Raw genomic sequence first — 72,089 nt, forward strand, 5'->3', positions numbered from 1 at the left:
TAGAAAAATTAAAAATCATAAAAAGCTTCAAAAGAAATTGTAATCTGATCTTGGTACGCAGATTTCGATTTCACACCTAAAAATATTGAAGTTGTTATGATAGGCCTACTTGTTAGTACCTAGAATTAAAAAGATACAGGACATAAAAAATTATATTTTAAAATGGCAAGAATATCGTAAAACCAAAACAAATTTTTGCCGTGGTGTTATTTAACAGGACATTAGCGCAACGTGAAGATTTGTGCACTTGTTTAATAAACAAAATATTTAATTATTCAAGATGTAGCTGAACATTTATTTAATTGGATCACTTGCAAAAAATATTTTCCCGAAGCTTCAATATATTGTAACTTTGGCCAACATCCAATTCGTGAACTGAAAACACTAAATGCGTCGAAAAGGTTTTCTTAAGGTGTTTAAAAAGTGTCTCCCAGATACGAAGTGGTTATAAAGGATAAATAACCGGTTTCAAAATAAACGTTAAAGTACAGGCTTTGAAATTTAATATTCGTGCACTAGAAAAATTACGACAATGCAATCAACAGTATTACACGAGATCAAGATTTATTCTTAAGTGGGGCTCACCAGCGGCTGTAATGTCGCTGAACACTGTTAGTTCGGTGCAAGGTTCGAATCCTGCGAAAAGTTTGGCTGCATGGGCGCTTTCGTGGTTTTTCCCATGTGTAACCTGTATACAAGCCTGTTTCCTTAATATCCCTCTCCTTAGGCACATAGTATTAGTGCTTTGCCATACTCAAATAAAGCAAACCAAACCAATCCACTTAAATCGACACCATTTCGATACATTATATTCTACATTCACATAATTTCTTCATTAAATAATGCGTTTATAAACTTAGAAGAATACGGATCGCTTGGCATCTAAACTGCTTATTACAGGAAGCAGACAATATCTTCATGCAACTTAGTAAAGTAACACTTTTCTGCATTCCAGGAGTTTAACAAAATTAAAATGTAATTTAAGATTCAAATTTATGGCTTGACTTCTGGAAGAGAAGATAATTTTAAATTGTTCTTTTGAGAATTTCTGACAAAAGGAAATATTCCAAGTTATTTCAACAAAAAGCACAATCTAACAATGATAACAGAAACTAAAAAGTAAACAGGAAAAGTATGATTTCTACACTTGTGGATGGGGGAAAAAGTTGTTCTCGAAATTTTCGAAAATCCCTCATAATCCGTGAAAATAATCGCGGAAATTTGTCCTGGTGTGGGCTTACTATGTGGTGTGGGTACTATATTTTATAATACAGTAGAAATGTATCTGAATAAATTAAACTACAGGGCAAAAAAGTGAGAAATTTTTACCCCATCGTTTTCTTTATGTCGAGCTAAAAATTAAATAGAGCTCATTAGGGAAAATTAATACTGATATACAGATTGTTTTTTCAGAACTGCTGTTCAGAAATGTGCATGGTGGTTGGCAACACGATAGTAGGCAATAATCATATAAAAACTTAGGGTCGCATGCGCAAAATCCAGTACCTACACGCCCACAAACATAGAAACAGAAAGACGCAAGACAGGTCACAAATAATGAGGATTTATTAGACAAAGCATTTCATGCACAACAGTATTGTTTGAATTGGAAACTGTTAAAAAAGATGTTTAAAGCTGCGGCCTGCAGACGCAATACACGCCTCGCAACGACTAAGCACGTCTGCAAGAATGCCGAGTGTATCAGCAACAAGGTGACCAGATTTTAACATTAGTAAAGCGGGACACACTGGCCAGGGGGAGGGTAATTAAACATTTGGTCTATACAGAGCAGCACAAGATTTCATAGAACGAAAAATAGTATTGTAATATATTTTTAAAATTTCAACAAAAGTACAAAAGAAATTAAAAGAAATTATGTATAGTATTATTTTATTTATTGGCATATTTCTCGTTTGAGTGAATTTATTGGCATATTTCTCGTTTGTCTAGTAGATTGCTGTTATTGTTTGAAAGGTCATGACATTTTTCACAAGAATTTGTTAAATTATATTTCACACATAAAATGGCTTTCAAAGTCTCAGCACTTAATTGGGATTTTTCTTATGTCCGTACTTTATTTACCGTAGAAAAAAAGCGCTGTCACAGCATTAGTTCCTGGAATATTCCACAGTTTTGAGTGCATTATTGTATGGAACATGGTTTGTTTCGAAATGATGAAATATTTCTAACTATTTTTTCTTTATTGTGATTTTCGCTGATGCCCAAGATTTAACCTTTTTCTTTATCAATATAGTTTTAATAATTATGTCAAATTAAAAAGATCAGTTTCAGAAATATTACTATATGGGAAAATCGGAGTAATATGATCGAATGATTTTTGCACATTACAATTAAGTTCTTGCTTTACTATATTCCGTAGCTTGTCGCGTATTCTTCCTAAAATTCGGGACTTTTTTATAAAGCCGCGGGACGCGGGACTAACTGTTAAAAATCGGGACTGTCTCACCAAAAGCGGGACGTCTGGTCACCTTACACTAGACCCATGTCCGATTTCACAAAGGTTTCCTAAACTAAGCTTTCCATGTAGCTCCAGTAAAAGAAATCAATACGGGTCAGGTCTGAGGATCGAAATAACTCTTCCTATTGCTTCGATCTGCCCAAACTTCATTTCGAATTCAGCACCCTCTTCCGCATCGGAATTGCTCATGGGACCGTATGTTCCTATATGATTATTACATGTTACTGAGTTCTGGACCTCCATGCACATTTCTGAACAATAGTTCCGAAACATCCTGTGTATCTTAGCGCTGAAGTAGACTTTCATCCAGCCTGTTAGCCATCTGATGTCAATCCTGTTAATGGTGACAGCACCCAAGTTACGAACAAGAGGTGCGTTTGGTGCGCAAACAGCTTCATATCTAACTCTGATGTCGACGGACAGAGTTCAAAATTCAAATCCCTCATATTTAACCTGAACCCAGATAAATAGCACACAAATTTTCATATCCCTAATAAATAATGTAGATCCTGATGAAGACAGAACATATGGTGTTAATAATAACAATATTTTTCTTAAATATACTATAATAAATACTTATTTTCTACTGTCGAATGTAATGCTCAATTTGCTTTTTACTGAAAACTTCCAAATCTAAGATTGATTTTATTAGCTCTTATTTTTTATGAAGACGTATGCCTCATTTGTTTTCATTACAACTTTTAAATAAACTGTCCTTTGCAAAATGCTGGATCACTTTTATACACTAAAGCATAAAAGAAGTCCTTGCAGACTTGATATTTTAAAAAGTTTAATATCAATTCTCCAAGGACTTCTTAAAAAGTTTAATATTATATACATGTTTTATAACGCACGATATAACAAATTAATTTTATTCGTTATGATTTTTGATCAGATTCAAATTTCGACAAACACGTCTTTTGCTTTCGTGATGCCCACTTATTTGAGTAAAAACTTTTATCCGCTGGAAACTGCGAACTCTTTTGAAATGTATCTGAAACTCACGATAATTTTTAAAAACTCCAGCAAGTATTTGCTTGTTTTCCAGCAAGTATCTTTTAAATCCGCTTCTAAGAATTTAAGAAGTCTTACGTTATAGTACTTAAGTTTACGCTACTACAGCAAAAAGTATAAAAACATGCCCCAAAGCGTCTAAGCAACTGTAATTAAAACCATCTCTAGAGTATCTTTAACAAATTAATTGAAGTTTGCGTGTAGCGTTTAGCTCAACATTTTTCACACTGTAAAAGATCCAAAAGACTAGGTTAAGTTATCTGCAGTTTGGCAAGCATACCAGAAGCCGCAACAACGAGAAAGAAGCCTATTATACGACAGAATGTTTTTCTTTTCCTCTTAACCGTGATTTATGTCTGCACATTCTTCTCAGCTGGTTGGCTGGAGCCGCACAACTGGAAAACGGAAATAACTGACTTCCTGTTTTCGGAATATTTAGAACTTCAAGTTCGTCTTGGGAAAAACCAAATGTTTATTTTCGGTGTTTATGTTATTAAAACATCTAGATTTCTAATTCAGAACTCGGCAAAACATTTATTCTTTATCTGTCCTCCTTGTGCCTACAAAACACTTTCACAAGTCAGAATTGACACCTTAAATGAACTGACGTCCAAACTTATGTAATTCTCGCAACTTAAATCGCACGAATTACGTTTATAATGGTCTGAAAAGGATCAGCAACAATGCAAGCCAACAGTTAAGCGGGAAGAGAGACAGAAAACAAATACAAGTATTTTTACAGCCTCTAAAATTGATTCAAGAAACAACATATTTCAGCTATGAACGTTCTTCATAATTAGTGCTTCTAACGTTTAATTTTTATATATTTCAACAGATCGGTAGTTCTAGTGCTAACAACTGAATAGCACCAAAGGAAATCTACAAGAAGCTCAGAATTCTATTCGATGATCTATACTTTGTTCCATGCAAAATAATTTTGTACCTATCAAAAAGGTGCGTACTGCCTGATATCTATAATATTGCATGTTGTTATCGTAACCACGCATTGCATTGCGCAATTTTGTATTAGTCTAAGTAGCAACTCCTTTTTAAGTTATGACATGATCACTTGAAAGAGAACGGCTTCGGCTCTTCACACAGACAGACACACAACTTACATGCCATATGCATTGCGGCGAAGGAAGATTTTCCTCAATTATGTCCTTGTCTTCTTGCTGATTTACTAAAGTTAGCTTTACATCACATCGCTTATATGAAAACCTACATTAAGTTCTTTTTGGTTGTAAGGTATATCTTAATTTTATAACAGTTATTTTAATTTCAAAGCCCTTTCCTATCAGTTCTTGTTTCCACTTACAACTCCCTACCAGAATGAGTTTTTAGAATCGCGTTGAATGCAAATGAGTTCGAAGAAGTATTTGAGGAAGGTTCAACTAACTTTCATAGCGCGCCTTTGCCTTCGGGCTAAGTCACTCATGAAGCTCTTACGCTCGGCCGCATATTACGTACATTTGATATTCTCCGGCTAGTTTAAATTAAGAACCAACTACGTTAGATAATAGCGTTTAGCTTCTGATAAGTCTAGTTTAGTTAATTATAGTTTCGTTTCTTATTTCTTATTCTGAGTTAAAGCCCGAGTAGAGGCTTCATGTAAGCCAGAGAAGGCCTGTTATTCTTGTGTTAGTGAATAAAAGGGAATTTTAACTCCTCTCGAAACTACGTCTTAAGTTGTTTGAACTCAGCGATAAATCACTACATAGTTCACTAGGTTCCTCGACGTTCATCTTAGACAAAAGGAGTAAGAAACCCTACACGGTTAACAAATGGCCCAAAGAAGACTTTTTTTTCTTTTAACGAAAAATTGGTACAAAATGCTATAGAGTTCCTCACATTTATTCTGTCAGATTAAGTGTCGAAGAACCTAGTAAACTGCTAAGCGAATAATCGCTTAAGTCCAAGAACAGAAACGTAACTCAAGATTGGTTTGGTTTATTTATTTATAGCAAATCACACTAGGACTATCTGACTAAGGGGAGGGATGCCTTCGTAGAGGACTTCCTAAAGGAAACTGGCTCGTATACACGTTACACATGGGGAAACTACGAAAACGCCCATGCACCCAGCCCGTTCGCGAGATTCGAACCTCGGACCGAACTACCAGTGTTCAGCGACTTTACCGCTCGGCCGCTGGTGGGCCGTAACTCAAGAAGGGTTAATTACCATTTATTCACTCAACATAAGATTTAACATTCGGCCCCTTTCTTAGGGCGTACAGCAAAGCCTCCACTTGGGCGTAAACTGAAAATGTAAGAAATTAAGAACATACTAATGACTAACTAAAGAGATTTAACACAAGTTAACACAATTCTAAACTAGTTGGCCCGTAATGTTAAATTAGCCAGCGAAATATCAAAAGGCAGGTAATACGGCCGAGCGTAATAACAGTTTAGAGAGACGTAGCCCAAAGGCAAACGCGTGCTACTCAGAAACCCCCACTCTGTCTCTCTGGAAGTCAGTTAAATTTGACTTATATAATATTCTCTTTCTCATTTGCATTCAACGCGATTCTACAAACTCATTCTAGTAGGGCGTTGTAAGTTGAAGCTTGGCAAGATAAGAAATGTGAATTAAATTAAAATAAATGTTATAAAATTAAAATATACCTTACAACGTATATATCGTTTAGCATTTCGTTAATGCTATTACTTAAAAAAAGCATCACTTTATTAGTGAAGAAGCACAAAACATGTCGTATTAGGACATTTTAAGGAATATTCTTCAAATTATGAAGTGTCAAGTCATATCATGCAGATAAACTGACAAATACCAACTTTTGATATTGGGCAGATAGACGATGAGTTCTGTGAATGTAAGAACTGATAGTTAGGTAATCTCTTAAATTTCTAATTATTTTTTGTGTGTGTGTCCGACTGTTATCCAACGTGGAGCTTCATTTCCCTTCTATCTATTTGGGCTGTATATTATCACACTATACTCCTTCTTGCCTTATTTTACGTTTTACACAATATTTGTTATGATTTAATGGGTGTCTATTTTAGAGGACCGCAACAGCTCGAAATATATTTTTATACATGTTAAAGGTAATTGTGTCTTTCTATTATGGAATGCTGCTTTTTACAAGATTTACAAGATTTTACAAGAACGCACTGCTTTCTTAAAATAGGGGAAATTTTGACTCGATAATATAGTTGTGGGATCTCAATGAACTTTCTATAATCTCCATTCCTGCATTTCATTTGACTTATTATAGCTTTTTTTCTCACTCTTATTCTATATTTGTGTTTCTTTCACACATATTGCTTCAAGCTTTCAACCTGGACAAAAGGATGAAATTTGTTTTGCGTAGTTGATTTACTCGTATGTACTAAAGTTACAGCATCTAAACGAAATTTCACTTTTAGTAACAGCTATCAGTCTTTTAAAGTGCGTCAACGGCGGATCATTAATAATAAAGAATAATGGGCAATGTAATATACGAGTTTGCTGCAACCCTCCCTAAGTCGATAATAATCGGCCTCATGATTAACGCAACACAACACAAACATACAGTTAAAAGATTAATACAAAACAATAATGGGTAACAAATCATGAGCTGGATTTAATAGAAAACATTCAGACTCAAGAAACTCTTATATCCAGTATTACAGCATATACATCTGGTAACGAGCCTATTTTAAATCCTATACTTCGTAAACGTTTTGCTTTTATGAAATAAAAAGCTTAATTTGAAAGCAACTTCAGGTTGGTTACATAATTTTAAGCAAAGTCTTGGCACCTGGCAACTGAACAGGCTGAAGAAAAAAGTGCTAAAAATTCAAAAGCAAAATCTAAAATTCTTTTTGTAAAGGTGGCTAACACTATAACGCTGTTTGCTTAGTTGAAAACAAAAATCCCTTTCTAGCTCTAAAAAAATAAAACACCTGTGCCGTCATGACTCAACTCATGCAAAGAGTTCTCACAAACAAAAAAATTACAGCGATGAGAAAACTGTAAACTCTTCTTGCTTCAAGGATCTCAAACTTTCCACTTATTTGTTATGTGCATGTCTTGAAAAAGTAAACAGAAGTAAGATGAAGAAAGAAAACACAATTCTTAATACTCGAAATGCTCCTGCTCATTCTTGCCCTCGCACATCTGACAGAATTTGAAAATATTCATATTATCGACTATCCACATAAGTCGTTTCTGCGTTACAGTCCAGTGATCATGTCTTTACACACAGTTTTTAACGTTACTGCGAGGACGAAAGCATTTGGTAAATGATGAGAAAACTAAATTTAAAGAAAGTGCTGCTATATGGTAGCAGAAGGAATTTAAACCATTAAGAACTGGGAATATGAAGGGGTCTGCAATTATCAGGAAAGACGAAATTCTAGTGAGTGCGATATGTGAACTGGCCGTTGCGAAGAAGATATAGGTAAGGTATTTTAATCAGTGTGGGGAAGAACGTTTTATACAGGCAATAACAATGAAACAAAATCCGACTTTGTTTTCAATTAGTAACAGACAATGAAATAATGGTATTTATTCAAATAAAAGCGAAAGATAAGTCGAGAAAGAAAGAGAAAAATACATAGTGATGTGGAAAATTCCTCAATTCTTAAAACAGCGGAAGTTCTTCAATTATAATTTCATGGGTCGAGACACAAGCAAAAATCGAAACTGTGGCAACTAAGGGACTCAAGCTACTGCAAAATATCGCTGGAAAGAAAATATTCACTTATTGAAACATAACTGAATATATGAGTAAAACATAAATGAAGGATTACGTATTTTAAAAACATATTAAGACACTTAAGACTTTTTTTTCGTTTTACCAAAAATGTATGATATAATTTTAAAACAAAAACATTTAATGCTTGAAAACAAATTTGTGTTTTATTAAAGTAAGTGATTAAATGCGTTTATGAAATCGCATATTCACAAGCATTCAAGCTCCACCAGATGTGGAACGGTAAAACCGCTAAACACTGGTAGTTTTGGCCAATTCCAAGCAAACGGGCTTTCTACATGAACATTATCATGGTTTTCCTCATGCGTAAGAGGAGAAGAACCAATTTACCTTGGAAAGTCCGCCACGAAGGCATCCATTCTCCTAGGCAGATAGCCCTAGCATGTTTTGCCACAGTCAAATAAACTACACCAAACCCTCAGCATTCAAATTTTTTATTGCATCAATAAAAAATAATAATAATTTGATTTTTTATTATCAATAAAATATTATATTATCAATAAAAAATTATAGAGCATTAGTCAAAATATAACAAGATATTATTCCAATAAATCTTTTTTCCCTAACCTGGCCAAGCCTCACTCTGTTCGAGATCCATCAATAGCCGAATAAAATGAGCGAGCAAGTTTGTTTCATTTATCTTTGTAGTTTTTGCTAATCTTCATAGGGTTTAATTCTTCACCTTCTCATCGTGATGCACAATTAACGCATGATGCACAATTAACGCATGATACACAATTAACGCATTACGTAAAGGGAACAAAAAAGAAAAAAAGACACATCGACTTGCATTTTTTCCCTACAGCAAACCAACTGTGAAGAAAGGTGAGTTTCAGGCTACAACAGATAATATGCGTACACAGATAATAGGTTGCAACAGATAATACACAGGGATCCATAGTCCATCAGTACCATTGGAAAAATAAGGTCAAGTTGCTAATGCACAAAAATCTAATTAAGAAATTTAATATAAATAAAATAACCTTAGGTCAGTTGAAACATTTTCAAAGTAAAATTATCTTACATTATCACTACTATTTACGAGTCGATATGTATAAGTTACAGCTTATTAAGCATTTTTAATAAATCCGGGCTTAGTGAAAACAAGGTAAATGATTCATAACGCGTTTTCAGATGTTTCAGTTTTGCAAAACTTCTAACCATGACGGTCTGACTTTGTTATTATGTAAAATGCAATAAAGTATATTTCGTCTGATGACGTTCCATACTCGGTACAGCATACTTTCCTTGCTAAATTTTATAACAATTTGTATTAAAATGTTTTCGACTTCCCTTTCCTTTGAACTTCCTGACATCAAAAACAAATCTTTTATCCTTTTCGTAACAATTTTTAAATGCATTCAGTATCCCTCAATACAGATTCAAATCTTTTTCTTGAAATTAGTGGCATGTGTCATTTAAAGAAAAAAGAGAGAGAGAGAAAGTGGCATTGGATTGTAAACAAGAAACAACTATTACTGCTTATTTTATTTCAGGTATTTATTTAGAGAAAGCGACCATGGTTTAAAGAATTTTAAAACAGTTGCTGATTTTGGTGGTAACTGCAGCATTCTGCTCTCTAACCATAGCAAAGCTATTTTTTATGTCCAATCTAAGGCGGAGAGGTTCTGAAGGAATGGAGGTATAATTGCTAATCAGCAAGCTGTTACGGTAATCACAGTGCGCTCTAGCTATAAGTCAATTATATAACATTCTTTGTTTTTTTGCACGTACGTCGCATGCCGCTAGGTTAGCGGAGAAGACATCAGTTAGCTCATATTAAAATCTGAATTTCCGAAGAAACTTATGAATATCATACCAATTAAACATATATCCAACTTCGTTAAAATCTCATACACAGCACACAATTTCCTCGAAATTACAGATAAGAATTATGTGAATCAAAATTATAAAGTAGTAATAACCCCCTTAATTCCTCATTTTAATTTGGGTCCTTCCCTTCTCTATTCTAAAACCAGTAAAACTTTTTATGAACTGCGTCATTTCGAGATTTATTCTATTATATGACATTTACATAACCATGATGACGTAGCTAATTCGAAATTTAACTCAAAATTTTAAGAACCAAAACCTTTTTCTTAATAAGCTGCCATACTGGAAAACTGTGCACTTTTCTGCCCCTCAGCGAATGTAGACTATTGGTTGCTGCTTCTGTTCTTACCACAAATCAAATCAAAAATATAAATGTTCTTGAAAACGTACGCTTATTGTAAGATTTTGCTTGCGGTCACAAATTGTTCACTGAAATAAAAATAAATATATAATCTTCTTCGGCTTCCAAGTTTACTGTCCACTATGGATCCCAACAACGCAAACCATAATTCCTACATTATTACATATACTTCTGCTTTATTACATCTAATGTTTTATATATATATATAAATTAATCCGTATCATAAGATCTTACGTAACGCAAAAATGCAGATACCTTTTATCCGATCGGATTTAAGATTTCAGTTGAAATCGAAAAATTTAAATCATTTAATCACACTCTTAAATAAGTCACATTCGGTTTCCACTTCACTTCTACTACTAGGCCTAACTAGACAGCTGCTCCGCATCTTTCTTCTTATCACAACAATATCAAAAATGTAAATATTACTTCTGGAACAGACACTATTAGTGTGCCAAGTTTTGTTGCCTCTGGATGTTGGAGGACGCGGGACATATGCCTGTTTACCTCTGTTAAACACCAGGCTCACCCCATCCTCCGTCACCTGTGCCAAGTTTTGTGGCCGCGAAACGTTTAACTAAAATAAAAGGAATACTATTTAATTCCGCTAACAAGTCATCATTCTATCTAATCAATAAACCAATCTGTTACATATGCAGGTATTATAAAGAAAAAAAAAAGATTGAGGACTAAAAGAAAACTATTAAAGCAATACACAAAAAAAATCACAGCAGAAACATAAGTTTATAACAATAGACAACATAACAGAAATTTATTAAAATGTAGGACACTTTCATTGTCTTTTTCCTAGCTTTCTTTTACTTTTTAGTAAAATACTACGAAGAGCAGAAAACTGTCATATGCTTTAAAATGTAACCATTACTTTACACCTTTAAAAAAGACTCTCCACAAAGTGAAAAAAAACAGCATTTCTCGTACACACGTGAAATTTCAATAAATAAGAAATGCACTCCTGCTCAAGTAGCAAAGGCAAAACAGTAAATAAAACAAAAACTCTTTAATGAATATGCGTGAAAGTGATCCAAGAGGTTGGTGTAGCATTACTACACAACATAGCAAAGACATGCAAAAACACATGTATTATGATTATGACATCGCGAAAGACAAATTGGGTCGGAAGAATGTGGAAAGCCACATCACGTTAATATCGGTGTTAGCCTGATGTTGCCAGTGTCGTTGATCGCTTGTCGTGGCAGTATTCCCCATTCCTGTAGTAATGCATGGCGGAGATCGTAGAACATGCCAGATTGCACACTACGACCTATCCGCCGTCCCAAAATATCTCACACATGCTCTGTAGGATTCAGGTCCGGTGATCCAGCAGACCACAGCAGATGAGGAATAGTTTCACTCTCTGTAGAGCTCCGCATCATTCAGGCTTCATGCTGGCGGGCGTTATATAAATATTGCATCGGTACCCATTGCAGCAATAAAAGAGCTCACAAGAGTGTGTAGAATTTCGTTGCGATATCGGACGGCTGTGACCGAACCACCAGCAATCACGCAGAGATCAGTGCAGCCTTTCGTTGCCATCCTAGCCAATACAAGTAAGCCTCCTCCTCTGTAAAGGTCTCTTTCGAGGCGGTTTGGCGCCCGACATCATGTTCCTGGCTCTCACTATATCTTTGCCATTCGAGAAACATTCTGGATGTTTAATCGAGACTCATCCGTGAAATGTACGTGGTCTCACTGCGATTTCACGGGCCCAAGTCAACCATGCTCTCACATGCGATGGAGACAAAGAAACACAAACGACAGGTCGTCAGGCGTACAGTCGATGCGACACAAGTTTGGCGGGATATGGGCCGTCCTGTAGCAGCAGAGATGCGACGCCAGCTGTTGCTGTTCTATGGCTTCTTGGACAAGAGGAAGTGATCATCTGCCGTTCTGATAATCCTCCGGCGACCAGACCCATGTTTTCTACAGGGGTTTTGATCCCTTTGGTAACGATTCCCAGCTTATTGGTGACACTACGATGCACATTTAGCTCTCTCGCAACAGCGTAATGTCTTGCACCAGCTTCCAATATCCCGACAGCCCTCCAACGCATTTCAGAGTGCAATTGGCCTGGCATGCCCTTTTTTAAATATGACGCCACATTGGGCTCTTTTAAGTATGTGGTATGACTGAGATTGCATTTAATACAAATTTTGGTTACCCATTTTCATTTGGCGATGCAACCTCTACCTCATAATGAGAACTGTATAATTACCAGTTTTACATTCGTACCTTTCCTTTTAGCGTTTATTGCTTGCTTATTTTTTGAGCACAATGGTAACATGCTTAAATTTTGTGCATTTTAAGCAAAAAACTCTTTTGATTTGAATAGAAACATCATAAGAAATATATTTACCATTTTTACAATATTTATTTCTTAAACATACAGTTCTATATGATGTACTTTTTTACCTATCGCCACCAAATGTTATCGCTGTGTATTATTTCTAAAGATGCGTATAGCACATTAAGTATACATAATCTAACGAATGTTGGCGCCTGATCGTCTGCTATGCGAAACCTTTCGCTTCTACCGTAGTTGCCTAGCAACGAATCCTGTAACGCGCATGCGTCAATATCGTTTGTTTTTGTAATTCTTTTTATCAGCTCGTTCGATGAGAAATTTGTTTCTTGGATTTTTGAATGGCTGCTAATTGGGCGGTTAATTTTCGAATAGAATAAAAGATGGATTTAAAAGAAATTCAGTTTCGTTTATTTCGTAACTACAGTCCAACGAATATTAAAAAAAGTATGGAAACAATTTACACTCTATTAGGAATTCTAAAGACTGTGTGATTTTGTTGCTGAATTTTATGAGGCGTAAGTGAGAAAAAAGTGATGTTCAATAAATACATCCAAAATGACAACAAAAAGTTGGTCATCTTAGTAAGAAAATTTAATACTGATATCAAAAATTGCGAAAAGTCTGGAAAAGAAATGTATGGCAACACTTACCACTCTTACAACCTACCGAGAAATCTAAAAGATAAGCCATTTTTGACTGTTAAGTGATTGATTTATGAATCCGAAACAGTATATGACCAGAATATACACAACGACAGATGCGACATCTTCAAATCAAAGCATCAGAGTAGATATGTACTACATGACAGTGTATAATAATCACTATTATCATATCATGTGAGAATAAAATAATAAAAAATTAGCTGTGTTCATAATTAACATTGAGCCATAAAATTTATAAACAAATTAGATTTGATTTACAAGCGATAAACCGGAAGTGACCAGTTTACTTAAAGCTCTTTCCTATTCCGCCAATTCCATGTCTCAACATAGAATTGTATTAGGGCGATGTGCTGGTCGCATCAGACATTTATGTTTGAGCGGGAGTTGCCAAGCAACCATCTGAGTGGGAACGTTATATCATCTTTTATGTGTGTAACTTCTTGAATGTTCCCAGCAGCAAAAAGAATAGAGAGATAGCTGCTACAATGCGAATATTTCACTTCTCGCGACTTTTAGCTGTGAGGTATAATAACACCTACTCGCGTTAATTTTACGCAATTCCTTTCAAAAGTAATATATTTATACTGAGCATGTTATTTCAAAGCTAAATTCTGGCTACGTGTAGACAGTCAGGAAACTCATTGGCATTGTCTTAGTCTTTCAGAGAAATAACTACGAAAGTCAGAAGATGATTAAAAATAAGCCTTTTAATTTAGAACTTCAGTTCAACAACATGCAGAGCTTGTGTAATTAACAGACTAAAGTCACCGCTTCTCGAGAGGATTAACAGACGATAAAAGTCACAGTATGTAATTCACACTTTTAAAGCCCAACTGTAAGCTCTGGGTTAGGCCTTCTAGTCACGCAAGCAAACACGGCTACCAAACAGCTAAAACCAATTCAGATAAATCTAAGAACTAGACAAAAATGGATCGCCGCAACTCAGCAATTGCTGCCAAGAGCTCTCTATCTTAACTTCAAGATTCTTCTCTTATATATGTTAACTAATTTACATCCTGGAGGGAGCCGATGAAAGTGGAAGTGATAGTAAAGATAAAAATAATAAGATAATGACTTGCTAAACACAAAACTTAACATATTATGGTTCAAAATATCCTTTTTATCCTAAGAGGAATTCTTTTTATATCTTTTTCATTCAAATCATTTTCCTTACCAATCCATTGTTGTTTATTTATCAGATAAACCGTGTTTAATTTAGTACGTTACCAGAATGCAGCTCTCTAGAATTTGAATAACTCGCGGTATTTTGATGAAGTACACAATATGTTCTTTCATGATTAAGAGGAAGGTAATGGGTTTAGTGATAAATAAATGACAGCAATGACTGTAACTATGCAAATGAAGGTTGGAACAAAGTAGAAAATTCGCAAATACCTGGAGTGGCAAGGCTTCAGATAATGTCAAAGAGCTTTTTCCTCAGATCGCAACACAGATAGTAATGTAACTATTTACTAATGTTTCGTGAGGTTGAATTAGCAGATCTTCTTGATAAAATACTATCTACTGTTAGGAAAAAAAAGTACAGTTGAAATTCATAAAGAATTCAATACACCTTAAACGCAAAGTAAAATTGACTCTGTTTGGAATTAGAGTAAAAATAAATCTTCTGTTTTCAGAATCTTCTGTTTCAAATCTTCTGATTGTATGCTTAATTAACCTAGGTGTTTTATTTTTTGGCTTCACATTTTCTTCTGCTTTCGTCAATTTCCTACAGAACGCAAATTAGTTTAATGTATAAATAAATAAGCTCCAAATTCTTGAATTTTCAGACACGGCTTGGCAGCATTACGCTGAAAGTCACTCTTGCGTTATTTCTTTGCTATTACAATTACCGATACAAGTGTCTGCTAACTCCTACTGCTTCGCCAGCACATAGGGTTTTCAGTAAAGGGTTATTTAGGTAACTCTCTGTACTGTTCATTTCAGCAGAGTTCTGTTTCTCTTCCCTGAAGTCTGCATAACCATCAGGTTGACGTGTTAATAATTAGTTTTATTTTAAACTTCTATCTTAGCTTGTGATACATTTAGTTAAAAGACAGACGGAAAGAAAAGTGGGCTCGGGAGCTTTATGGTTACTCAGAGATGAAGTCGGAGATGATGATGGTTTAAAGCAGGGTTTCTATAACTTTTTTTCAATCGCGACGCTTTTTTTATCACTGAGAATTTTTCGCGACCCCCAGGATCCCATAATATTTACAAAACTTTCTGGATGTGTGTCGGATTTGCGCAATAGTTTTGCGCAATTCCATAAGTATTGCGCAAATCCGACACACGCGTGAACTGTCAATTTTTTCACTTGTACTGTTATACATTATTGCAGTTTTAGGTTAACTTAAATTTTTAATTTATTAATAACTTTAATTTCTAATTTTAAGACGTAGAACAATGTGAAAATTTTAAATAAGTAACAGATGAAATAGCAGCATGTGCAAAGCAAGAAAAATGAACGTTTATATTATAAAAAGAATGCGTCGAAACGTTTTCGTTTTTTTTTCTTTGTCTGTATTGTCTTATCTTTATCTATTTTCAGGTAAAAATATTTGGTAATTGTAAAATTATTATAATAAGTTAAAGAAATATCAAAACTGCTAAAATTTTTGGCGACTCCCTGCTGCAGGTCCCGCCAGTTTAAGAAACCCTGGTTTAAAGTAATAGCGTAAACGTATAAAGCACCTAAACGTAAGAAACATTAATCTCAGCTTTACACTTACAGATTGTAAAAATAAGTGCTACATTTATTTATGCTATATTAAAGAAGAAAATAGAAGCCCCATGTTAACAGCACAGTATAATAAAACCAAATGAAATACTGATGTTATCTGCAAACGATGCAAGAATTACAAGAAAATGGCAAATCTTATTCATAGCTATACTGCGGGAATTAATTCCTAAATAATTTTCGTTGGAAACAGGAATAGACAGAAAGTTTTGAGACATTTTTTATATAAATTCGAAAAAAAAATAAAATTAAAAGTACAATTAACACTCTGATTGATACAATGCGCATCGCATGAGAAAAGACCCACCAGCGGGCGAGCAGGTAAGTCGCTGAACACTGTTATTTCGGTCGGAGGTTCGAATTCCACGAACGGACTGGCTTCATGGGCTTTTTCGTGGGTTTTTCCCATGTGTAACGTGTATTCGAGCCAGTTTCCCTTCGAAAGACCGCCACGAAGACAACCCTCCCCTTAGGCAAATAGCCCTCGAGGGGTTTCCGTAATCACATAAACCAAACGTACGAGAAAAATAGTCAGCTCTGTTGATAAAAGTTAAAAAAAGTTCCGTAACCGAAAGAAGTTTGTGTGACCAAATTAAATTACGAAATTAAAGAGAATAAAGATTTGAACTTGGTAAAGAAAAGAAGAAAGTGTGATTAATTAACAACATGCAATTATGAAATGGTCCCAAAATATTTTTCATCAATGTTGTAAAAACATTACTGAAATGTGCCACTTCCATGAATAACTGCACTATTTCTTTAAATTTCTATACAATATTCAATGTATTCAGTGGGAATATGTTACATTATATTTCTCATTTTCAAAGCAATAATTTGTGACAAAATATGAATAATTTTATGCTATACGTTTTATTTCACATTCTTCTACTATACATCTATTACATAAACTTAAATAAATAAGTATATTAAACAATGGAGCCTAGACAAGGGTGAGGCAAGTGAAGCACTCGGCTTAAGTGAACAGTCTGAACGGATGACATATTAGCGACGGAAATTTAGAAATTAATTTTTAAAAAGAAATTATTTTTCTTAACATTCAACTCTAACATATCATGAAGTACAAAAAGAACTGTGTACCGTAAACAATTCATTTAAACTAAGAGAAAAAATTATTATTATTATTAATTTATTCTAAGAAATGCTGAGGTTTGATAGTATTATAAAGCTTCCGAGGTCCACTAACTGAATATAGACGGCTAAAGCCTACAATTTGTAACGCTAATTTGCTTTAACGCATAACGGACCATTGAAATAGCATTGGGGAAATAAGATTTTTTTTTAATGAAATTTAACGTATCATTAATCTCCTGCTCTGCTTCTTAGCGTAAAATCTACCATTGAACGAGACGCATTGGTTCAAGATTTCTCTTGTATGCATATTTATTTTTTGCCGGAACGGTAACACTTGGTTAATTTAAACAAAACTAAATATTGTAATTAAAAGGAAACAAACGTTAATTATAAAACAGAAACGTGAAAAGGGTGTAAAAGATCCTTTTCTTTTTAAACTCAATAAAATTAACAGAAGGTACTCCTGGTGCTTACAAAAATCCGCCAGTACTTATGGCAAGATTTCAAAGTAGAAATTCAAGTGCAAAACTAAATTTAAAAAACGAATAGCCAAAGGCTACAGAGAGTAATTAGACGCGAAGTTGGTTTTGAATTTCACTAGCCTGAATTTAACTATCGGCAAATAGTAATGCAACATCGAAGACGGGAATTCTTATCTACAATAGCAACCCTAGTAACGTAGCTTTCACAAGATATGACAAGCTCTGTCTAATCAATCTCAAACACACCCTTAAATGTCCGAGAACAAATTTGCATTCTGGCGGGAAAATGGAAAGAGAAAAGTGACAGTAAAGATTCAAAACATAAAATAACTGGTTATGTAAATTAAATAAACCTCATAAACGAATCGACACATTACTCTATCTCATTCGTTTTCAAAACTGATTGAAAACATATAAGGTGAGACATGACTTTTCTTTTTTTTATTTTGAGCTGTTCTAGTGTTTAAATAAAAGACTAGAATGAATTGTTTACTACAAAAGAAATAAAAGGGTTTGAAATTCTTTGGGAAAACTTAAGACAAACCGTTTTGGTTAATTTTAATCTAGCTGATATTGATACAAACGATCATGTTTATCAGATCGGTTCCGTTCCGTTGATTATACTGCAATCGATATAAACGTACGTTTAAAAAATATGCTTTTCGCTGCAGTTTCGGAAAAATTGAAATGTGTAAAAAAAAGAAACACACGAATGCGATAGCGCTGTTGATTTAAATATTTAAAAAAAAACTGAAAGTAAGTATCAAAACCAGTTAGACCAGGGGGCCAATTTGTTTATTACCGCGGATAAGAATTAATCGCAAACATCTATCATATTCGCAAAATTTAACACATTGAAGTCCCTGCGCTGAGCTAATGAGGCGGAATAAAATTAAAGAAGCATCTATAAATCTTACTAATTTTTTTAAATTGCGCTTATTTTGTAAGGATATCACGAGAACGATAATGTAGAAAAATATTACCTGACAGCTCTTCTATTTCGTGTTTAAATTTGAATTAGCTGAAATATAATTCTAGATAATATTAGCTGGTATAATAGATAAGCGTTCTGCTCAAGGTCAAATAAGCCTTTGCTGCAATGAAAGTTCTTTTGACTGATATAAGGTGTGCAAATATGTGCAAAGGGATCTACGTTAAAGGTGAAGAAAAGTGAAACGAAGAAGCTATAGAAGTGACTGCGTGTAACAGAATACGAATCAGCGACAGAAACATTACGATAATTTTTGGAAATCCGATATTGTTTCAATATGAAAATCAGGTTGAATTTATATCAGTGTTACTAAGGGTTATTAGTGCAAATTAACAGTTGTTATAGGTTTTGAGCAATAATAAATCAATTGCGCTGAAACATTTTTATAAGGAAACTACAGCTCTTATTAAAGGATGGGATTTTTTCGTTATAAGACAGCATTCACTAACAATTTTCTGCACAGAGATATATAAATCATCGTTGTTGCTTATAAGCCACCGTAAAATTAAACGTGTTATTCTTATTTCTAATGATAGTGCTCGTTTTCAAAGTAAGTAATACAGGTATGTGATGGGACAAGGACAAAACTTTCTTAAAGAACTGTATCTACAAATAACCAAAGTACATTGGTTATTAAAAGCTACAGCATCAAATGATAAATCATTGTAGTGGGATGAAAATAGAAGTAATTTGAAGCAAATCATAATCAGAGTAAAGCAATCGAAACAGTTGGTAAAGCGCCGCCCAACCGGGATAGTGGTTATTGACTCTGACTGTCGCACCGAAGAGTTCCGGCTCGAATCTCGGAGAAGGCTTGGATGTGTGTAAATGTATACTGTATAGTGCTCAAGCCTCTTACCAGCGACAGGCACAGTCTTGCATTCCTTGCTACGATGATTTTTGTGGGCTTGGTTCTGATGTTGCTCTCAGACAAGTGAGATAAGTCACAACAACAACACAATCTGTAAAGCAACACACTTAACATAATTTTTTTTCCTTTACTACAAGTAAGGGGAAGTATTTCCGTAAGTAATTAGGAAAAATGTAAACAGAGTGTAAAGAATGAGTTAATAAGAAAAAGAATTTTTTTTCACGGTAGAAGTTAAAGAAATGTTTGATGTTTTATTCTCGCAACTCAAATGGAGACACGAAAAATTAAACAGAAGGTATTCTGATTTTTAGTTTCGAAATGGTGAAAAATGGACGTAACAGGATTTAACTAATTTTAAAAGCAACAACTTATACCTTAACACTTAAATTCCGAATGATGTAAATGATATAGAAATTCAGTCAAAAATATCTAGTTTTAGAAACCGTGCTACTTCAGTAATTCCGGACACCTAAAGCAGGTATCAACTTATATCTTTAAAATAATTCACGAATATAATTTAGTTTAATCTTATCCGAAATTTTAAGCAGCTCCAAGTATATTTTTAATGCTGCTCGTTACTGTTGTTAATGGCAAAAGTAGTTTCGGCAAACTTAAAAATAACAAAAATTCTACAAGTCTGCACTTGGTCAAGAAATAGCAGTTCCAAGCTGGATCATTCTCTTCACTGAACATGAACTAAAAGATAAAAGTAGATTCTGAAAAAAATTATTGATGATGTTACTTCGTTAAAAGAAGGAAAATTTGGTTATTAAAAATGTTTGAAAAATATGTGCGATAAGTTTTATATTAATTAAAATACTATTTACATTATCTCAGTGCTATTTGTTATTTATCAAAAAAGAAGTTTTAAATGCTTTTCATTTAAAAACTGTAAACCTTTATACATTGTATGCGTCATTTTCCTGAATGTATAAAGCTGTAAGTAAATATCACTGTATAGAGTTATAAGGTATTTCTCCCGCCTTCTTAGCATGCCTTCGTAGTGTAGTGGTAAGCCCGCTGGGAGCGTATTCCAGAGGTCCGTGATTCGATTCCCGGTCCGGTGAAGGCGCTGCTCATCTTTCACTTCTTCCTGTTTCAAAAATAACCTAATGACTCTGGCGCCCGAACTAAAAAGGGTGGCGGATGATGATTCTCACCCAGGATTTGGGAAATGGGTGCTCTAAACGCCTTTTAAAAGGGGGGAGTACATAAGGTATTTCTCCCGCCTTCTTAGTATGCCTTTGAACTGTACCGGTCAGTACGCTGGGCGCGTATTCCAGAGGTCCGTGGTTCGCTTCCTGGCGAAGGCGTTCCTCATTTTTTTATCTATCCTGCTTTCAAAAATACGTAAGCTCGTTATTTATACAAGTGGTTACGTAACAGACTAGAGATTTCTGGAAGGTACTGGTCAAGGGGGAAGATACTAAATTACGGAAAGTTACTTAGAAGTTGCGTGTTCGCATAGAAATATGCCATCGCATTTTTTATATTTTACATCGCACCCCCAACCATATTCCTCCCCTTCAAAGAGAAAAAGGCGTGGCGACAGAAAACCTTTTTTAGAAGAAAGCGTTACAGAATTAGCAGAACTAGGTAAATACAACAGTGAGAAAAAAATCACAAAATTTTGATATCAATATTTTTTTAAAGTATAAAACCTTACAGATATCATTTTAACAATAAATTCAAATTCAAAATTCTATTGAAAATTAAAAGTTTTCAAGTTCATCGTAAAGAATGTCCTCATTTTCCAAGAAAGTTCACAGTTCTGTAAAATCTTTGCTTAAACATTAATCATAATTAATATATCGCAGTCCTTAACTTGAAAGTCTTTCATAAAAATTGACCAAAATTTTCTTTTACAGATACATGAAATTTTAATTGATTATTTATAAAATAATTCAAATTTTCTTAATTGTAAAGCAATGAAAAATGGAATTTAGAACTTAATACATAGCAAGTAAAAAAATTCAGTTCAATAACAATATAAACTTTGATAAAAAATAAGCAAATTTTCTACAATGCAAATCATCGTGACAACTTGCTGATGACTGTTGGACGCTTAAATACAATTACACATAGAAACCTCCGTTATTTAATAAAGGTAACTGGCCTCTAGTGTTGTATATATATCAAAGTTTATAACTATAAAAAATCTTCAAACTAGTTAATCAGTTGTAATAAAAACAAAGTCGGAAGTAACTGAAGAGCAGGAAGAGGAATTTGGATGGCGTAGTTCTGTTGATCCATAATGACTAGGAAATTGGAGGCGAAGGTAGATTTAAATCTTCATTTTTTATCTTAGCAAACATGTTGCGGCGAATATCAAGTTGGCACACTGATTGTGCCTATTTCAAGAGAATTTATATTTTAGATAAATTTGCAGTAAGAAAGAGCAGACAGACTGCAGTGCGGCCATGCCAAAACATAGAAAGCAAGTGCGTAATGTTCAGGCTGAGTTAGTTTTGGTTCTCAAAGCGTTTTTATTGGATGGTTATTATTGCTGTAAAATTTTTATTGGCTGTTAAGAGTTTTAGTTCCGTTTACATCATCATAATTACGTAAGAATCATATGACATATATTTTTCTCGAACTGACGCAGTGCAAAGAAGGGTTAACATTTTTAGAATTGAGAAGGGAAATTTACTTTGCTAATTTAATCTTTTATATATTCTTTATTTTTCTTACATATATATATTATAGATGTATATAATTCTTATAGATAAATGAACTCTCAATGAAGCAAAATATCAATTACGCATTCTTCAAATCCAAAGCTGTTTAAATCCAATCATTACTGTTTTAAATATAATACAGCCACCCAGACGATATAGTGGTAAGGAGACCCTGACTGCGATTCCGAAGGGCCCGGGTTCGAATCCCAGAGAACGCATTGGATGTAAAATTGTCTGTCCTTTCACAGGAAGTAACGGTGGCCGTCTATTAGGTGGCTCCACTATAAAATGGCCACCACTTCTGGCCTTATTAGTAGCCAATGCCATTATAGGCAAGTGCCCTAACATTGGAAAAAAAAAATATAATACATTCAAGTATCGATTGTCTGCGTGCATAAATTATATATCCATTACAGCTATCCTAAATACAAATTTTATACGGACAATTTTAATGACATTTTCAGATCTATGCGTATATACTGCTTCATATTATGTAAAAAGAAAATGCTTTTCCCTGCAGTCAGATATATTTATTGTGTGAACTTTTGTTTAATAAGTTTTTAATTATACTTCTTTAAATGTAAAAGTATTTTAAAAGTTGGTCTTCATATCCTAGAAAAGAATGCATGTAATGTCTTCTATGAGAAAAGAGAATCTGAGGCAAAAAATAGTCACTCATGGCCTCGTTGTCATAAAAATTTCTGTTAAAATAATTAAAACTGCAATAAAATAATTACAGCACAGACTGTAGCACTAAACTTCAGGCACCTTTTTCGTAATTTAATATTGTTTCTTCCAGTGAAATAAAATCATCTGTGATTTTCTTAAAAATCTTTTTGATTTCTCAAATTGTGCTCGACGGCTAAAATAAATATGAATAATAACACGTTAATAAACATGTTTTCTTGTTATTATTAAAATGTTTTCTTTCTTTACCAGCTTCAATAATATAAGCATAAATACCTTCGTATTTCTGTAATGTTTTAAGCTGTATTAAAAAGGAATAACGTTTTTAATGTGTTGCAATATTTAATTGATTGTAGTATACATTTTACTATAAAACATGTAAATCTTAACGTCAGAATTTAATGCTCAAGCTCCAAAAAAGAAATTCTTTATAATGAGAGACCATGTTAAGTATGAAGCTGATTTTATCATTTCACTGATATAACGAAGTTAAAATTAAGTACCTTTCTACAAAAAATAGCATAGCTTATTTTTAAGTCATACTTTTCATTCTAACGGACCTATTCTGATATCTAACAGTGTATACTATAACGAGTGAAATACAATCCCTCAAAAAATAATTAAACAAAACAACAGAAAATAAAAAGTAACCTAGAAAAATTACATCTGCCCTAAAAGGGAGGTGTACATAATAGCGTCTAAGGAGGTGATAGGCCAACTTTTGTTTATATTTTAAACACATATGACCTCGCTTCTCATTACGAGGGAGAAAAGTAAAAGTGTTAATAATTAAAAAAGTAAATAAAATAAATAACTCCTATTTATTTATTTTAATTTACTGCTTTTACGTTATATCAAATTCAGGTAGCGAGAAACGCCAACTACTATTGGCAAACAAATAATCTAAATGGAAATACGCATATGCGACGACCGTTTTTTTAAAGTAGAATTTCTTTCACTAAAGACCTGGCCACTATCCCATCAGCAGCCGAGCGGTAAAATCGCTGAACACTGGTAATTCGGCCCGTGGTTCGAATTCCGGTGAACGGGCTGGCTGCCTAGGAGTTTTCGTAATTTTCCCCATGTGTAACGATTCGGTTTTCCTTAGAAAGTCCTCCACGAAATCATCCATTCCCGTAAGCAGATAGCTCTCGTGTGCTTTGTCATAAACAAATAAGCCACACTTCTACCATGCATACGTGGTACCTGTCTTCTTAAGTGAGTTCGTGTCCTCCGCTTATACGTGGCAGCCCTCTGCAAGGTAAACTTTTGTAAGGATCTCCTTCCCCCCCAACTGTAACTTCACTAACTGGCAACATGACTCTGCTTTAGTGACATTATTAAAATACGCAGTTTTGTTTTTCATTAATGTTTCCTCGTCAAATTTTTGGAGCATTTACGGTGATCCAAATTTCTGTAAAAAATTTCTAGGGTCTGTTTTTGCGTCTGTTTAAAGACTTAATATTAAATTATTTGATCACAGCGAAAATCGCACTGAGGCTATAACGCCGATATGGAAAAAGGAATTTCTTTAAAGGAAACTGTATAAGGTTACGCTGTAATTTCACTTAATGCTGAGTAGCCTTAGACCACCGGGATAATCGTTGTATACATAAAGAGAAAAACAGTACTCCCATATACACAGCGATTCGTGTTCCCTAATAAAAATCACAGAACTGCATAAATTTGGCATCGTGCACACAACTGGCATTGCGCACATAAATTAATCAGATTAATTAGGCATGTGTAATTTTTCTGTTAATAAGTAAGCATAATAATACATTAATACATAAATAAGTTTGCAGGTTCCTTCTGTTCTATACTGGCACAACATTTTTGGGTAAGTTTGGAGTATGGAACAAGACATGCATTTAGAGTGCAGTTGCTGATAATTTAGCATTGTATAAGTTACTGGAAGATATCTCTGCTAAGCTAACATTAATTAATGCACAGGTGTTCACTACTTGGTTTAAACATGCTCCTACATTTGGCACTTGGGCGCACATCTGGCGATTGGTGCCCAGTTAATAAAGAATTACTGAAATTTATTTTATAAAAATACACACACATATGTATATATATATATGCATACGTTAGCTATATAAAATTATAGTTAAAACGAGTTTTTTTCATATTCATACCACAGCTCGGAAATAAATCTTATACAGTCTAAATTGTAACACTAATTTCTTACGTGCTTTAACTTTCGGTTGTTACTTATAGTCGTACACTAAGCAAAAATAATGCGGATCTGTTAAAAAATTATGTATTAAAAAAGATTTAATTTACGCAGAAGTTCGTTCTGTAGAGGACTGTAGTAATCAAAACGAAGGACTTAATCTTGCATTGAAGTTCAGTGAATATTTTTGAATCCGCAAAAGCGTTTGCCCAAACGAGAGTACCTTTCCTAAAACTATTTATATTAATTCATTTCGAGAAAAAGGAGCAATCCTAGATTTAAAGCGCCTTCGTGCATTAAAGTGTTTTTCAGTTTTAATCTATGAACCGTTTAATGGTTACACTTTTGTTAATTAAATCTCTTGGGTGAAGTAGCTTATTTTTTATAATTACGGAAGCGTCACCATAAAACAATGCATTTTTATCAAGCTATAGAAACTAACAGGCTTGTTTTTTTAAGCGAAACAAATAACATACTGACAGCTTATATTCATAACAAAAGTTAGGAAAGGGAAAAGATTCTAATTAGGTACACGTGTAAAGATTTTTAAAACTACAAATAGTGATGAATCAACAAAGAATCTAAACCTAAAATAAAAATTAAGATACGCTGTTTTGCTTGACACGGAACATTAAACAGCTATTCCATTCAGATTGCTGATGAACGGGCATGATGTTTCTTTCTGTGAGTGACATGATCGATGACATAGACTGACACGCAATGATTGAAATGCTATGCGTTGTTGGTCGAAGTGACTAAAATCAGCAAACACAAACTAAATTTCGAAAACTTTTAACTACTATACGATTAAAATTTATAGAGCGTTTAGCAGAATAAAAATTCTTATACTATGGCGAAAGACCTGTAACCACCAAGAATTGAGCAAATATTTCATTTCTTTAAAATTAAATGGAATTCTCTCTCAGATCAACGTTAATATTAATTATAGAAAGAGTTAACGTAACGCATTTTGAAAGACTATTATACTGGGCCCACTTCTTCAAATACCAATACTCATTTTTCCGGAAACCATCATATAAATAAGTGGACTAAAATAGATGAATGCTAAAACTAATAAACTAAGTTGTAGCGCCTTTGAATAATTAGCTTGTGGAGCTGTACTACTTGTGAAGTCGGACCAATATTTAGTAATTCTTGTTTTAACAATTCTTTAATTAAAATCATGATAGTTTATGTAGTAATTCACAAATGAGTTACATTTCTGTAGATGTCAGGCAGAAGTATCATTAGCGATTTTTGAACAGAAATTCATAACCGATTTCTTTATTCCGTTACCTGTTTTCCATAACCTTTAGAATTCACACTCATAATATCAGAAAATATATCTCTTAACGTTAAATAATCTTGAATAATGTATTAGATAAACATATAATAACTGTTATCAGTCAGTCTCATTTAGAATGGGGACACACATTTAAAGTCTCAAAAATAAAAAGTAGTAATTTATTAATTATTTTGGAGCATACTAAACGTAAGATTCTTTTCAAATGGGTCCTCAATATTATTTTAAAGATGAGACTTCCTTCTTTTAAATGTTTTTATAACAGCGTTTAGGCACGAATTCATTTAATCTCAGCTCAATTACTCATACTATGGAGAAGGAACATCCCTATTAGAAAATACGTATACATGCTGTCAAGAAAGCTTTATTATCACCATTGGTAGCATCAGCGTTCATTACATCTCCTCTTAATAAACATCTGCCCATTAAACAAAATCAAAATATTATTTCAAATCAAAATTGTGTACATATGATTAGTGTCATCCTAAACCATAAGACTGGCGCAAGTTATGACGTTCTTAAAAATATTGATTCAAGTGATGCCCCGTTTGCCGTTGCGCCTCTTCGATAATATAACTTAAATGCAAATCCTAAAATCATATTTACATACTAAAAATAAAAATTGGCCTTAAATACGATTAGAAACATAAGCTTCTTACAGTTCAATAAAGATATTTCGAAAGAAAATGCCATAAAAATCTTAAAACGTTATCATCCAGTAGTTCTTCAAGCAGTAGTCGCAACCCACTGAAGGATAACCTAAAAACGAAGGGTATTGAAGTATTTTTGTTTTTGAATACGTAGCTTAAGTATAGTTACAGATTGATTAATTCTTTCGCATTTGTCAAAAAATAACTGCACTACGTTACTAATTTTTACAAAAAGAATAACCGCTTTAACCTTCCCTGATAGGAATCCCATACTTCGTAATACATTTATATATTTACGGATTTTTTTCAGAGTAGAAAATTAATAAGAAAAGAACGCAGTTGATCGAGACTGATGAGTATTTACAGTCCGTCATGAAGGAAGTTTCTAATAATCTTTCTGCAGTTGCACGACCACTATACAGGCAGATTTTGGTTGGTTTGGTTTTATTTGATTATGACAAAGCAAGCGAGAGGGATATCTGCCAAAGAGGAGGGATGCCTTCGTGGTGGACTTTCTAAGGGACATTGGCTCGTATACACATTGGAAAAACTAAGAAAACGCCCATGCAGCGAACCCGTTCGCCGGTATTCGAGACCAGGACCGAACTACCAGTGTTCAGCGACTTTACCACTCGGCAGCTGGTGGGTCCAGGCATTTTTTGTATTTACGCACAAAATTTAATTATTCACATACAAACATATGTATTTTAATTTATGCATGGAAAAAATTAATAAATAAGATGAGCCTAAGTTGTCATTATGAATTCTGAAATATTTTCCCCACTTGCAAAGTTTTCTCTTAAAACTCATATGTCGTTAAGACAGTGCTCTTTAAACTGGCGGGCAACTTTATGCGGTCAGCGAATACATTTACATTATGTATTTATCGCAAATATGGTGTTTCAAAGCTTTCAAGATTTTAGTTATTTGATTTCCGAGGTTATATTATTTTCATTTGTATTAAAAATGAACATGAATAACGCACTAGAAAAGCTGTAAATATAAGCTTCAATCAACAATGTGATCTAAATCTTATTAAGGTATTTGAAGATACAGATTTTATTAACTTTTATTTGTACTTGTCAAAAATATATATTAGTTCAGTTACGAATTTTTGCACTAATCATAATCCCTTTCTTTCGGGAATACATTTATGCGTGAAAATTTTTTTCCACAGCTGAAAATTAATAAGATAAAAACCCGATTGATCGATGAGCATTAACAACCCGTGATGAAATTATTTCTAGTAAGTTTTCTCCAAGGCTACAAAATTTATTAAAATCGAAACGCTGTCAAGTGTCAAGCTATACTAAGAATCAAAGAAGTTTATAATTGTTTGCATGAATAGTAACTTGAATATTTACCACGATTTCAATATCTCGTCGAAATAAATTTAATTACATTTATCTGAGATTTCATTAACTATATTTTATTATTTATGATCTCAAAAGGAAGCGGAAGGTGACAGCAAAATTAGATGGAATTTACTAACACGCTATTATTTACATTCCATAGTTTTTATTGCATTTCGCAATAAAAACTAAAACTATGACAAGGTAATTGTCCTTTCTCTTTTAAGTCGTAAAACGAAATTTCTTTCCGAAAGTAATCAATACAGAAGACTGATGTTTGCTTAATAAAACTTTCACGTCATTAGTTTATATTTCTTTCAGCCAGGTAGTTTAAATAATACAATGAAAGTCTAACTTGAAATATATTCTCGAAGTAGTACTGTTGCTTTGTACACAGAAAACCTTTAATTAATATTTGGGAGAATAATTAACTAAAGAAAGTTCTCAAGAAAGTTATTTAACTAAATTTCACATGTGAGTAATCCAGGGCTAAATAAGGGTAACTTCTTACTGAAGTTAAAAAATAGCCCAATGAAAGATAACAAAAACAACACACAGTATGTACTGCGTGTTGTCTTTTTATTTCTTATAGCAGTCATTCAGAGTATTTCTTGACACAGCAGACATTCAGAGTATTCTTCTATTTGAGTATCTTTTTAGATGCAATGAAATTATTATCCCATGATGTCTATCATCTGTGAACTTTATTTTTTGTTTAGATTGTAAATTATCTTGCTAGTAAAAAGTTTGCTGTTGTTTAGTTTAAGATCTTACCGCGCTCATTCAAGACCTTCGTTGCGATTCTGGTGAGCAAAGATGTAAGGTTCTTTTCTGTTAATTAGCCAGTTACTTCATATTTACAATGGCGGGAAAAAGTATTTAAAGGATACAAGTTTATGCAATAATGTTATTGCAAATTGTGTAAATTAAATTCTCACATGGTGTAAATTAAATTAAATTATTACATAATAACTAATTCACATAACTTATGTAAGAAATAAAAATAGCGTTTGTTGTCACCCATGACATTCAAATATCAAGATATGCAAATAATCAAGGGAAAAAAGTACTTCAACTAAATAATTATAGCTTAAAAATCAATGAAGGCAGCACTAAAAATAAAATTTAATATATTGTAAAAAGTTCCATTGTTGCCCATAACACCCTCGATGTTTCTTGACGTTGATTCTACCAACGTTTTGGTTAGATCTGACGATATACTTTCCCATGTTTTCAATATAATATCTTTGAATTCATTTTTATTTGAAAATTTATGTTTTCTAGCTTACAAAATACCCCAAATTCTCAATCGGATTGACATCAGGTGATTGAGGTAAAGCGTTCAGTCTTCGAGGAACTTATATAATAGAAATTCTTTTTTAACCCTAGCTGTATGTTTAGGGTCATTGTCTTATTGGAGTCTGAAGTCATCTTTAATACCTAATTTTGACACGCTTTGAAATAAATTATCTTGCAATATTTCTACGTATTTTCTCGCATTCTAAATTCCCTCAATTATAGTCGAATTACCAGTTCCATTCCCAGCTCATAATAATACAGTAACGCTCCCACTACCAGTTGGATACACATTTTTAAGATTTATAGCCGTTTCATTTTTTTCGAACAGCTTTGATGCTACTGGATTCTAACAAGAAAAATTAACTTCATCATAAAATACACTTTTTACAAAATTCTAAAGGCTTATTTATACATTCTTTTGCAAAATGAAGCCTGTTCTTAGGATTAGTTTCACTTGTATACAAATTTTTTTCTTGCAATCCTGGCTTTATCCGAATTTATGAACGTAATTTCTTACTGCTTAAGGCGTAACACAAACACATGAACAAGATGCAAGGTCATTAGATATTTCTACACCACTAATAAAAGGTATTTTTTTCCTTAACTGACTTTTCAATCATTCTTCTTTCTTTTGCTGTAAGATCTTTTGGCCGCCTGTCCGCCTTCCATTCTCGATACTCTCAGTTGATTTATATTTACTTATCCCATAATAAAAAGTTAATAAATGTAATCTTAAAATTTTTGCTATTTCACAGTAAGTGGAGCCATTAGTTCTCTTATTTACGATTCCATCGCGTATTCTATCGCATTGTAGTCAACTCATTCCGTTTTCCACACATTTCAAAACCAAAAATTAAATAAAAGGAATTGGAACTTATAAAACTAATAAAACGTTTTAAAACAAATTGCTTATCTTTTTCTTTCAATTCCAGTATCGCAAGGCAAGTTTCAACGTTTTTCATTGGTTGTTCAAATATTCTTTCCGTCCTGGACATTTGTCTGATTTCGTTTTTCAGCTTTGTGACAAGATAACGCAACAGTTATTTTTTTATTTATCACATAAGCTGATTTAAACTAATGTAGAATCGGAACTTACTGTCTAGGAATATGATGTTCGTAAACTTACTTCCAATGTGGCTGTCTAGGGGCTAATAAACTAGTCCGATTTATGTAAAACTTGAATATTTAATGAAACATGAATAGTTGCTACAAACTACAAAGTAATTACATACGTAGAAGGAAATAGATGAGATTATTTACAAACGAAGAGAAGGAATCGTATTTTATAAGCAAACATGTTTGAATCGCGTCATTGTCTTAATGGCGGAATCGTCTGCCTTCGTCATCGAAAAAGTAAAAGATTTACTCTCACAGCTTGTCGCGTCATCCGATTATAATGAACGATGCCAACCCACAACTGCTCGTCCATCCTGATGGAATGCGGATTCGCATTCTCGTAGCACCACTGTCTACATCTAGGGATCTGAAAAATAAAATTAAAAAAAAAAAAAAAAGAGATTTTTAGTTACTATTGATGGAAAAGTCGTCTTAAATGGTTTATTTCAGCCATCTTGTCTCATCATCTTAACATCCTCAGAAATAACGGCGTTAGCTCTTCTTAAATGCTCTTTCAGTGTTCGTTCATTTTTAACAGTCTATCTGAATACATACATTTCACAAACACGTCTTCTTTGATGTTGTCTGGTACAATTCGTCTGGATTCGTCTTCGTATTTACGTCTTCTTAAACATCGTCTGAATACGTCTTCTGAATGCGTCTTCTTAGATACCGTCTGGATACGTCTTCTGAATGCGTCTTAGATATCTTCAAAATCCGTCATTCGAATGCGTCTTCTCAAAATCATCTTCTTTAAGCCGTCTTCCTTCATACATTTCATCCTAAGACATCATCTTCAGTCTTCTTAAATTAGTTCACGTCTTTAAAACAATAGTCCATTAGTCAAATCGGGAGAAATTTGTCCATTCGGGAAAAACATCTAAATCAGGAATCATCAGAATCGGTATTTCATTATCAAAGATTTGCAATTTTCTTCCTGGATCTTCTAAATCTGCTTTTTCGCTTCTTTTTTCTCACCTTCTTTAATTTCTTTTCTTCTGTCTTTGCTTTCCGTCTGCTTTTCAATCTTCTCTTCTTCTTCGGTGGTCTCAGTAGTTTCCTTGTCTCCAGTGGTTTCTTTTGCTTGTCTGTTATCAGATATGTTACTGAAGTTTTTTTAGTAGAATTAGCAATTAATTCATCATAAACTCTAACATTAGACTCTTCTTTAGGAACATGCTTCTTTTGAGAATCTCCTTCTTCAGTGGCGTTTCTCCGCGTTGGCATCAAAGCTAATTTTATTGTGCTTGAGTTTCCTTTTTGCACTAATTCAAATTCATCTTTAATAGCATCATTTTCACTTATATCAGAATCTGCATCACTCGGGACGTCGTCAGAATTCACAATCAGGAAATCATTGCCACTTGCTTTGATTGTGGATGAGGTATCCAGTTTGATCACAGTCTGTACTGTAACAGGATCAGTTTCTGGTTTTGGAAGTAAAAAAACATAATTAACAACTTTTCCATATCCTTCTTCAGATCCATTTCCATTGCAATGAGCCTTTTTATGCCCTTCGGAATCACTATCAGATTTCTTATTTTCTGAGATAACGCAAATATTTGATTTAAATAAAGAACCATCAATTTGGAATTTACCTTCAAATCTCTCTATAGGTTTGTTGCCAAATTCCGTTAACTGTAGATCTGCCGACTTAAGTTCAGGAGAACCTATCTTCTTATCTTCTCGGATTAGCGTTACTTGACTACCAGTATCTATTAAAGGATCAATTTGCAAATTACCCAAATTAACAGTTTTATGCATTTTTTTCTGACAAGTCTGACTTATTAGAGTAACAGCTTTGGCCTCTTGGATATTTTTAAATGATGCTTTGGAACAATCTGCGGCTTTGTGTCCAAATAAATCGCATTTAAAACACTTAAATCCTTTACTCTTATTGTGACACGAATTCGATTTATGACCTAAACTTTCGCAATTATAACACCTTGGCTCTTTAATCTTACTAGGTATAGCGTGTGTTTTATTTTGTGTGTTAGTACTTGAATAATCCTTATTTTTCGTATCTGGAACGCGAATTTTCTCATAAATTGTTAATTTCTCTTTGAATTCAGAAATAGTTTTACAACCGTACAAAACAATTTTGTTACTACTCTGATCTGGTATCCCATTGATTACGTAATCAAGAATTGATGAATCATCAACAGAACCGCGACTGGCTATTTCACGCATGGCAATTAAATATTCGGAAAGTGATTCACCAGGTTTTAAGTGTCGTTTCTGTAACAAATTATGAAGTTGTGCACTGTTTATTTTAGAAACAAATTCGGATAAAATATTTTCTTTTAATTTGTCCCATGATATTATACCCTTCAAAGACCTAATAAATACTTTAGCAGAACCAGTAAGCAATTTTTTAGCAAACACAATTTTCTGTAATTCCGATAACGTAAATAATTTAAAAGATTCTTCTAAATCACCAATGAAGGATTCAACTGGATATGTATCAGTACCATTAAATTCAGAAACAGTTTCTAAGATATTACGAAAATGTAGGGAAATATTGCTAGGCATTATAATGTTTTCATCCACTGAGTTATTTATGGGAGGTGATTCTGACCAAACAGAATTAATATCATCATTTTTATCAGAATCATAAACACTTTCGTTTTCAGATAACTCATCATCGTCATCACTTTCGGATTTTAAAAGCTTAAAATCACAAAGACTATTCAATATTAAATCACAGTTTTTATCAGGATTTGAATCATAATTAAGATGTAACATATTACACACAGAAATAAAATCATTTGCAGTAAGAGTTTTAAGTAATTTTTGTTTTGTTTCTTCAATATTAAAATCAGATGGAAAACCACAAAAGTTACGCAATCTAGCTGTATTTTTTCGATCACCCAAAGTTCCAAACACAATTTGATGTAAAAGTTTAATTGACTTAGTAGGCCCAGTCTTTAAAGAATTTGAAATTCTAGGAATAGAATTTAAGGTAGTCATCTTAATTCACAGTATCACAGAACACTATTCTTAGAAGTATGGTGTGGTGTATTTAATTATGGCAAAGCACACTAGGGCTATCTGCCTAAGGGGATGGATGCCTTCGTGGAGGACTTTCTAAGGGAAACTGGCTCGTTTACACGTTACACATGGGCAAAACCACGAAAACACCCATGCAGCCAGCCCGTTCGCGGGATTCGAACCTCGGACCGAACTACCAGTGTTCAGCGACTTTACCTCTCGGCCGCTGGTGGGCTATTCTTAGAAGTAACAATGTGGAAATCATCGAAACAAAACTTACTTCTCTTATTTTGTAATATTCATAATGCTTCTTCCTAGGCTCATCGCGGCCTGAGCGCCCAAATCTGTAGAATCGGAACTTACTGTCTAGGAATATGATGTTCGTAAACTTACTTCCGATGTGGCTGTCTAGGGGCTTAAACTAGTCCGATTTATGTAAAACTTGAATATTTAATGAAACATGAATAGTTGCTACAAACTACAAAGTAATTACATACGTAGAAGGAAATAGATGAGATTATTTACAAACGAAGAGAAGGAATCGTATTTTATAAGCAAACATGTTTGAATCGCGTCATCGTCTTAATGGCGGAATCGTCTGCCTTCGTCATCGAAAAAGTAAAAGATTTACTCTCACAGCTTGTCGCGTCATCCGATTATAATGAACGATGCCAACCCACACTAATTATTATGTAAAAATTTATTTAATTTACACCATTTGCAATAAAAGTATTGCATAAATTTGTATTGTTCAAATACTTTTTTTTTTTTTTTTTTGCTTCACTGTATTTAAGGTGAGGTTTTTAAGACTGTAAGACACAGCGTGTTCTGCTTCTCGAGGTCATGTTACTAAGCTGCTATATAAGAACAGATTTGTAGTCTTTGGCTTTGCATTATAATTGCCGATACTGAATCTCCATGTCGGGTAAGTTGAATCGCTTCGAGTTAAACTGCATTGCGCAGTAGCCTTCGGCTAGTAGCTAGGTAAACGGTTACTAGCTTGTTTAATTTAAATTCTACATTTGACTGACTATTACTCTAAGTTACACTGTTACTTATCGCCACAAATGGTTGGCTGATTTGTAACCACCAGGGGTGCCTTCTGTTCTTCTTAGTTTTAAATAAAAAAAAGTCTTTTAAACCCTTTTCAAATTTCACTTGTTATTTTAGACTTAGCGAGAATTCGCTTAGCGTCTACCAAGAGTTTGGTCACTACTGACTGATTGCAAAAATAATGCCGAGCGATATAAACTTTTTTAATGTTTTAATAATTGAGATGTAAGTAAGATAAAAAGTAAGTTTAAATTCAAGTTTAAAATATCTGATGACTCTGAAGATATCATCTTTACTGATACGATGATTTCTGAACTTCAACGACATGCATTTGCAGATCATAGGGATAACTCACTTACAAGAAGAAGTTAGCTGTTTCCAACTTTTATTTTATATACATATGTTTCTCAAAATGGGATTACGTTTAGACAGAGTCATCGTTAGATGAATATAATATATAAGTTCCAAAATGCATTCAAGAAGCATAATTCAAGAAACATATGTTTCTCAAAATGGGATTACGTTTAGATAGAGTCATCGTTAGATGAATATAATATATAAGTTCAAAAATGCATTCAAGAAGCATAATTTGCAAATTGTTTAGTTCTGTTTTACGGATAGTACAATCACTTAAAACATAGCCTATTTATAACAAAGCGCTGACCACCATATTAATTTTACTAAAGAAGGACTATATTCCTCATTATTATACACAACTAAAGCCCAATGAACCCAAAGCGTGTTTGAAGTACTCGGCTTAAATTAATTGCTGGTTGATAAAGATAAAAAATTTTAAATTTAAAATATGGCTTTTAATGAATGTGCAAATCTTTCAAACGATTTTTAAATCAAAAATTCCTATGTCCAGCCATCTCAAGTCAGGGGTAAATTTCATGCCATTTTAGGTAAACAACTACGCATGCGAACATTTTAGATTAAGTAATTTTTTTTTAAGTAAGAATATAAACACAAGGATTTATAACAAAGGGAAAACTGTAATACTCCCTTTCTTTATCTTTTCCTCAGTGCTGTGGAAGACTTTTTTCCTACTGATAAGGAAACAAAAGTTTCTTATTACTCTTAGTAGCCTCACAGTCCTAAATCCTTCATCTGAGATTAAACTGTCATCAATAAACTCATCCACAAGAAATTCCTAGCCTTCACCAAACCTGAATCCCAATATTATTCATGAAACAGTAAAATCTGAGTTCGCTGAACACTAAACTGTCTTAAGCCAGAAAAATGTAACTCATGAAGCTTGGAAGATAAATTACACCATCCAACAGGACCAAAGGGACGCTCGTTAGGGCACAAAACTGATAATTTTGAGTAGAACAGGATTTTGGGGGTGTTTCCGCTTCTCCTTTTTATTTACTTTATTTTTTGTATAAAGTGTCTAAAATTAAAAATGGTAAACTTCAGCTCACATGAATGAATATACAGAGTCGTGAGAAAAAATCTTCCCCGATGTATGAACCCTTTGCATCCTATCCACTTAGTCAATCGAAATGAAATTTCAGATATTGTTATTTGACGGCACATGTGCTCGCGATTGTTATGCTTAAAAGCAATGCAACTCTCATAGTTACGGTTAGAGCGAAAAAATTCGGAAGTTTCGAATGGCAATGCCCATCTTTTTCCTGCGCATATTGATTAACGTACCGAAAAACCATAAATGACATTGGAATGATACATTTATGAGGAAAACTGCCCGTGTAAAACATCTGCAAGGATAAGCTATTATTACCGTTATTTGAGTGGTAGGACAAGCATAGAACCGTGATTGTTTTTTTCTTACCTGTAGTTGGATGGTTGGAGGCAATGGCAGCTATTTAAAGAATAATTGCGCAAAGCACCACCATTATACGGCAAGAAAATTTGTTCGAGCTGTAAACATCGCGGAAAGCAGAACTGAAATTAAGATGAAGTGACACCAACCAATGGCAGAAGACTTAAAGGGAGGCGATAGTCCTTGAGAACACAGTAAATGTGTTGTTGGAAAACATAACGTACAACTACATTGAAAATTAATAAAATACTAGAATACAGTGCAACTTTAAAACATATACAAATATACATACATTTGCTATTTATAAATAGCATTGTAGTGAATTGTCCTAGGACGTTTAAATGGACGCTCAATGGTGAGATCGTAGTCCCCTAAACTTGTTATATGGGCATAAGGAGAGTTTGCAAGGATGTAAGCTGAGAGAATGTCGAGATTATTATGAACAATCTGGTTGCGAACAAACCGCTGTGCGAAAAACGGGGAAAACTCATTTGTAAGATTAAGAAGAAATTCTTTAATTTCGAGACCGTAAGTTAAATTCGGGATATTAAACAGAAGGCCGGTATCGTATAAGTTAATAAGAAATTTAATACATACAACCATACGACGCTGAATTTAAACTTTTTTTAATACATATAAAATATCCTATCGTGGGCACTTGCGTTTCAGAACAAATTCAACCAGTTCAGGGCTCTCAAAGAATTACGGCATTCGAAACTAAATTGGGGACTATTCACATTAAGAGCAAATACTAGCTGCGTATCAAAATATTTCCTATTCTATTTTCTCAACTGAAACCTTGCTTTTCTCCAAACTCTCAAACAGAATGTATACATATGACGATCAGATATGCAACGAACCACTTTCCTGTGTGTGAGGCACAATAAGGAAACTGCAGAACGAAAGTATGCCTCATGCATAAATTAAATAAATTTATACTACCATAAAAAAGATGCCTTCTTACTAAGTATTTTACAGTTGAATGCGGTCTTTTAATATGAGCGATTTTCTTATATGCTATGTACTTCTTATTGGATTAAATAGTATTATATTTCTTATTGGATTAAAAAATGGCGACAACTTTATCTGACTTAGTAGTATAACCCAGTAACTAATTAAATAATAGATTCTATAAGCTGTCAGTTTCCTTTTTAAATTTTAGGAAACGCAGTGTTGTAATGCTTATGCCCTTTAAAAGCACTTCTACGAATGATTTATTGTTGATACAAAATTTCTCTTTGCGAACTATATTACAATTAGGAAAAATATTTTCAAAAAATTAGTCAGCTTTCAAGAAACCTACACTAACGCAGCATACTAATCTGAATATCCGAGATTAATGCGATTATACATATTGACGGACAGCAGATTGTATACCTGCAAGTCACATATTTACTGTCCAGTGCACGTTTTATATTCAGGAAATATAAATAAGTATTTTTAGTGAATCCAATTACTGACGTAAAATACATATATTTTATACGCCAACAATTAGATTCACGAGAAAAACTTACATGCATCTCTATCGAAATATGCAGAAATTATGTCGAGGTAATTCTAGAGATTACTAGTTCCTGTCTGAGCAGGAACGAATCTTAAAAATTCAAACGTGCTCTCACAAATTATTCCCTCCGTTCCCCAAAGGAAACCTTTTCACCCCCTATAAAAGCACACTGAGGAAGGGTCAGGCCTAGTAGGTCAAATGAAAATGGTGACGAGGTGGTAAAAACTTATAAAACTGTAGAGACGATTGGGCTTTCGGAGCAAAAATCTTGGAAAAAATTAACTATATACTCGCATGAAGTCGAACCTGGGACCTTCTATTTGTTTGCTGGATGTGCTAAGAGACTGCTGGACAATGACACGTGCAATTGTTTGCGAGATTAATAAATAATCAAGAAGTTACACGTATTAATAACGACGCAAAAATTATACAAGTGCCTATTTTTTAAATTTTCTACAGAAAAAACTTTTAATACTACGATTTACAGAAACTGATGATATACTATTAAAAAATTATACGTCGTTCACATCTACGAAACGGTTCTGAAAACACTTTGAAATGGAATTTAATATATTCATACCCCCCAATAAAAAAGGAATCAGCATAGCTCTAGAAGCAATTAACTAAAAACGCTCACATCTGAAAATACATACCTTGAAATCTGATATCAAAACACTCTGCAAAATGAATACAACAATAGGGAAAATATTGCAAATTATACAAGAACTTACCATTTAAACTCTCCCAACACACATTTCACAGCTAAGAAATCCGTTTTCAAGTGCACTGTATTTTAATAAATATTTTTAGTCCGCTGTGGTATACTTTTATGCACACACACAAAAAAAAACGATCTTTATTCTGCCTGTTTACATCTATGCAGTCCCCCAGTAGTATTGCGATAGTCCCAAGATTAGGACCAGGTACTGCCCCTTCCAGTTTTCAGAGATTACGACAAGCATACTATTATTTCTAGTTTGCAAAGATTACAAAATAGCTAGCCTCATATTCCTTTTTAGACTGTCTCTATTTCGTCATAAAATTCAGCAAAATGTATTGTTATGATAATAGTTTAACACACTTTTTCTCATTTAACAGCGTACTGGGACTACAAACAAAGGGTGCACCTTCAATAAATTTATTTTTAAATGTTTTATATCCATTAATCTAGCTCTAGAAATTTCTACGTATGAAGTTTTATTCAAATAATTTATATTTGAATGGAAATTTTAAAAAATTACAGTATGCAGTAACATTTGGAAAAATTAAAGCATGTTATTAATATATAATGAAAAAATTACTATCTTATTGGCAGGGTTGCATGGATTTGCCAAAATTCTAACAATTTAGGTTTGAACTTTATGTTATTTTCGGCTGGCTTTAGACAACGTGTAACGTGTCTACGTGTTATTTCTTTAGAAAGTTCTCAAAAAGGGGCTCCTCCAAACGCATTCTTCGTAATATACCTCACACATCTTATAATAATCAACTTAACTAACTTATTTCTTGTTATTTCTATGTTGAAGTTTTAATGATTAATTTCTCTACATCATAATATTAATAATAATAGTAATAAATGTTCAACCGTTTCTTTCTTCTGCTAATTTTTAATGGCTCAATACATATCTTCTCGGAAAATACCCATGTTTTTCAATATTATTTTATCAGCTTATGTCCATACAGTAAATTGTTGTACTGAATCATAACATAATCATATTATTACTTAGTATATAGTCAGATATATTACACTGATAATATAATTATACTATATTAAATTATTTTATCAGATTTAATAGCTACAATTATATATATTATTTGAAGAAAATTCATGTAATAAAATCATCTCAACTCTGTTTAATTTAATAACCATTTTACCAGTTTTTTAATTTGAATCAGGAATCCAGAAATTTCAGATTGTTATCCTTTTATGGAATTTATAACCATCTCTGTCCAGGAAAAATTCGTGTATATTAGTATTTCTGTAGCAAACTACTTTTATCTTCATACTCTCATCGAAATCTGATAAATAAGAATGGTGTTTTATTGGTTATCGATGACTAACGTTATGGTGAAACACATTACTGTTTTCATAAACGAAGTCTGAAACCTAAGTATGGGAATAAGTAAGAAATAGTCAGAGTTCATAGTGGCACTAAATTATCAACCAGTAGCTTAATTTCTTTTAGACACTAAAGGTTGCTTTTTATCTCCTTTGATGATTTTACAGTCTTGTGTTTGTACAAAGCCAAAAATATCTTTAACATTTCTGGATGCCAGACAAAAATTTCGCTGAAGACAGATACACGATAGTTTTCGAATACACATTTTCAAAAGATGATTTTTACCTGAGAAAGACATTAATGGGAAAACGTGGGTTTGTAACTCGCGTTTATGAAATTAGTTATGATACAAAATTTTGAATTAAAGAAATCCAGCTTCTTTTCAGACCTAAACTCACAGGTTTTGGTGCCCCACATAACTTTATATCTTTTTTTTGTCATTCCTTCTTTCTCAGTCTTGGTTTACCTGCACCATACATTCCACAGTACAGTTTGTAACTCGCGTTTATGAAATTAGTTATGATACAAAATTTTGAATTAAAGAAATCCAGCTTCTTTTCAGACCTAAACTCACAGGTTTTGGTGCCCCACATAACTTTATATCTTTTTTTTGTCATTCCTTCTTTCTCAGTCTTGGTTTACCTGCACCATACATTCCACAGTACAGTCTGCAATGGGAAATTTTCGTAGGCTCCCTTTCTTGAGAGTTCTTAAGAACCATTTGTGGTATCCATTTTCCTTGCTAGCCTGAGTACAGGGGTTATCACATCTAGCGACAGTGAGAAACGAGATTCTGGTAGCACTGGTTTAAACGGAAGGATTCCTAGAAAAAAGAGCTTCGCTGGAAGCGAAGTCCTGCCTAGCTAGGAAACCATGTACCGGCTACGCGGGATTTTATGAAAACTCCCTGAAAATGTTTCGGCTGGAGTTCTGTCTCGCGTAGATATCAACCAATCAGACGAAAGCTCTGCTTCTCAAGAATCACGTGATCCCAATCTGAGGGATAATAGATTACTGTTTGGCGTTCAAGTCTTTGAGGTAAGTGAAAATGGTGACCTAGCTACGTGGGTTTCCTGGAAATGTGCGGATTCTGAGAATTGTCCCTTTCGACGTCAAGTCCCTCGTAGCCGGAAGAAAATGTGATTGGTACCTAAGAGTTTATTTCGATTAATGGTTAATCTAGCTCTGTATATCCCTAACAGATTCTGAAGAAATATACCCTAACCGTTATTCCCACCTCAGCCTTCTTCATCGCTCTCTTACACTAGTGCGCAAAACTTAAAAACCAAATTCATTTTTCAACATATTGTAGAGTCATTAGGTTATTTTGAAGCATGAGGCATGAAAAGTGCGCAATCTCCTCCCCGGAACTCGATCCTGGGCTTCTCGAATACGCGCCGAGTGTGCTACTGTTACATTACGAAGGAATACAGACAAAAGGGAGGAACTCTTCATCATACGAGCTAATCTTTCGGCTTTTGCCTTATTCCTTGTAAAGGGCGACTGGGGGATTAGACGACCCAATAATCAAATCCTGGTGGTGAAGAATCATCATCGACGACCTTTTAGTTCGGGCACCACTGTAGAGTCATTAGGTTATTTTGAAGCAGGAGACATGAGAAGTGAGAAATGCCCTCGCCGTGACTTGAACATGGACATCTCGAATACGCGCCGAGTGTGATACCGTTACACAACGAAGGCATGCAGAAAGGAGGGAGAAAATACCTTAGAATATAACCATGAAATTGTTGAAAAGGCTTTTTGAGATCAGTAGAAGGAAAAGCCAACTCAGTAGAAAAGTGACGCATATGTGAATATCAGCATCATGATATCAGAGGTTATGTCAGGACACGTGAAACGCGAGGAGTCAGCGAGGGCAGTGCAAGGCAACTTAAAAAAGAAGAAATGAGGGCACATTTCCAGACATTTTCGTGCAAGTGAAAGTGAGATTGTACTTGCAATATGGCTACAAGAAAACATAAAGATGCCTTTTTAAGATGCCTTTTTCTAATCAAGATGCCGAGCTTAAAAAATGAAGTAAATTCCTTTCCAGAATCTATTTTGTGAAAAATAATTGATCCATCGTGAGCAGCAGCTTGACTGCACCAGTGCAAACGAGATTATATTGTTGCGTGCGTATGGGTTCGTGATAGATTGAGTGCACAAGTCTGATAAAAAAATCAATAAAATTTATTCTTATCACAAGAAATAAAAGCAAAATGCTGAAATTTTTCCTCAGAGATATTCGCACAATATCACAATATCACACAGTAGTTATATTTTAAACTACTAAAACGTTAAACAAAACGCAACCCAAAGCGCAGAGAAAGCTAATCCGATCTCACCGCGAAGTCGCTACAATTAACAACAATAGTTATCTAAACAAACAACTGAGCTCAGATGTTTCTCTCCGGCTTTTAAGTTTTTTAAATCGGCCACGCGAGATAGTTCTAGCAATTTCTGGAAATAAAAAAAAGTAGAATTACGGTTACAGCTAACTTACATTTATGCAATTTAAATATAAATTACGAGATATCTATTAATTAAATGTTAAATATGACTACTCCTGTACTTTTACTTTTCTGACGTAGCTTTCTCTTAAAATAAGTCTCGTGCTGCATTGCACGGGAATAAAAAACAATTTAAATTATAATTCTACTAAAATTTCTAACTAAATATGAAATTCGTAAATTAATTTCTGCAAAGTAATTAATTCATAAATTAATTTATGAAAATTTAATTAAATTCGTAAATTAATTTTTGCAAAGAGCGATAGCCTGCGATGTGGACAGATTATATCCGAAGAAAAATGGTAATGTTTTTATATTTCATATTTAACCGAGAATAAGATGATATTCATTCATGAATGATTAAATAAATGAGTTGATATAATTACGAGTGTATTTATTGAACAGCACTACAACAAAATAGTGGGTGAGTGAAATGTTTTATGTATTTCTCTGTCTAGGGTTATTAACGCCATGTACTAAATTTTAGTGCAGGCCAGCAATTATTGGGTACATGTGACTCTCTTTTTGACGCCTAGAGCGCGTCTCGTTTAGTATTAATACCTCACCACCACAATGATGAAATTACATTACGCTCATCTCTGAAACTTCCACTTATAAGACTGCATCTTTTCTCTGCAATTTTTCATTTATCAATTATAATCAGTATTGGACTTTTGGAAAAGAAAACTAAAATTTGAAAAATATTAAAAAATATCGTTTAAATGATTTAAAATTCACTTCATACTGTCGATATTAAGTCTTCTCTTATTCAGAAGTAAGTCCAAAATTTAAGAGATAAAATATGCTTATTATAACTATCTTACTTTTCTTTCCATAATCACTTAAATAAAATTCACCAAACCCATTTAACTTGCCTCGAAAACTGCAATTTGTTTATCATCGTAAACTAAGAAGCTTGGGCTAAAAGAAATCATACAATTTCGAGAAACTGAAACTGTGAACATAATTTGAAAATCGTCATTCTGGCCAATGAGCATCCTAGGGCTAAAGCTGTTTCAGGAATGATAAACGTTCCTTTCTCAGCTTCAGAGATTTTCTGAAGATTTCTTTATTCATAATATTATATAAACAATTTAGCAGCTCTTAAAAACTATCTGCAATCAAGGGACTCTATGACTGAAAAATGACCGGGTGGAGAGAAACACCACTTACTACTACTATGACAGTCAGTTCGTCTCGGTTCTGTTGCCAGCTACTGAGTGGTCTTCTACATACGTAAATATAGTAAGCCAGCTTCTTTACAGCGTCCTCTGTATGATGGCACTCCTATTAAGGCAGATAACTTTCGAAGGCTTAATGAGAACCCAATCCAATCCATTCACCCATCTTTGGCCGAAAACAAGATGGTTGGTTCCCTAATGGCAAAGCAAATGATGGCTACCTCACTAATAGGCAGGATGCGTTCATGGAGGACTTCCGAAGTATTTAAAATAAAGAAAACCAAGGAAAGACTCTTATAAAACTCTTGTCATTCTCCGAAAAAGAACCTGAGATGAATTATTCATTGTTGTTCTGCTTTAATCAATGGGTCCTGGAGGATCGTTAATTCAAGGCAGACGGCTTTTTCATTCATTCCATAATAATTCGAATAAAACAAGAACTCTTTCAACTGCAAGATTCAGCTATATTTAATTATTACACTGTCCTGACTACTATTTATTATAGACCATACACATTGGCTATATTCACTTGAAAAAAAAGTACCTAAATAAAAAAGAAATTTGTACTATATAATTTCATGAAGAAAAAATACTTTTAAGATTTCTCTTAAATAATTAATAATCTCATGAAGAAAATTTCATTAATCTAATAATCTCGTGAAGAAAAAAATACTTTTAAGACTTCACTTACATACTTTTAATAATGAATTGTGTTACCCTTTGTAATATAAATGACAAAAAATAATAAATCAGTGCCTTCTATAATTTCGCATAATATACAATTATTAATTCATTGAATTCCATATTATTATGATGTACTGAGTTTTAAAAAACGTATCATTACGTACCTGTCAGAAACTCTTTATTACTATTTTTAAAAAGTAATTTAAAAGCTCTTACAGAACTTAAATTATGTGGAACAGGAGTGTATCTTACAGAAATAGTTTTGCTATTTTATGTATCTGAAAAAAAAAAAGGAGTGATGCCCGGTCTGTAAATAATTGTGGCATGAATCTATTGACATTTTCTAAAACTTAAGATAAAAGTTGTATAGTAATTGTTCCAAACTTGGAATTTCTTTTGTAAATCTATAAAGAATTTTCGCCTCCCTTACTGCGTGTTTTCGTGGTGTAACTTGTAGCATGTCTTGCTAGCAGTCGGAAGATACGCAGTTAGACGAGGCGAGAACATAACTGATTTTCCTACGTTTCTTAGTTTCAAAATATTCAAACGTCTTTACAATGGCACCCAACAAAAATGTAGTGGACGGTATTCTTCACCACCTAGGTTTGGCAACTGGGGGTCTTCAGTCGCCATGCTCTGTAAGGGGGGAAGACGATAAGGATTTTCACCTCCTTACGTTTCCTGCTTCGAATTGCCTCAATGAACTCTACAAATCTTATCAGCATTTAAAAGAACAACTGGGTGTTTTTCTATGCATCAAAACATGAAGCTATGATATTATATTTTCTTTTATTATGAAATTTTTAATCTTGTTATTCCTTGCTCAAAATTACTGCATACTTCGTAGTAATATTTACGGCACAGTTACTACAAAGAAAGCTATTATTACCATTATAAAAGCACTGTCCGGACTTATTTCAAATAAAAAGAGGAAAATCGCTCTCTTACTTCAGAAAAAGAAACGAAATTTTATGCGAATGATACGATCATACAATTCAAAAATAGTTTTAGAATAGAACAGAACCAATCAAGATAATCTGTTTCTAACTGCAGAAAGTATCGATTAATTTTTATAACGCATTCGGCCTATTTATTTAACACCAGCATCAAATAAAAGCTGAATTTAAAAGCACTTTATGTTCGAAATTAATAAAACATTTTAAAATAAGTTATGTGTTACAAATTATAATTTAAATCATATGAATTACGTATTATATGATTAATTACATATTGCATGTTTCAAATAATATGAATTTAGTATACTACATGTTTACGTATGAATAAAATTACATAAATAAGTCATCTGGTAGATATCGTCATACCTATATTAAAGAGCATGCAATAGCAAAGTAAGTGATATAAAGCATTTTATTCGATGTAAATACGCCACGTAAAACAACTGATAAATTATATGGCCAGGTGAAAATTTGAATACTTGAAAATTATTATGTAAGGGAAAAGACTTAATACCTTGTACAATTGGAGTTATTTACATATACGACACTATGAACTTCCATGTGGGTACTTTAGCTTAAAAAATATTATCTGCTCTTTTCTAACGTCACTACTAATTTATGAAATTATGAAGTCAGTAACTCATGATGTAGGTAGAATTTTTGAAGCCCGGGCCGGTACCTGATTTTGACGTTCTTAAAATTTCCGTCCCTCTTGATACACAAACAAATAACTACAAAAAATATCAAAAATAAATGCAGAGAAATAAATTCAATTCTACAATTATTTTTGAAGAAAAAACTTCAATTCCAACATTTTAAAATTATATTATTATTTTGCTTGTTTCTTCGTTTGCATAACCACCAAAGATATAATACAAGTTATTTGCTTGCTCTGTTATGTAGACAGTAATGTACATCTGTAGTTCTTAAAATTCTTAAATGATTTTTATTTAAAAAACGCTTCCCACAATCTGCAACACTTACAGCAATTAAGACGAAAATTCGCAGTAGTGATAAAACTAATGTTTGATAAAACTAAGGGCTGCTAGCTAAAAATTAAATCTCTGGTTTGAAGCATCACAGCCCAAGCAAAGACGAACTCTCAAGCACTTCTGAAGAGGAAATTAAGAGAAGTGGTTAGACTACAGCTGGATTATTTATTGCCACAAGGTATTGAACAGACGAAGCTGTTAAGTTCTGGTAAAGCAGCACCCGTAATTGGTTTGAGAGATCTCGAATTTTAACCACATGTGTATGAAACATAAATCGTTCACTTTAAGAAACCTCTAGCGTAAATCAGCGGTTGCTAGGGTAAGTTATATAATAATACCCTTCATAATATAAAGATAGCTTTTAAAAATAATAATTTCAATTTGATCCTGTAAACAGAATATACACAAATAATTTAACATTCCTTCATTCATTCTTTTAATGCAAATCGAAAAGGCATAAAATAAAAAAAGAAATCAAAGCTTTTAACGTTTTACATCCCGAGCTTTTAGAAAATCACTTAAAAGTTCATATTTTAACTTTTAACTGCACTTTCAAACTCTCCTAAAAACAACTTAAAATCTTATAATATTTTAAATACCGAGAAAATAACCAAGAATTTTTTTCCCAATGGCAGATTGTGAACAATTACAAATGTAAACCAGTCCATTAATCTATACAAGGCCGGATGTAGTGGTCTCTTTATTATGGAGGCACCTAATAGGTGGGCCACCATCGCCTTTCCTATGAAGGGACGGACAGTTACAACCATGCCTTCTTCGGGATTCGAACCCAGACCCTTCGGCATCGCAGTCAGCTTCCTTGACCACCAAACCGACTGGGCAGTATAACCAAGAATTTTAATGAGTTATTTTTATTTCTAGAAACCTTAATTTATACTATTCTCATTTTCCATTCATCATACGGATTATTCTTTACAAAGGATCGAATCCGGAAAGAAGCTATTAGGATTCAACAATTTTACTATCTTGGTCACTTGTCAGATCTGAAAATGAATGGTTCAAAAAATAAAGATATTTCAGAAACTTTATGCCTAATATTAAGCTCCGAAAATCGTGGAAGAAATATTTCATTATAAATATCCCTTTAAAAAAATTCAAAATACACAGCTTATTGTTAGGTTAGGGTAGATTAATTGATTGTCGTCTCCCACCTCGTAACAGCCCTAACACTGAGACCTGTGAGGGATCGCACAAATAATTTCTTATCTTTGTGTGGTCCGCCGCATACTGCCCCCCCCCCCAGTATCATCGTAATGATACGTAAAAATCAGGGAAATGCACATGTTGCCCAGAATGAATTTGACAAAACTTTGGTTTGGCGCGATTTGCAGTTCAAGTTTATACAGTATTAAGAGAGCAAACATGCATATTCCTGTAAGACATAAATGCTGGTTTCAACACGGTCAGTTGAGATTGAAACTATTTTTCCGTAAATGAATAATCTGAAAACTTTTCCACTAAATAAGGCACTTTAAAAGAGCCGTTGCAAGGAGGTTGTAGTGACCGTCGTACTGCATCCCGTTACACAAACACATGTGAATACGTTTTTAAATCTTCGTGAATAAATGCTGCTTTTTTTTTTTTTTTTTTTTTGCAAGTGATCCAGTTGGTTTTGGTTTAAACGCTGTATGCAGCTTCGGAGATGCTCAGTGTATTCAACAGGATCACTGCCCATCGAACGGTATAATGGTTACGGGAGCCTACTGCGGGAGTTCTCAGATACTGAGGCCGGGCTCGAATCCAGGAGAAGGCATGGCTGTTGTTTCTAAATTTAGAGTATCTTTGCGGCATGGTGGTACTCTAAATATATGGCAAGCTGAAAGTCCTCTCGTGTGGATTTGGTGGTAAGGGGAGAGGAGTGGGAGACCCTCGAATCACATCCCGGGGTGCTATCCCTCAAAAGTGGGGAGAAAATAAAAGTTTAATCTCAGCCATTCTTCCGTGAAATTAACGGTCAAGATCTCAACAACAGGATTAGTTTTAGCATTCGATGTGTCGAAAAATAACCACCCGAAAGTATGATTGCAGTTCCATACACAAGTTCAGTGGGAGTGCAACCGATGCTTTCTTTGAGAGCTGTTCTCAGCCGAAGTAGCTCAGTTGGTAAAATTTCTGTCCATTTTTGAGTTCGTAATACATTAATACAGATTTTAAAGGACAGTAAAATTCCTCAACTAAGCCAGTGTTTTGAGGATGGTAAGAAATTGTGCGTATTCGTTGTATGTCTAGGAGTTTTGTTAGAGCCTTAAATAAATAAGACTCGAAGTCCTCGATCGGTTGTAACAGTAGCTGGAACAACAAAGCAAGGGATCCAATTCGTGTAAAAAGACTCAGCTACTGTTTTGTAGCTTGAATATCGAAGATGGGAATAGCTTATGTCCACTTAGTGAACCGACTGATAGCTGTTAGACAATATGTGAATCCATTTGAAGGTGGAAGTGGGCCAAGATAGGTGGAAGTGGTACGAGATCTAAATGAATATGTTGAAATCACGTAGAAGTTCACCAAATGATTGTGAAAGCGATGGAGTGTGTTTGTGTATTTTAGCTTTTTGACACGGAATATACTATTTTGCAAAGTTCGCGATACCCTTGTTGATACTTGTTCACATACATTGGCTACGAACTAATTTTGAGCAACCTAACCGGAAAGTTGTAAACGACGCTGGCTGCGTTACCGAAGGCCTAGGGTTCGAATCCCGGAGAAGGCATCGTTGTTTATAAATGTGCAGTGTCTCTGTGGCATTGAGGTACTCTAAACATGGAGCGAGCCGGAAGTCTCTCGAGAGGCTCGTGGTAGGGAAAGAGGGATAGGAGACCCACGAACCCCCTCCCCAAAGTGCTTTTCATCTGTCAGACAAGTGATAAGACAGAGCAACAAATTTTGATGTCGTTCGAATGGCTTAAGAAGCTAAATTATGTACGCAATTGAAACACAAATTTTGGAATGCCTTGGGAATATAAGGTCTTGCTACGCCAGTGGATATATCCCAATATAATTCTATTTCTGAATTTGGAAGTTTAACTTTTTTTATTTGTAAAGAATTGAAGGTATTTAATATTTAACTTAACATGTGTTGTTTGTGCCTTAGAAATTTCTTTATAATAACCAATAATTTTAATTTCATGAATGCGAGACTATGTATCGACAACAATATTATCGTTTCCTTCCATGTAATGGATATCAGTTGTAAATAGCGAATAAAGTCTAGTTGACGATATTGACGTGGAAAGCATTTTTCAGGTTTTTGTTTTAAAGCAAATAAAACTATTAGTGGTACTTTGGAACTTTGCGGTTATACTGGCTTTCAGCAGGAAATTAAAATCCTGCTCTTGCCTGTTCCTGATGTGATCCCATGTGGGGCCTGACAGAGTAGAAACTTGAAAGAAATTTTCTCTCGTGGAGGTAGAAGTGTGCTGGAGAGAGAGAAAGAGAAAAAGAAGCACTTTGCTCCTGTACTGCTACATCTTGGATAGAATCCGCCAAGCAGGGGCCGGAGATAGAAACTTCGGATGACCTGTGTAGGATAGCCCGAATACTAACTGTTCATTCGTTGGAGCCAGTCACGTGGGAGGTCACCCTCCCAGAAACCGACCCCGATTGATGCTGCTTGAAAACCAGAAAACTGGAACTTAGAATTCTGAACTCAAGAGATGGGCGGCGAATGGGCGGAGGTTTTTGTCTTCAGCCAGGATTTCGTAGATAAGAATGTCCGTGAAATTAGCTGGATTCACATTGATAATATTATTAAAAAAGTTGTTGTTTATTCTGCTGAGGTAGTCCTGAATAGTATCTATTTTCAAGTCGGAGTAGAGGATCTTATTCCGAACATAGTAAGGAGCTTTTGTGATGATTCTTAGCACCTTATTTTGGAGCACTTGGAGTTTGCTAATTTCGTTTGCTTTGTAGTTTGCCCAGGCTGGGGAAGCATATGTGAGAATGGGTCGGATTACAGGAAACTATTAGTGGTTTGTACTCTTCTAATACGTATCAAAATTTCTGATTGGTAGCGTAAATGGCTATCATATTTTGTCTCAGTGGTTCTGGGTAATGCTAGAAGTTTGAGTCCGTGGTTAGTAGCTTGATTTAGAAATCCACTAATAGCGTAGTAAGATGCGTCGACTTGACTTGAAGAATTAAGAGATGCATTTGGCAAAGGATATGCTAATAATGTAGCATTTGTTTTCTTTATCATTTTCGAAAGCTTCATTTGTTTGAACAGACCATTGAATTTTGTGTTCGTCATTCCGTTTTGAAACTTTTATATATTGGCTGAGTAGTGCTTGATTAAGGGCTGCACGTAGCAAATATCTACGGTAAAAATTTAGTAACCCTAAAATTTTCTTAAGTCTTCAAAGGTTTCTGGTTTTTAGAAGTTCAAAACTGCATCTACGCTTTCAGATAAAAGTTTACTCCCATTCTTGATTATTAAATAATGGCCTAAGAATTCTATTTCACGAACAAGAACGTTTTGAATCATTTAAGTCCCTATTCGTTTAGTTTGTGTAAAACTTTGGAAATTGTTGTTGAAGGAGTGCTTCGTTTTCTCAAAATTCCAGAATGTCATCTAAATACGTGTAACAAAAATCTAGTCCTCGTAACAATTCTTATATGAAAAGCTAGAAGATTCAAGCAGCATTTTTGAGTCCAAAACTTAAGGAAACTCAAAAACACCTAAAGGTGTAATTACCGCTGTTTTAGGTATGTGCTTTTCAGAGACGGGTTTTCGTGCAATGTCTAATTTATAAAACACTTTTTTGCAGTGAGAGATTGAGCGAGATCTTGTATATGTAGAATAGGATATGAATCAAGGACTTCAATGAATTAAGTGCTCAAATGGTCTAATGCCGGTAGACATTTTATGTATTTAAATGTGAAAAGGTGATGACCAGTTACTTTTAGAGCGTCGACAAACTGCCTGTTCTAACATACATTCAAACTCCCCCCCCCTTTTTTTTTTTTTTTTTTTTTTTTTTACTTCGCCATAAATTTCGGTTTGAAGCCGTTCTGCTTTGAAGTGGACTGGTTGTCCTTTGGTTTCGATATAATGAACTGTATCATAGTTGATTATTTTGCTATGCATATAAGGATTAGTTAGTTCGGAGAATTCCATGAGAATTTTGTTATATTGGGAGCATTCCGAAACAGGCTTAACATTCAACTGAATGTTATGTTATAAGCTGCCACTACTAACAAGAGCTATAAATATGTCGAATACTATCTTTTCCCCGTAAATAGATTAGTAAATCCAAACGGAGTGAGAAAATCGGCTCCCGCTGTAGGAACTGAACTATCTGATATTATGAAATCTCATTTAAAATTTCGCCTGAGATCGAAAGTTATATTTAGTGGCTTAATGCCGTAAGTTTTTAGTATTACTTACAGAAAATAGCTCTAAGAGCAGTGGCACTGATATGATTCCCACTTGACACACGAACGCACGAAATGTCACTACTTCTGTCAACAAGAAATTTCACGTTTGCATGTTTGTCGTTATATGTAGATGTAGTTTGTTGGAAGTGTTTGCTGTTATTTCATTATCCATGACTTGTTTCGTAATAGTAGTCGAATTTAGTTTTCCGACTGAAAAGTGCATGAAGAAATACATTTACGAGCATCAGCTTTAAACTTTCGATGGTAAAAGCAATAATAACCTGTGTTGGCAAGATCTGTGTGCGAGTTGCGGCTGTCATGTTATCTTAGATTTTGGATGTACTGTTTTCAAGACAAGGATTCAACATCATTAGCGAGATTCTCTATTTATTCATTAAGTTTATTTAAAGTTTTAATTTTTTATTCATTAAACTCAGTATTTGATGCTGCGCAACAGTTGGTTGTATGTTGTCTAAGACTTTCGAAACTTCTGTCTACTATTTGAGCTAAACGAGTTAAATCTGCATCATAAGCCGATAAAATTGCTAGCATATTGGAAAAGAGTCTATGTATTCAAAACATATTTTAATAATTCATCATGTGTTTTGCCTGACTAAAATTATTTCACCTATTTCAAACGTAAACTAGTTTTTTTGTCATCTTATTGTAAATCCGATAAAAGTTTACGGATTTGCTTTTCTTCAGAATCCTAGAAGTTTTGCTGAACGAATTGTTGTTTAGCTATCGGAATAGCTGCTGATAGTTTAGCTAGTTAATGGCAGTTATCAAACCTCGGTCACCACTGGGGTCAACGAGGTTACGCTGCATAGATGACGGGACTCTATGCCGTAACTGGTGTTTGTTGCGTTTGTTCAAGTTGCATATTACTTACTTCATATATAACTAAAATACATTTAATATGAATATATGAGAACTTCTGTTAACAATGCATAACAACACTAAAGGCCTAAAAACGATTACTGTAAGTTATTGTCCTCATTATGTGAGGATCTTGCTAGCGGCAAGAGTCTCTGAGTTCTTGCTTTCTGTAACACAGTTTGCGGACTGGATTGGACATGATTTCTTAATTTTTAGGCTATATCTTACGCCAGTGATATCTTACGTTCCAGTTATGTCTTACGTTCTCTGATTCGTTATAGTTAAAACGATATCAGAGGAGCAACAGAATCATTAGTCCGTCAGCTTCCTGAAATTGAGAGGCTTTGGTGACAGATACAGACACAATGCAGATCGCTAAAAATCCGTTGACATTCGTGGTGAAGTTATGATTCTTGTAATGTCAAGTAGAGCCGTAACTGAACGAATTACTGCTTCTTCAATGCCAGAGCCTGTCGTCTCATACCTCGTAACAGCTCAAACACTGCGACCTGTAAGGGGACCGCACATATGAATTTCTTATCTTTGTATGGTCTGCCGCAATGTATCAATACCCTACGATCAGAACTTAAACAGAGAATTTGTGACATAAAAAAAAGATTAGCATCTTTCTTTTATTTTGATGCTTTACTTAAAACTTATCGCCTTATATATTAAGCTGCATAATTAATATATGTTAAGGTTTCACAAAGTAGAGATAACCAGACGGTGGAAAATGATCAGTATCTCACGCAAAGTAATCAATTAATATTTTCTTGTTTTTTCCACCAAATCCGTTTGCTGTACGTGCCAGAATTCATTGGAAACTTGATGAAACACGTATTCGTTATAAAATCGTCAGGTAAGTCCCAACCCAATCTGTTTAATATCGATTTTAAGGATATCAACGATGAGATATACAAACTGTTAATAAAGTCCGATATAATGAACTAAACAATAATCCCAAGGTACAAATTTCCGCATCTTCACACTAAAAGTTACTCAAGAGCATTTAAAATTACGATGAGAAATTTTCTTGTACAAACCTTAGGGTGATTTTACTATTAAATCTGAAAACAACAGCGTACGGTGGATGGTAAATTCTTTTCTTTTGAAGATTTATCTAAGATAGGCTGTGGAGAGTGACATTAATTTTGTGCGTAATCGAATCTTATATATTAGTACAGGAATCTTTACTAACATCACACAATGTCGAATTGCTGCAAAACATCCGATTTCATTGAAAAAAGAAAATACCTGAGAATTGAATTTCCACTGGCAAATTTTACCACGTTCTTTCTTCTCCCCAGACTATATTCCCTTTCAATTGTTTTGTTCTTTCTCGGGATAATGAGATACCAGCTATTTAAAACAACAATCGACATTAAAAAAAAAGATGTCTTTTTCAATTCGAAAAGCCACAATTCTCTAGAGATATTTTATTTATGACTTGCATCTCACTAGAAAGGGTCGTTGACAGTAACGGAAATTGCTTCGTAGAATTAAGAATTAAAAAAAAAAGTTTTAATTCGAAACTGTTTTTAGCAAACAGTTTCTCGTTTATTTACCAGCGAATTCTAAATACGCCATTAGTCGCTGCTACAGTTAAGAAAGTGGGAAAGAAAAAGTTAAGAAAAGGGGGGGAAGAAAGGGAAAAAGAAATAATAGCAAAAAGAAAAAATTATTTTATATATTTTTACTTATTTATTTTGATTTGAAGCTTAGATGTAGTTCACATGACGTATTTTACTTGCCACGCTTAATTTCCAGTTTCGCAATGTCATTTTGAAAGCATTTTTTCTTTCAAATGAAACAAACTCACTATTCGCCGAGTTTGGTTAAAGCCGCTGAATACTGGGATTTTGACTTGAGTTTGATACCAGGCAAACGAGATAGCTGCGTGGTTGATTTTCGTGGTTTTTCTCGTATATAATGTGAAAACGCGACAGTTTCCCTTGAAATCCTCTGCGAAGGTACCCCTTTCCTTAGGTAGATGACCCTCGTGTGCTTTTCCATGTTCAAATAACTTAACCTAACATACAAATGAAACATAAAATTTCCTAAAAGTTACCTTCCAGTTAATTCCTAAACCAGAGGTCAAAACACGGTTAAAGCTTCTTCCTATCAAATTTCGCTACTACATACACTCAAACCTGTTTTTGTGTAGTATATTAAAATTTCAATCAAACTATAACATAAATATACGACTATATGACATCAGATAAAATCTATCTATGCTGGACTTTGCCATAAAATTAGAATGTCATTTTCTTGCAATCGATGCCAATTCTGAAAGAACTTCAAAATTCCAAAAGGAGCTTCAATCTTGTATATTTGACTACCGAGACAAACACAAGCGTCTAGTGAAACAACAGCAGTTGCAAAAACTGATCACCGACTATATGAGACTGAAAAAAAAAGTCAACTCTAAACGGGTGCGAGGCAGTATCTTCAAGTGACGAAAGCGATTTGGAACCAGTTCACCACAAGAATGTTCGCGTATTATCAGACTACGAAGGATAGTGGTTATACATTTTAAAAAGTTCTGTATGTATAAAATAAGTACATATGTAACTAAAATATTTAAAAATGTTCGCATGTGTATTTTGCAAATCAGATTCTAAAAGGTTTAGGGAGATTCCAAGTAGCTGCCAAGCCTAGTGTCTTGATTTCGTTTTAAAAAACAATTCCTTGTTACTATTTCGTAAGAGGTTTTTGTGTTATTTTCTATGTGAGACATTTTTAGGCCGTCCCTATTCACCGCATAAAAAATACTTTTCGATTCGGTAGCGAAAACTATTTTTATAGCTACTCGTGAAGTTTTGTGCGATTTTTTTAATGCGTTTTCTTTTATGGAATCCCTATCCAGCGCACAAAAACAGGTTTGAGTATATTTCACTGAATTATGCTTATTGCATATGAATTTGTACGTATCTTTTCACACGTATGTACTTTTAAAGCCTCCTTCTGAAACAAGAGTATTTCTTGGATATCTTACTTTTCTTTCAAAAATTTATTTTAAATCAATAGAATGAGTTTCATGTAATGGCTATAAATCAAGGAACCTTCAACAGGTGAACTTAATACACTTTCTCTTCAAACCATGGACAATCAAAAAGTTATTTTCTATTAATGTGGCGCCAATCGTAATTATGCCTCAATTAATTATGCCTATATTAATCGCTTTGTTTCATATCACACCGTCCTGCGAACACATAGTACAGCATGGAAAATACTATTTTTCATGCTGCGCATATGCGTTTATTCTTAATTAACGCCACGGCCTTTGTTAGGTAAGCTGTCTCCACAGACCGGCTTCTGGCTTATGTTCGATTGTAGGATTTAAGTTTATTATTATGATTGTTATTATTATGCAAATGCATTTTATAATGTGGCGCCAATCGTAATTATGCCTCAAAGCGTCACATATATTAATCGCTTTGTTTCATATCACACCGTCCTGCGAACACATAGTACAGCATGGAAAATACTGTTTTTCATGTTGCGCATATGCGTTTATTCTTAATTAACGCCACGGCCTTTGTTAGGTAAGCTGTCTCCACAGACCGGCTTCTGGCTTATGTTCGATTGTAGGATTTAAGTTTATTATTATGATTGTTAGTATTATCCTACAGTAAACGACGGCTGCCTGCCTAATTGAGAGGACGCCTAGTTGGAGGGCTGTCTAAAAGAAACTAGCTCGTATTCAAGACACACATGGGAAAATCGACGAATACTAGCATGCAGCCTGCCGCTTCGCGAAGACTGGATAATGGGTCGAACTACCAGCGTTTACGACCGCTCGGTCGCTGGTGGTGTCGAATGCATTTGAAACACGGTCGAGCGGAATGTTCTTTCGAGACGTTAGTGGAAGAGGAGAGAAACTCTTGGATTCTTCTTCAGCTTGGAGCCTGAATCCAAAGTATACAGGCAGGCCTAACCTTCGGTTTGCTCTTTCTTACTAGTAGACAAAAAGTGCTTTTCTCGTTCCGTTACGCAAATGCATTTTATAATTCGAAAGAGTTTCAGACCAAACTGTGGTTGACGTAGATTTTGAATTTATATCAGTTTCGAGAGCGATCAGACAAAGGTCTAGTCAAGCAGTGGGCGATTCTGCACTTTCCCCAAATTCAAAACATTACATGACGTATTTTACTCATTGTAAAAAGCAAAAATTTTGAATAGTATTCCAATTTCTAATTAATGCAATTTAATTTTCTAATTAATGCAATGCCATTTACATCGATTATAAAATAATGTTATTTATTTATCTAAAGCGGGCCTTCCAACGGGGTCACTACTCACCCCTTGGAAGTCGATGAAATTTTAAAGACCGTCAATGAGGATTGAAAAAGTCAATTGGGGTTCGCTAGCCTAATATGCACTGTCAATAGATCGGTATAATCAAGATCCCGCTGATTATAAAAGGGCATGGTTAAAAGCTAAGTTGAGAAATTTAAGAAATTTAAAAGTAAACAGGTTGAATTTAAGATTTAAGTTAACAATTTTATGTCAAATATTTTTAAAAATTGCATCAATACATTAATTAAAATGGAACTCTTGTGCAATAAGAATCCGTGATTTTATTTCAGAAAACTTGTTTATATTTTTAAAACTAAGAATAATAATAATACAAAAAATAATAAACATAAATCTAATACATCGTTTTTAAACTTTTGTTCATATTCTTAACCTAATTTTAAAGTTATTTGTGTGCAGTTATTTGTATTATGATTATATTGTATGCTGTATGTTATAGAGAAGAATGTAAGAGCTTGAAAACTATTCTTTTAAAAGAGTTCGATGCAAGACTAGGATTATGAATTTCTGATCTAAAGCAAGCAAGAACGAATTTTAGAGGTTGTGGGCCCAAATTATGATGCCCTTGAAAAGTCATGTGCATAAATATCACTAAAAACAGATAAATAATATTATTACTGACTAAAATACTCAATGATTTAAATAATAAAATTAGTAAAATACTTACCAAAATTTGAAAGAAAACAAAAACATTAAATTCATTAGACCACAATAGATTACACCCAAAATTATTCAAAAGTAGTGGTGGGACGAGAATATTTAATTTTCTTGAATTCGAAACTAGAAAAATTCTAGAATCCGCTAATAGTTCAAGTCATTCATTAACACTCTGACTACGAATTATTTTTTTAACCCCGTTTTCTATCCAAGTGAACAAAATACGTCATAATTAAGGTAAATTTAGCATTTGGGATTTTCTGAAAAATGGTTTTCCAAGCCAAAGGTTGGAACACATGTCCCAGGAGAGTAGTTTAATGGTGGGATACATATGCCCCACACGTAGCGACTTACTAAAGGCACACCTATTATTCTGGAAAACTTTATTATATGAAATAGATTTTACATGGTATGGTACAGGGTAAAGTACTCTTTGCATAACTCAACATTACACATTGCTCAACTCATATTCGTTCTTTACTCTCTTTTTTATGTACAACGAGCAAGACGACTACTAGATCCCCAACATTCAGGAGATTTTCATTACTTTTTAACCCAGCAGTAATTTTCAAATTTTAGTGGGACATATATGTCCCGTTATCACTCAGAAGGTTAAATCGTAATAAGTAGAAAAATTTACTTAATGTTGAATGTTTTTATTTGAAACAAAATTTTAAATCTGTGTTTAGTGAGGAAAACAAATTTAAAGATACCGGTTTTAAAAATATATTTATAAATATTTTGAGATTATGAAGTACATAACTAACATTTGCGAAACTGGAAGTTCACTTAATACAGTCCGAAAAAATAAATATAAGTAATTGATTAGATTTTTTTATAATTTTTCAGAAAAACCATTAAAATAAAAATACCAGCAGACGGGGAAGGAATATTTTATGAACATAAAGAGAAAACAGTAATCTATTTCCAGAAATTTAAGAACGTGTTGTTTAGGCAAGCGAAGAGGAGCTATTGGTGACCAAAAGTTCCGCTGAAATTGCAACAATCGTGTTTTTATTATTTATTTATTTATTGTTTTCCAATGAATTTTTTTAATGAACTTATAACTAATCCGTCTGCCGTAATTTGGTGTTAGGAAAGTCAGGTGCAAACAGCTTGAAACCCAAGTTCAAATCCCAGAGTAGGTATGGATGCTTATTTAGTGTATAGTGTCTTTCAGGTAAGGGGCCACCTAAAACATTGCCCAGCTGATCGTCCTCTCGGTAGGAGGGGAAAGAAGGAGACCTTCGGAACTCTTCCCTGAGGTGTCTTTTCCGAAACTGGGAAGAGACTCAAATTCATACTGATAATGTGGCCAACGACAGGCGCAACTTCTGCTTCTTGGCCATAAAAAGCTTCGTAGACTTGATTTGATGTTGTTATCAGAAAAGTGATATAAGTCACAAGTAATCTTCCCGAAGTTCCGTGATAAAATGTGAATTTTTTTAAAAAGGATCTAAAAAATATCGAATGACGTAAAAAACTCTAAGATTCGGTGTTTTCAAATCTCGAATATTTCTCGAGACGATGGGGATTCGAGAACACGAAACACTCATCCCTACTCAAAATATTAATATTCTTGCAATTGATATGCTCGTCAAACTAGCCCTTCAGAAGACCTTTTATTGGTACTGATGTTGCTGACATATAACTAAAATTTTCAAGCTTATCAGTGTCAATCATCCTTTCACGTTGGAGACTCGTTAGGCTTCATATTCCAAAACAACTGTTACCACACGTACGTACTGATAAAAAACTGCGCGATAAACAAACTGCGTGTATTGATAAAGTCTACTATTTGGAAACCTTTGAATTCCTGCAGAGAATAAAGAAGATTTGGCTCGTTATTCTTTTAAAAATTCTAAAACTATACTATGAGTATAAAAGAAATTCATTTTTACTCCAGCATTTAACAGATTTTAATTTAATATTTTTTATGCACGCACAATTTTTACATCATCTGATAAACGAAAGTTGAGTCTCAATCAAATATCACCATAACAAGGATTAATGCCTTTTTTTTTTTTTTTTTTAGCACATGTCCTCTTCGAAGAAAAAGCAAAGTCTCACAGTTTCTAAGTTTTTTTTGTTCAGTTTCAGCCTTCAAGCTGGTTATCGTTCTTTGTAGGGCAGTTGGCACTAAGATAGGGGTCTTCTGATTACAAAAGAAGGAGGTCTTCAATTAAATTTCGCACAGTTCGTATCCTACCCTTTTGCCTATATTCTTAGTGAAATTGTCACCCTTCAGTAATTTATATGCAATTACCTGTATTATGATTATGCTGCATGCTGTGTACTACAGAGAAAAAAGTAAGAAGACCAGTGAATAAAACCACTCTTTAAACTGGTCGATGCAAGAAAAGGATTGAGAATTCCTCTTCTAACACTTAAACGGACTTCTAACAACTTCGGTCGTTCTAAACCAGTGATGGTACCTATGGAACGTGTGCCACAGTCGGCACGCAGAACCTCATCAACCGGCCCCCGACTGATATATCACTTCCTTAATCAATAATCACAATAAAACGATACTAAGATAACGATGTAATTAAAATAAGTGTTTTAGCCTGTTCTTAAACGTTTCACTTACTTATCTTTACTTACGACTTACTTTTCACTTACGGCACTTTTAACACCAACCACGTTATTGTTGCCGAACTTTATGAATCTAAACGAAAGGTGTTTATTGAAGGGAAAGTGAGGAATTATAGTTACCAGAAAGTTGGTTTTTACAAATATTTTTTTTAAACAAACCATTTAACAACGGCCAGCTTTCAAATTTCACTGTGCCTGGCAAAACAAGATAAGCCACTCTCCAAAGGGGATTTAATCAAAATGGTTTGAGGCAAAGCCGCCCCCCCCAAAAAAAAAAGGGTTTCTGGCACGCCGCCCCAAAAAAGGTTCGCCATCACTGTTCTAAACTATCTGCTCTGAGAGCGGCTTCCCTTTCTACCAAGCAAAGCCAACAGTGCAACGAAACTCTTTATTTGATCCAAATTTTAAAATCTACGCTGCATTCGTAGCCAAACCAAAGAGGAAAAAAATTACCCATAGCTTAACAACTTAAGTGTACATGTCACGAGCTTCTGATTGCAATCCACATGCTTTATCTAATTTATTTATATGAGCAACCTGCTACTTTAGATATAGTGTTTAAGGTATGTCGTTATTAAAATTAAAAAAATTTCGATTCTATGGGATGTAACATATGGCTCACCTTTCAATTAAACTGAGAACGTTAACTCAGGTTTTTAAAGTTGATTGGAACGAAGTTCGAAAGTCTACTGAAATCTTAACTAATCAGATGTTAACTTCGCAAGGAAGCGTCAGGCGCCATTTCAACGAATTTTAAAATGTAGCTAAGTTATACGTTTAGAAGGTTAAAATCGCCATCTTCGGTGGGACCCGCTTAAGATTGTACCGCTGATAAGCTGATATTGCATGAAAGCTAGTACTTAAAAAGTAAAGGGAATTTTAGTTTCGGGGTGGGTTGCGGTCAGCCTTTTATTTACCTGTTTAGTTTGATAATTAATCTAAAAATTATTTTAGGTTTTGGTAGCTATCAACATTTTTATACTTTATATTATTTAATTTATGAAATAAATTTAAAAATAATCTAAATAAATGTAAGTGTATTTCTTGAGTTCCTGAAAGGGGAGGGGAGAAGAATGATCGTTTAGGTATGGTGAAATGGGTGCATGAGACAAAAAAGCTCAGAATCAATGAATTAAGAGCTAGTATTTAAAGAGTTGCTTCAATACACCAAGGACTTTACAAACTATTTACTTACTTAATTTTAAAAGGAAAGTGTTTTCTAATGCCCACTTCAAAGATCTTAAGATATACACATCGGACAATTGTCTGCTTGTACATAATGTTTTACAGAATCTATAAATAAAACCCAATTCCACTCTTCCGCCAAGTTCTGTTAAGCTAATGCAGCAATTCTCAATGTCTACAAGAAACTGTAAAAATGCTTGCTGCAGAATAACAATGAGGAAACGTAACTTTTATTAGAAGAGTATTCATTTTTAAAAAATCTTCTTTAATAGAATTAATATATGAAAATGAGCATACGCTATTACCAAAGATACTGTTTCTTTGACTAAAATTACAAGAAAAATAAGAAATTTGTGGCTTCTTTTTTTTGGGGAGGGGTGGTTCATTTTTATAACAATGACTTAATAATTTTTGCTCGACTAAGACATTGACATGATATTTAGATTTTTACATTTTATCAACTTTGGATACATAAATAAATGTTATATGCAATATTAATATTTAGGAATTCGTGCTGCACGTAAAATCAGAAATACAAGGATCTTAAATTTGCCAAACCATATTCCTTTTTTTCTTCCAGTTTTCAGCACTTCTTCAACTCACACATTTTGCTGAATTTTTGGAAAGGTGCGGTATTTTCCTTCAATCCCTGTTTTAATAACAATTATTTAAAAAAAAAACACCTCATACGCGACGTATTAAAGAAGAGATAACAAATGCGCTTGGATATATTTCATGAAATTCACATACCGCAAAGAAACCCATTTACGAAGGATCTTAAATCCAATGATCCGTGTTACGCTGTAAGAGTATAGGTATTAGAAAAGCACTTTGTAAACTAAATAATATACACTGATTGAGCATCGAAGAGTTCGTTCACTCCTCAAAAAGCTGCATCTAAACCTATAAGTGAATTTCACTTTGCCTCTGATGATTAACGCATGCACGCAATGCAGCAACGCGATTGCGCCATACTAAAGAATGCAACAGAAACTGCAATACAATTACGCACGAATTTTCCCATTAAAAGTGTGCATTAGGTAATTCTTAATCATGTGTGAAAGGTGACCCAAGGTGCAAATATTTTCAAGAATATCACAGTAATTCCAATATGAAATACGGATCGGCGGATGATGGAATACCGTTTCAAACTTCAGTAGATTTTAAAAACAAAGAATGATAGATTGGCTAATTTCACTACACTGTGACTTCATGGACCATTAAAGGATTTGCACGTGGAGAAAGATTTCGAAACACTAAGAAACAATTCTACTACTTTATTCGCTTCCAAGCAGACCAGTACAACGAAGAGTAACTTCAATAGCTTAATGTCTTCACAATATCCTTATTCTAATATAAAAATATGGAATTTGTGAAAATTAAATAAAAGCCAGAATTTTCAGATTTATGCTGATAACTACAGAAATCCTAACTCGAATTTTTGCTTTCTTAAATGCATTTTTAACTCTGTTTTTAACGCAACACTTTTCTTACTTAGCCGCGAAATTAAAGCAGCATACAGGTTTTCATCAAATTTGGGTCCCACAAACGGCGAACGACAAAATTGCTGAATACTGATAGTTCCGACTTGAGTCCGATTCCAGGCACACTGGCTGGCTGCATGGGCGTTTTCATGGCGTTTTTCAGTTGTAGCTCGTATACAAGCCAGCATCCCTCAGGAAGTCCTTCACGAAGGCATCCCTTCCCTTAGACAGGCAGACAGCTCTGGTATGCTTTGGCCGCAAGCAACTAAATCCAACTCACCAAATTTCATACTGTGTAATAGCCAGATTTAAAAAAAAATATTCAGTGACATGTTTTCATGGGTTCCGCCCCTTTTTTAGATACATATATTGATTTCTTGATACATATTTTTAACACGTTTATTAGCTCGTTTTGCGTCCGAAAATTTTGATATTCGTGTCTGAAATTAATAAAAAAATCTTAAAACTGCAAAAGTATTTTTAAATATTCATGATGTGTTACATAATAGCGCTGTTCGACGGCAACTCAGTACATAACATTTCACTTAATTCGTCAGAACGTAACAGAATCAAAATTAAACAGCATGCAATTTTCTACAACTAATACAACACATAAAAAAATAAGAACCCCATGGCACGTTTCCAGAGGTTCCTCCATACTTTTTAATATACAAACTGAATTTTTTGTTACATTATTTTTAACATGTCAGATTATTTCTCGTTCAAACTTTCAGCAATTATGTGTTAAATAAGTAAAAACAAAATTCTTTAATTGTATGAACATTTTTGAATATCCATGCTGTGCTCGATAGTAGCGAGATTCGGTACGTTTTTTTATGTCAAGATGTTTTCGTTCTTGAAAGATTTAAAAACATTCAAGCTACGTTGTTCTTTCGGTCGTGAAAGATTTAGTCTGGCAGCTTGCTGGATCTAATATATCGTGTACTCACTCAATTGACTCTGAATGAATGAATGAACGAACAAAGCTCCGATCTATCAAGAAAAAGCAAAAATTCCATAAAAAGTGGGCTAATTATTTTGTGAAAAAAAGTAAGCTAATTATAACCACAAAGTAAGTATAGCCACAAAAAGTTCTTAACACGTCGAGCGCCACGCGTATGTTTTAGGCAATCCCGTTCAGGCCACCCGCTTCGCTTAAAAGCGCTGGTATTGTAGGGCCACTGATTCGTATCGCGGTAGAAGATAGCAACAAGTTGTGAAAAAGAAGACATTCCCTCGAACAAAAAATGCAAGAATATCTAGAAAACGACAACATAAACTCCGAAGAAAACCGGGAAAAGCCTCTGAAGTACGAAAATATTGTAAATTATGTTATGATAAAAATGCAAGAAGCTGGTAGAAAGACTAAAAGAGTGTTGTCACATTTTATAATAGCTGTAATGGAGAACAGTTTTATGTTTACCGTGTTTCAATGAAATCCAATGAATCAAAATCAAATCATGAATCAAAATTACGTAAATTATAAATAAATTTTGTGTAATTTCATAAAACAGTGTAAATTTTATAGTTATATATCATGTTACACGCTGTCAGCCAGCGGTTCGGTCCCAGGGAAGCAGGCTGGCTACATAGTTAAGTTGTCGTAGCTTTCCCCATATGTAATATAAATACGAGTTAGTTTATCTTAGAAAGTTCTCTACGAGAGCAACCGTACCTTAGGCAGATGGACATTCGTGTGCTTTACCGCAGTGGTCTCAAACTGATATCCCGTGAGTACATTTTTAATAAATTAATTAGCATTATTATGGCATTAATTATTATGACAATGATTTGAAAGGTTTAAGAGTTCAATGATTTGGAGTCTAATTTTACATTATATTCATTACCAAAACCGAACGAGAGTAACGCTTCCGAAAATCCACAAAGGGAGCCAGTGTATTCATGCTGTGATGTAACTCTTATTTAGAGATTTGAAGATACAGTTTTGGTGAACTTTTTACTGCTACTTGTCGAAAGCAATAAGAATAATCGCTTTGTTTGGGAGTGCATTTATATGTGAACAGTTTTTTACGCAGTTGAAAATTAATAAGTTTTAAGAAATACGATGAGCGTCTACAGTTCGTTGGTGTATTTAATTATGGCAAAGCACACTAGGGCTATCTGCCTAAGGGGGGCATGCCTTCGTGGAGGACTTTCTAAGGAACACTGGCTCGTATACACGTTACACATGGGGAAAACCACGAAAACACGCATGCAGCCAGCCCGTTCGCGGGATTCGAACCTCGGACCGAACTCCAGTGTTCAGAGACTTTACCGCTCGGCCGCTGGTGGTCCGTTACAGTTCGTGAAGATAGTTTCTAGTACATTTTCTCCACAATTACAAACTTTAACAAAATTGAAACTCCATAAGGTTTTATAGCTGGTAGTAGTAAAAAATAGAAACTTTTAAGGGTTAAATAATATATTACAATTATTTTAAATAACTGTCAGACTGAAAATGTATTATTTAACTCTCAACAACAGGAAGTTCTTACAGGTAGATAGATATCTTCAGATTTTATATAAAAAATAAGTATGAATTTGAACTTTTTATCAGTGTTTATGTATGTTTTTATAAATATTTAACATTCTGTTGAGAAAACATTTCACCCCTTTAGCTGCTTTCATATCATGCATTTGACTCGCTACAATTTGAGTTTAAGGTCACTGCTTCACAGTATTCAAATAATCTAACCTATGTTCTATCCAACTTAGTTTGTTAAGATTAGCTTCACTGAAAGTCGGACAAGCTTACTACTGTCTGTATCAATGAGCGTAACCCTTATTATACAAGCTCCGTTTAACTGAAAATCTGTGTTATCTAAGGCGATGGCATAAGCATATATATTTTTCTTACAATTTATAACATATTTACTAGGAAACCTTTACAAGAAGCGTAGAAAATTCATGGAATCTTTTCCTCTCAACAGATTTACTTAAGCATAAGTTAGGGTGATTAATTAAGGTAAAGCATATGAAGGCTATCTACCTAACTGAAAAGATACCTTCGTGGAGAACATTTTGGGAGGACTGGACTGGACTAGTATTCACTTTTCACATAGCTAGAACCATGAAAACCCCAATGCAGGCAACTTGTTCACCAGGGATCTTATCTGTTACAGATGCACTTCAAATCAGATGAAACAACACTAGCATAAAATGTAGCGAGAAGGGACCAGAGAAGACCAACAGTTTGAGTCTAAGTCGGCTGTAAAGCATTGCAATAATGAACAGAATACACGCTATGAAACAAAACAAAAAAAAATCTTAGATATTTTTAAAAAAGTTCAAAATGATAAATAATGTAGAAGTTACAAAGTGATTTGTTTGTAAATTTTATCACTTTGCTCTTAACTAACGCGCTGACTGCCACGCGAACTTAGTCCGAGGTTCGAATCCCGCGAACGGGCTGGCTGCATGGGCGTTTTCGTGGTTTTCCCCATGTGTAACGTGTATACGAGCCAGTTTCCCTTAGAAACTCCTCCACGAAGGCATCTCTCCTATTAGGCAGATAGCCCTCGAGGCTTTGCCATAATCACACACACACACGCCACTCGAACTTATAAGAAAATTTCCGTTATGCCACGATTTCTGCTATACTATGCACTACTTGTTTCTGATCACAGGAGTTTAGAACGAAAAGTTTCGGGATATGCATTCAGTTGAAAATCTGTCATCGAAAACGAAGCATCTAAGAAAGCGTGCGAGATTAAAAAAATATTTCTTCTTTTCAAAATATTTTTTTCTGTGGTAACGAACGTTTAAAATTTTTTTATGTCAAAATTGTTGCCCTAATATTTTGGAATATTAAAAAAAAAATGGAAGAGGTATTTCTTAGTGAACCATAAAGGGGTGAAGAAATCTGTTAACAAAGCTTACGAAAAATCGGACAGTAGCGATGAATTACGATTCGGATAGAATGGAAATAAAATTCAGCTTAGTGAACGGAATGAATTACGTTATGGGCAACAATCATTTTCTTTCTTAACAATCATTTTGTTTTCAAATACCCACTAACTTACCTCGTAAGTACTCAAATATGCGTCCCCCGAATATGGATGACGCAGCCTGATCAGAATTTTTGCCGTCTCCCAATCAACGTGTTAACGAGGATCGAACCATTTATATTGAAATGCAGCTAAGGTGTTAGAAGTTAGGAAATTCTGACTTCAAAAAAGAATTATTTTGCGTAATTAAATAAATGAACTTTTTCGCCTGACTCGGGAGGCCATTTACAATATGGATTTGAATTGGATTATTTAATTATGGCAAAGCACACGAGGGCTATCTGCTTAAAGGGAGGAATGCCTTCGTGGATGACTTTCTAAGGGAAACTGGCTCGTATACACGTTACACATGGGGAAATCCACGAAAACGTCCATGCAGCCAGCCCGTTCGCAGGATTCGAATCTCGAACCGAACTACCAGTGTTCAGTGTCTTTACCGCTCGGCCGCTAGTGGGCCCCATTTACAATATGAAAATCGGGTATAAAAGCGGTGACAAGCAATAGCTGAGTTTTCACTCAGATCTTCCGGTGTTTTTCCTGCCTTGAAGTTTGCAGCCCCTGTATTTTATTTATTTATTTATTTATTTTGCGTGAGGAGGGAGGTTGACCGCAGAAGACAAAGTACAAGTATTGTCCGAGAGTTTTGGAATACTTATTGTTCTCTATAATACACTGCTGGCCATTAAAATTGCAACACCATGAAGGAAAGCAAATACGAAAAAGGTATTTATTGTACGTAATCATTATGGCATGAAGATAAATGATTAAATTTGTAAGCATTTTGGGGGTTTACAGGGGTAAGAAATTAGTACAAACAGCGGCCACCCTTAGCAACCAAAACGGCCATTACCTGGTTAAGCATGGAGTCGAACTGTGCTTGGATGATAGAAACGGGCAACTCATTCCGTGCTGCTTCAAGTCTATGCCACACTTCATCAACCGTATTAGCTGGAGAAGGGTGGCGGGCCAGTCTTTCAGCAACCCATGACCAGATGTTCTCAGTGGGTGACAGATCTAGAGACCGTGCAGGCCAGAGCAGCAATCAAATACCCTGTATATCGAGGAAGATCAGAATACGACGTACAACATGTGGTCTCGCATTATTTTGTTGGAAGATGGTGTTTGGCTGGCCTCGAAGATCGGGCACAACCACTGGGTGTAAATTGTCAGAAATAGACCGATCTGCGTTCAAATTACCGTCGATCCGAACTAGAGATGTGCGTGTCGTGTACCCAACGGCTATCGAAACCATCACACCAGGTGCAAGGCCCATGTGTCGATATCGAATGCAAGCAGGCGGCGTGCGGTCTCCTCGGAGCCTTCAGACACGTATACGGCCATCAGAATACTGCACGAAGAACCGGGACTCGTCTGAAAAGACGACGTTGTGCCACTCCTGTTGTTGTGGGCGCAGCCCCGACCCCCCTAGCCGATTCATATCAGCCATAAGGCCACAAAGGGGAAGGCCCGTCTAACACAAAACGAGGCAGCCACCGAGCCAACCGTGCCCCAAAAAGAAACACAATTCTTAATTTTAAAATTCTTAATCCTAAAAAAAAAACGAGAAATCTTAATTTTTAAAGCCATAAAATATCAAATGCTCCCGCGAAACCAGGCTAACCAGAGCCACTCCTGTATCCAGCTTCGTCGTTCGGCACGCCAGAGTAGCCGTCTCTCTCTATGTTGCACTCTCAAGAGAAGCCGAAGTAATGATGGTCTTGCTGATAGTCCACGCGGCTGCAAAAGTCGATGCACCGTACGTGCGGATACTAGGCTGGCTGCAAACATGCCATTTCCTGACTAATGGTCCGTGATGCTGTTGCACGGTTTTGCAGTGCTGACCTCACAATGTGTCTTTCCTCTCGTGCGTTAATCATATCAGGGTGTAGAGATCCTTCATGCCGTTCAGCAGGACCCTCAGCAACCTATAATTCTATATTCGCATGACAGTGATTGGATGTTGAAGAGTGCGACGAGTGATTTCACGGAACGATAATCCACACTTTCGATAGGCAACGATTCTGCCTCTATCGAATTCCGACACTTGCTGGTAAGCATTTCGTATTATTATTATTAGAGACATAACAAAATATTCTGAGCAAACTCCGATCTTACAAAGCGCTCTCCGAATGAGAAATCAGCTACATGACTTTTGTATTTTATGCAGTGCTTCAGATGTCATTTCTCCATCCTGCGTAGTCTAAATGGGCTGAAATACTAATCATTTGCATATCCCAACCTCTTTTTCCTTTCATGTCATTTTGAAGTTCATTAGATCTTTCTTTCCTGGTGTTGCAATTTTAATGGCCAGCAGTGTAAATACAATTCAAAAAATTATCTGCGATTTGAGGAATTCCGCATGCAGTGTTTTGAAGGATAAGTACAATACTCATTTTAAGATGTATCTCGTGAATCTTGCTTGTTTATACTATAACTGCGTATCGTTATAAACCGGAAAGCTAACTTACCATTGCAGTGCATCCTAGAGACTTAGAGCTGCGTTATTACAGCAAGTGTTGTCTAAATTGTTAGATGCAAACAAGTGTGGAAACGTGTGTTACAGACCACTCTTCGCAGCAGTACGTGCTGAACAGCCTGAATTCTATGAATTTTAATGATCTCTCGGCCTTCCCCAGTTCTCCCACAAAAATAGTCTTGATATTTAGGTGGCTACTGGGCTTTCAAACGGATCGTACTGTCGTTTTCATTGATGCCGAGTAAACATGCATTGGACATAAAAAAAATTCTATTTCTACACTTAATGCAAATAATTCATTTCTGAAGTTAGCGTTCCTGATTTTGTATAGGATATTCATATTGAATATCTATTTAAATGTCAGAATTCTTGACAGACGTCAGCTCGATACTCCGTAAGTAAATGATTTGTAGTGCAGAGCGAAGGAAATGCGTTTTCTTTCCAGGATGAGACACCACCTTTCCCCCGAAAACGCGCTAAATGGTATAGCTTTAAAAGAAAATTGCCTCCGAACCTTATGAGCATCCTGTATTTTCAGGAACTATAAAGAAGATTTTATAAAATAACATACGTTCATTCTTAACACTGATGTACGTGCTAGTTATATAATAAAAGGTGTATCACTAGATAAGGGAAACTCAGCATGAGAATTTCATTTCCGTTTTTGAAGTTTCCTAATTTTACATGAATACCCCATACAGAATTTATGAACATCTTATGCAATGATAAACACTTTTATTTTCAGCACTGCATTAAGTATTAGGTGTATAATAAATAGTGTAATATTAAAAAAAAAAAAAAAAAAAAAGACTACTGAGCAGGAGAAATTCCTTTTCTGAACTTTTTTTTACAAGTCATTCATATTTGAACATCGCACATCCTGACTTTCTGAACCTTATACATTATCGTTCTTAGCTATCAACAGACCTAAAGGTAATACCCTACACTAACTGACGAAATGTTTTACATTTGTGATTTTTTTTTTATCCGTAATATGTTAACTTCTATTTTATCCGTATTTTCGGTTATCCCAATTATCGTTGATCCGCGATTATTTTATTTATTATCCGCCATTACTTATTGGAAAAGATTAAATGCTTCTGAGAGTGATATATATACATGTCGAATAATCTACGCAAGTGGTCTGGAGGCACCAATGAAATTTCTTGCGGCCCCACAAATACATTTCAATTTCGTATTTGTTGCAAATACGATGTTGAAAAAATTTCAAGAGTTTAATTATTTTAGCTCGAGTTTACATTATATTCATTACCGTTAAAAGCGAATGTGAATAAAGCACCATAAAGTCTATAAATGAAACAAAATAATTTACAATGTGACATAAATCTTATTAAAAGAATTGAAGCATAAGCACCATTCAGGTGACAGTGCGATCCAGCAGTGTCTGTACGCTGCAGGTGGCGGCCTATTGCTCGGTATGACCACCTAGCTTCACGCAACCCAACAATGCGACCACGTTCGAAGTCGTTTAGTTGTCTGTAAGGTCTTAGAGATCGTCGTAATGGCATCTTTAGTTGCTTCTTTAAGGAATTACAATGGCAGCAACAAAAAAGATAAATTATCTGCCTCTGTTACTGGTTTTATACTTTGCGAATTGCGAATTAGAAATGCGCGCTATGATCACATTTCCTGTTCATTTGCCTGGAAGCTTTGATCATTTGCATGTTCGATCAAGATGTTTCTGCATACCAAATTTCGTCACGATCGCAAAAGCCCTTCTTGGTGCTTAGATGTTTTTTGCAAAAGAGTGCATATATAAAAATTAAGCTAAAAAAAGCAAAAATTCAAATTATTCTAAGTAGAAAAGTGCACGGGGAATATTTAAGAGGTCTTAAAAGTAAAGTGGTAATTTTAGATATATCAAAAGGTATATTGGATTGGATCTAAATGTGATAAAAGCCTCAAAATTAAAGAAGTAATCAAAAATTAGAAAGAGAGACAAAGTCTTTGTTCTTGATTAAACCATTTTCCTATTACAAAAGCCATTAAATTTCCTAATACTGGTGCCAACTACATTTGAACGCTGTGGAGTACACTGATAAGTTTTTCCATCAAGTTTATATGATTAAAGCTAAATTTCGGACATGAAACTAATATAAAGCAAACAAAATTTTACAGTGTATTTTTACGAATTCTGTCTTTTAATTTACTTCAGTACTTAGAATGTCTGATTTTTAAATCTCGTAGAGACATCGAAAGTTGACATAAAGTTAACCCAATCAGCCACATGAAATATTTGAAACTTACTTTTTAACTCGGGAGAAAAAAGTCTTTTTTAAAAATAAAATCTGTATAAATGCTTAGGCTTAAAATTTTGTAAAAAAACGCAAGCTGAGAGATGGCCTTGGAAAAAATGAACTTCATTTACGTTTCAGAGAAAGCCTGTCATAAACACTTCAATGCCTATCATAAAATATTTATACTCGCCGAAAAATAATAATTTTAAGCTGCTGACCCCTACCTACAGCAGTTTTATCCAAAATTATTTAAATATTTTCTATAAAATAAAGATTCAACTATACAGAAAT

This window comes from Stegodyphus dumicola, chromosome X2 (assembly GCF_044657685.1).
Source record: "Stegodyphus dumicola isolate Sdum_Otavi_A_Nest chromosome X2, ASM4465768v1".
Classification (NCBI taxonomy): Eukaryota; Metazoa; Arthropoda; class Arachnida; order Araneae; family Eresidae; genus Stegodyphus; species Stegodyphus dumicola.